Consider the following 72,089-nt stretch of genomic DNA (forward strand, 5'->3'; position numbering starts at 1 on the left):
ATGTGATGCACCACGGAAGGCGGAACACCTTTCATATCATGATATGTCCAAGCAAATATGTCCCTAAATTCCTTGAGAAGTTCTTTAAGTACACACTCCTCGGTCTTATCAGATCTTGGGCAATGAAAACAGGTTCGAACTCTTCTCCCAAGTCTGCTAACTCTATTTCTGTAACTATCGTTGGACCGTCATAAACTCCATTGCTTCCATCGATAGGTTTTATTTGAGCCTTTGTATGCACAACCTTACGTTCCTTTGTGGTGTAGGATTTGAAATGTTCAGGTGCAGATGTAAGTCTGTGGGGTCCTATTGTTCTGTGGACTGTGATTTCACTTACGATTCCTTTTGTTGTTGAGCTAACTCTCGATTTTGTCGTCTCCTTACGGTATGGATCAACTTTGTCTTCTCTGTAGCCTCTAGTTGTGTGATGTGAATGGGTTGTGGAGAATACACCACATAATTCTTTGAAGGTATTCACCCCAGTTATCTACCAACTTTCGATGAGCATCACATGCCCCTATATAATTAAGCCATTCTACGGTAGATTTCTTTTCATTTATTCTAGCACGCACATTTGCTCGATATCGTCGCCTCTTATATCTCTTACTCTTCTTCTCTAATTTTTTATTACGTCCTTCACTAGATGAATCACTACTCGTGTCTTCTCCTCTCCTGGATAGATTGTCATCTAGGGTACCACTGGGTCTTGAATGGTTTATCCCCACATCTGTACCAAAATTTAACTCAGACTCTTTGTCTTTAGAGTCAATTTCAATTGATGATTCTGACTCCGAATCATGTGGGCTATAGTCTTTTGAGACTTTGTATGGTAGGTCATCAGAAGCTATATGCATTGCTCATATCATATTTAAAGGTACGAGTTGTGGCATTTCATCCCCCTCATACGTTATCCAGGTCGTCCCCCTATTTCCCCAAGTGTCTATGGTTGCTTCCAGGTGGACTCAATCCACATTGTCGGACTCGGTCATCCCAGGTAGAACATCCATATAAGGGGAATCTTCCCCAAACATCAGTGTCCTTTTTACACGTATAACAATATTGCAATGGGGCCGAGTGAACTATGGTGTCAGATCTATGATTAATTATAAATTTGTTCCCTAGAGGATGTGCCCGACCAGTTACAAGATCAACTCGAATGACAGAGTCTTGGAACTACAAGTAGACATGGTTTTTAGACTAGTCATGCACCATTTTTTCTTCCCTCATGAAAGGACATCCTAAGATCATCTCAGATGACATAGTGTGCCTAGAAAAATCCATAACAATGAAGGTATGCCTTATTTTGTGTGTAAAGACCTTGACCTTGAGATCTTCTAGCATCCCAATAGGTTTAACAATAGTCCCATTGGCCATCTTTACTACTATGTTTGTAGTCCCAAGATGAGGTCTTCCCATAGATTCCCAACAATTCTTAGTTACAATGCTAACCCCAGCGCCACCATAAAGGATTCCCTTCACAGGTAATCCCTTGGTAGTGATTGGTATGGTCGCATTGGATTCATCACCTTCAAAGTATTGTCCCAACTTATTAACAGGTATTTCAACAACAACGTTCTCATCTAGGTTGGGTTGTGGATAGTGTTCCTCCTCTATTGGCATCTCCCTATCTCCATCCATCTGTGCCAATTGTACTCAGATCATACAATAAATTTCTCAAAGCCTTCAGACTAGAATATTCAGACAATAGAGGTGATGAGGACATTCTTTGTGAACTGGATAAGATAAAGCAAGGAAAATTATCAGTAAGAAGTTATGTCAAGAAAATCAAGGAGCTAACCTGCAAGCTGTAGAAGCCACCATGACAAAAGAGGTTGCGAGCATGGTTTTTAAATGAGTTCTGCAGTAAAAATCTTAGGGAACAGGAGGTACTTGTACCAACAAAGAATTTCAATGATTTTGTGCAGCTCGCCCTGAAGCTTGAACAACAAGCAAAGAAGGAGAGGAGTCACAAGAAGAGGAGGTCCAGTGGTAGTAGCTCTTCCACTGAGAATTCTGATTCCAGTAACACCTCCAGTAGCTCTGAAAGCAGCTCAGATAAAAAGAGCAATGACAAGGCCAAGAGAGGGTCTTGGTCCCAAAAAAATTGATGAGATGGCCCGTCAGATTGTTGAAATTAGCTAGACCAGACAACCAATGAGAAGAATGGAAACTTGGTGTTCAAAGTGTAAATCCAAGGTCATATTTCCAATGAATGTCCACAGTGTACTTATTGCAAAGCATATGGTCATCTACGGAACAATTGTGGCATTCGTATTCATCACTTCAAGAAGGGGAAGGATTTGTTGGTAGTGGCATTTACCAATGTTGAACCGTCAGAGTGGAGACTACCAGTATAACCCAAGAAGAGAAATCAAGTACACGTGGCACTGGTGCTAGGCGCGGCAGATACCAAGGGGGTACTAACAGGGGCCAGGGTCGTAGTAATTTCCAGAACATAAGTCTAAATTGTTATACTTGTGGCAAGTATGGGCATTTTACGGCTCAGTGTTTAGAAACACCTACTATTGCGGCTACTGAGGCGAAGGCCCCAGAGCCAGTTCCTGTACAAGCAGTTACATGCAGCAAAGGGGTGGTCATTGAGAAAATTCCAGATGAGCCGGTAAAACCAGTCAGTCCTGTAGCAAATGGGCTCAGCAAAGAGAGATGTGGAAGGCAAAGGGTAAAGAAAAGGTAGTTGATGAATGAGCAGAGGGAATTGGCGGCTAAGATCACGGAGGAATTAGCCAAGAAGCTGCCAGAGCAACCTGAAAGTTCCGATGCCCGGGTCATTCAGAAGATACCAGCCCAGTCTTCTGAGAAAGCACAACCATATCATTCAAGGTGTGGAATTCCCGAGACTATATAGGCTGCAGTTCAGGGACTGATGGAGGAAGTAGGGAACAAGGGAAGAGGCACTGAGGGCACCAGAACAGCGGAATGGCACTGCGCAGATATTCTCGATTCCTCAAGTTCTGATAATAAGTCTGATCTAGAAAGAGAATAAATTCATGTCAAGATTTGTGACAGAATTCAGAAACTCACAGTTGAATTGGATGATATGAGAAAACTTTGCATGAAGCAGCGAAGTTCATCAGACAGAGAACAAAAGCTAAAGCGGAAGCCAGAGTAGTTGATTTGGCTATTGTTAGAGATGATGAAGTGTCAATGATCCTGGTAGACTACAAGGTTAGAAAAAAGTGGGAGCCACTATCTAGTGTCATATTGGATGGAGGAGCAGGAGTAAATATCTTGGGAGCACACCTTCAGCAAAGAATGGGTCTTACAAATCTGAAATCAGCACCTTTCAAAGTGCGAATGGTGGATCATCAATTCATGCAAGCAACTTGGATGATAGAGAGTATGCAGATAAGAGTAGGCAAGGAAAAGTTCAAGACTAGTTTCCTAGTACTCGATGTGCAAGGCGCATAAGGGATGCTACTGGGGCGCCCATTGTTGCGAGCAACACGGGCTATTCACAACTATGCCAATCAGACTCTAACAATACAAGGTGCCAGTAGCAGAATTCAGATTCAGACAAACAACACTAGGAGCTAGAGAAAGGAGTTGAGACCAGAAGAGCTTTTCCAGAAGTATAAGGTGAAGAAAATTGAGAGGATGCTAGCGGCAATGAATATCTTTCCACTAGCTGAAATAGACCTCAACGCAGTCTTACTGGATAAAGATCATGCTGAAAAGTAAAAGAGGCAATTTCGAGATCAGTTCACTGAACTGAATTCTGGGGAACGACCAGTTCAGCTAACTGGGAGACCAGAAGACCCAGTTGACCCCACCCAATATATCTGACCCCACCCAATATATCGGCGGCCTGTCAACAAGAAAATTTTGTAAACGTCATTGAAATTCATAATGGTGGTTCAAAGCTCAGAGGACCCATCTTGGGATTATGCTGAGGAATCAACCAAACAAAAAGGTGGTGGGCCTAATTGGTTGCTTCTAGATGATCAAGAAATAGAGGTATGGAATCTGGGTTTGGAGGAAAATCCTAAAATGATCAAAGTCAACAAGCATCTGAATCTAATGAAAGAAAAGGCCCGACACATGTTTCAACACTACAAAGATGTGTTTACATGGGAACTATGTCACCATCGAATACCATTGAAACCAGATGCTAGACCAGTATGGTTGCAAAGGTACAGAATGAATCCCAATTATTCTAAGAAGATCAAGGAAGAGATTGATAACCTTCTGAAGGCTGGATTCATTATTGAAGTAGCCAGTAGTGACTGGTTATTTCCCATTGTGGTGGTACCTAAGAAGAATGGGAAGCTTCGAGTCTGTGTGGATTATTGGAAGCGGAATGCTCAGACCATCAAGGATCCATTTCCATTACCCTTTATGGACATGCTACTTAACAAAATTGCAAGCTATGAGATGTATAGCTTCATGGATGGTTATAGTGGTTATAACCAGTTACAGATTGCTCCTGAGGACTAGAGTAAAACTACCTTCATTACTCAGTGGGGAGCATTCATGTATCTGGTGATGCCTTTTGGTCTTTGCACGACTTTTCAACAATGTATGATGGAAATATTTAGTGATTTTCTACACCAATTCCTTGCTATATTCATGGATGAATTCACTGTATATTCAGCAGAGAATAAGCATTTACTTTTTTTGGAAATGGTTTTCCAACTTACTGATTCCTGTGTTTGTATGTTCTGAATGTTTATGCCGATAACACTTGGCGATCACGGTGTAGGTGTGATGTAGCATGGACGAATTCAAATTTCTCTTGTAGGAGCGAGTGCTCAAGCGGTGAAAGGTTTAGTTGAATCCAGGGAAGACGTTCAAAATAGTGCGAGTTGGTATGGGTGTTTGGCTGCACTCTAGAGGAAGTAGAAGAGAATACATTCCCGTATTGGACAAGGTCATCCAGCTATTTTATGGGCGAGATGGTCAGAGTTCGGAAACGCAGGGAAGTTTGGATTATAGTGGGATGCATTGAGTTAATGTAGGAGAGGATTCTGATGATACTGTGGAAAATTTGGATGGCGTAAAGGATTATTTGAGTGATAGGTGGGAAGAAGGAGTAGAGAACGAAGAACTAGATATATTTCCTCCGTTGTTGGCGGTTGTAGTTTTTCAGCATGCATTAGTGGCGAGAAGGAGATTGATTTTTGATCCGTTGGAAGTACGAGTGCAGGAAATCTTGTACAACCAGGTGGAATTACAAATATGGGAGCGGCTAGGCAGGATATGCATGTCAAATTTCGAACCTTTTTGGGAAATTCAAAGGAAGACCCCGATTGCCACATATCTCAATACGAGACAAGATGGCAGGCCATAGGATTTGCCGGAGTGTACGATGCCCAGGCTAAGATGCACCAGTTTGAGGCTACATTGGATGGGAAGGCTATGCAATGGTTTAGTAATTTTCCAGCAGGTTATTTTGCTGATTATGATGGCTTGAAAGTAGCATTTTTTAATAGGTTTAGAAGGGAAAAGACTCCACATGATGTGTTGACCAAGCTTAGGGAAGTGAAACAAAGGAAAATGTTTGTTGAGGATTATGCACAAAAGTTTAATCAATATGTGAGAAGGCTGATTGCTCAAGAAAGGCCAACTGATGAAATGCTTGCTGGGTATTTTTTGAACGGATTAAGGAAGGAATTGAAGAATGCTGATGCTGGAGTTGATGTTGCGGGTGGATTACAAGCATTAGTGGAAACAGCTCAAAGAGCAGAGAAAAGGTTTGGGGTCTCTCATGGGAAAGCAGCCAAGAGGTCATCTAAAGAAAAGAAGAAAAGCAGGTCGAAGAAAAAGAAGAGGTCATATGATTCAGATTAGGACACCGATTCGGATTTGGAAATTGATACTGATTCAGATACGGAAACGGATTTGATGGTGAAGAGGATTCCAGTGATGATTCGGATTCAAAAGGAGATGAGGATAAGAAGAAGAAAATCAAGAAGAAGTTGAAGAAAAAGTCTAAGGATAAAGGGAAAGATGATAGAGTGGAAAAATTGGTGGAGAAGAAATTGAAGAAGTTGGGAGTGCAGAAAGTTGTGGAATCAAAATCCCCTCATTGTGAAATTTGTGTTAAGGATGGGCATTGGACAAAGGAATGTTGGTTTAATCCGAATTTCAGGGGTGTTGTACCAGAAAGGATTCAGTAGAAGCTTCAGCAACAAGGACCTCAAACTCATGGGGTGTTTCTAGAGACATTAGGAAGGCAGAGGATGTTCAACAATCAAGGTTGGCAAAGGCAACGACCATATTCTGGGTGGAGACCACAGTTTAATCAAGGGGGACCATCATTCAGAGGAAATTTCAATTCTGAAGGAGGACCAAGATATGGAGGATGACAGAATTCAAGACCCCCATGGGGGGAAATTGGGATCAGCAGCAGTGTTGGGAGAATTGGCAGCCACAACCACAAGGATGGAATCAGCCGAATTGGAATTATCAAGGGGGAATCAGCAACAGCCAATGGGGCAAGTGCCGCAGTTGCCAGCACCACCAGCACGATCAGCCAAAGCAAACAAAGAACCGGGAAGTCGTTTGATAGTAGTAGAATCATTTCAGGATCAAGGGGTGAATGAAGTGGCTATGGATTGTCAGCCGGAATGTGATTGTTCTAAATGCTTGCAAGAGGAAGTAGATGTATTAGTGACAACAAGGTCAAAAGCAAGGTTGAAACCTCCACTAGATTGGGAGGAGCAGAAGGAGATTCGGGATGAGGTAGCTGAAGATTTGATGGAAAAGGAGCAACAACAGATCAATCTAAAATGGAAGGAGAACGGGGTAAAAGAGGAGAAGAAGGAAAGATAAAGGATGGATGGATTCAAAAAATACTTATTCTATGTTGTTGTGGAGGCCATGGTTTCGCACGACTAAGCTAAAACAGGACTGTGGGAAAAATGAAGTGACGGTTAAGAAAGGAAGAAGAGAAGTTACATTACCAATGGGGCCGAAGAAGGAATTGTCAGAATCGATGAAGCTGATGTTGGCACAAGCAATTAACATGTCTGAAGGATTGGAGGATGATGAAGAGGCATATTTCCTAGCAGCAAATCCAACAATTGTTCCAGTATTCGAGGTTGATGTGGAGTGGATCATTGACAAATATGTAGTGAAAGAGGACAATTTGGGAATTGATCAGTTGGAGAGGAATACAGATGGTGTGGAATAGGAAAATTTAGAATTAAAGAGGGAAGAGAGGAAAATCCAAAAAGAAACTGTGATGGAGGATTCGGAGTTGGAGCCAAAGGAGGCAATTCAAAGAGCGGAGGCTCTGTATGATAAGATGATAAAGAAAGTTTCTCGAGTTGAGGATGATTTACAGGATCTGAATTTGGGGACGGAGGATCATCCAAAGATGGTAAAAGTTAGTGTTCATTTGGAAGACGGTTTCAAGAAGGACTTGAAGGAATTACTATTGGAGTATATTGATGTCTTTGCATGGGATTATTCTGATTTGAAAAGCATGGATCCTCAAGTTTACAAGCATCATATAAATTTGAGAACGGATGTTGTTCTAGTGATTCAGCAAAGATATCGGATGAATCCAAATTACGTCAAGCAGGTGAAAGAGGAATTGGACAAATTGGTGAATGCAGGATTCATTGTGCCAGTGGATCAGGCGAAATGGTTGTCACCAATTATGGTGGTACCTAAGAAGTATGGGAAGTTAAGGATTTGTGTGGATTACAGAAAATTGAATGCAGCAACAGTTTCAGATCCATTTCCATTACCTTTTATTGATTTAGTTCTGGATGATGTAGCGGGACATGAGATGTACACTTTGCTTGATGGATTTTCAAGGTACAATCAAATACCAATGGGAGGAGGATATTGAAAAAACTGCTTTTATCACAGAATGGGGAGCTTTTGCATATACAATGATGAGCTTTGGTTTGAAGAACGGACCACCATCGTTCTCGAAGGCAGCATTTAAAACCTTTGAGCCACATTTGACAGATTTTATGAGGATTTTTATGGATGATTTTTTGATTTTTGGGGAAAAACTCAGACATCTGGAATATTTGCGGAAGTGTTTTGAAAGATGTAGGATGTTTCGGATGTCACTTAATCCTTAGAAGTGTGCAATAGCAGTGGAGAAGGGAAAGTTGTTGGGACATATCATCTCTCAAGAAGGAATGTCAATTGATGGGGACAAGATTAGTGCAATTCAGAAAGTTGTAGCTCCAGAAAATTTGAAGGCAGTGATGCGGTTTGTTGGACAGATCAAATGGCATGGTAGGTATTTGCAGTATTTGGCGGATGTAAGCGCACCACTTAGTCATTTGACCAAGAAGGAAGTGGAATTTGTTTGGGGAGAAGCGCAGGAAAAGGCTTTTCAGATTATCAAAAAGATGTTGGTGGTTTCACTTATACTTCAACCACCAAATTGGGAATTGCTATTTCATGTGTATATAGATGCTTCGGACATGGTAGTAGGAGCTGTTTTAATGCACGAGAAGATCAAGGAATGGTTTCGACTAGTTTATTATGCTAGTAGAATGTTGAGAGCACCGGAGAAGAATTATACAGTTACGGAAAGGGAAGCTCTTGGCATGATTTTTGCTTTGGAAATATTCCAACATTATCTGTTGGGGAATAAAGTGGTTTTCCATGTGGATCATCAGGCTTTATTGTTTTTGGTAAAGAAGCCAAAATTGGAAGGCAGATTAGCAAGGTGGATGCTCATGTTGCAAGAATTTGATTATATAGTTGTCCATACTCCAAGAACTCAGCATGCAGTTTGGCTGATTACCTCAGCAGATTGGAACATAAGGAGGAATTACCAGGAGCATTGGATAAATTGCCTGATGCGGATTTGTTCCGTGTGGAAGGACAGTTTTTTGATAATTGGTATGATCAAATGGTTCAGTTTCTCATGGATGGAGTTTTACCTTCGACAATGTCTCCGGAGCAGAGGAAGAAGTTTGCATTGAGGAGCAGACCGTTTATGATTATAGCTGGAGCATTATATAGAAGAGGAGAAGATCCGATGTCTTCCGGATGAAGAGCAAAAAGCAGTGTTGCAGGAGGCACATTGAGGATCAGCTGGAGGACATTTCTCAGGGGCAATTACAAGTCAAAAAATTTTACAAGCTGGACTTTGGTGGCCTTTGTTATTGAAAGATGCACATAGTTTTGCTAAGGAATGTGTTCAATGTCAGAAGATGGGGCAGCCTACACAAGGGGATAGGATGCAGGATCATCCTATCTTGCCATTGGAACCATTTCAGAAGTGGGGATTGGATTTTGTAGGCCCAATAAAACCACGGGCAAAGAGGGCGGGTTCCAGATACATTCTTGTTGCAACCACTTATGCTACCAAATGGGTGGAAGCGGTGGCTTTGAGAGATAATAAAGCAGCAAGTGTCGCACGGTTTCTATATAAAAATATTATGATAAGATTTGGATGTCCTATTGAGTTGGTGTCGGATCAGGGAGGACAATTTTTGAGTTTTCTGATTCAGGAGTTGACATCCAGACATATGATTTTGCATAAGAAATCTACTCCATATCATCCACAAGCAAATGGGCAGGCGAAAAGCTCCAATAAAGTGATGGTGAGAATTTTGAAGAAGATTGTGTCAGAAAACAAATCAGATTGGGATGACACCTTTCAGATTGGTGTTTGGAATTGAAGCTGTGGTGCCAATGGATTATGTAATTCCAAGCTTGAGATTGTCAGCTCAGCATAAGTTGAGTCCGGAGGAATCAATTTCCCATAGATAGAAGGAGGTGCTTAAATTGAAAGAGGATAGAATTCAAAGTGCCTACTTGGTGGAAGTTGGGCAGAAGAGGAGACAAGCATGGATGTCCAGGCAGGTAAAATTCAAAATTTTTCAGGAGGGGGATTGGGTGATGTTATATAATTCTAAGTTGGGACCACATCTGGGTAAGTTGAAGCTGAGATATTTGGGACCTTATCAGATTGAATCAAACAGGGCCAAGGAACATTTTTGTTGAAAGATGTCTTCGGAACCAAGATTTTGAAACTTGTGAATGGTTTCAGACTGAAGAAATTTCATGGAAAGGTTCCTGAGGTTCCCAAGTGGATGGTCAATAAGGCTGAGGATATTGGCAGTAAATTGTTAACAGTTAGTGTTTTGTGGGTTGCAGCGAAATTTTTGGAGGTAGCATTGGTAACTTGTTGTTGCAATTCAAAACCTGTAAAGGGATCTGGAATTCGGAATTCAAATGGCGGACTGGATGTTGGAATTTGGACTGTGGGATTGGAAGTCCAGAAAGAGGAAAGTCAGAGGAATGGAATTGGGCAAAAGGGTCAAGGGGTACTCATTAGTGGAGGTACTCAGTTTGAGGCTAAAATTTCGCTTAGTGCTGATGTGATTCATTTAAGGACGAACATTTTTTGGGTGAATCTTGCATGGCGTGCCCGAATCGAGGAGGAAATTCATCATTGTAAGATTAAGGTGGTGAGAAGTGTTGGAGATCACATCCAAGTGTGTGAACGTTGCAGTTCACTGAGTGTTAAGTCGGAGAAGAAGGGCGAAATGTTTTCTGAAAATATCAAGGGAAAGCTGATGGCGGGGATGCAGGACGATGCGTCAGAATCAATGCCGAACACAAGGTCGATGAAGATGGCGATGGAGGAGCTGTTTAAGTCGAGGCAGCAGGAAGATCATATCGAGGTGGAGAGTGATGAAGCTGAGTCTATGAGTGATCAGGGGAGTGTGGAGATGACGGTGGCAGTGTTTGATCCAAATGAGGTGGAAACCCAGGTATGGCTCAAGCGCATAGGCCTTTATGAGTTTGAATGTCTACCTTGGGACGCATGGGCAGAGAACGAGTTCGTTGAGCAGCAGTGGAACATGATTAAGGAGAGTGATGGAGTGATTACAGGGGATGTGCGCTTGACACCAAGGTTGGTGTCCAAGGTTTTGAAAGTTCCGTATTTGCCTGTGCCGGCTAAGGGGAGGAAGGTGACTGACTCCCGATGAAGGGGGAATTTGGAAATCCGGTTGGGACGAAGGCATACTATATGGTGCGGAATGCGGGTGGAATTAGAGCCTCAAATTTTTTTTGGTATCTGGAGAAGGTGTGCATTCTACATAAGACCGCTTACATGTCTAAGGAGGCTTTTGCACCATTGTTTCAGGCTAAGAGAGTCATTAAGGTTGATTGGGAAACAGTGTTGTATGATCAGATGCAGCTTACAGGCAAGAGAGATCGGCGTCGGACATCAGCAGTGGGCCGAGTGGCACCTTATTTGGCTGCAATCTTTGAGCATGTTCTGAAGGTTTCGTCAGTAGCAGCAGGTTTGAAGACACCTGTTGCAGATGTGTTGAAGGAAGAGGGAACATTATGTGGAATGAAGCGGAAAAAGTTGTTGTTGGGGTCTCCAACAGTTGAAAAAATCAAATCACCTTTTAAAGTTTCTTGGAAGGGTTTGGAGGAGTCTGAATCAAAGTTGAACATTTTCACCATGGAGTCAGAGTCTAAGAAGTCGGAGTCTAAAGCTAAGAAGGTCACGCTATTTATGAAAGGAATGGGTGGAGCTACAAAGAAGAGTGTTCCGGAGAGTTTGAAGGTTAAGGCAGGTAGCAGTGCCAGTTATGAGGCCAGGGGGATTTTCTCTGTGGAGGAGGCTGCTAACTATTTGGTTGATTTGAATGAGTTCCTGTAGAATCAGGATGTGGTGCTTAGAATGATGGAAAGTGAGAAGATGTAACATAAGTGTAGTGCTATTCCAGAATGGGAAATGCAAAAAGTCAAGATGCAATTATTTCAAGAGAGGTTGGAGAAGGAAAGATTGCAGGAGGAGGTTAGGAGGATTACAGTTGAGGCTATGGCAAGGAATGCTGAAGTTTTGAGTGTAGCTGAGGATTTCACTCGGTGGGCAGATGGACTGAAGACTACAGTGGATGAGCAATTTAAAGAATTGGGGGACAAGGTGGCTGATTTGACCACTGAAAATGTTTTTCTGATTAATAGAATAACTCCATTGGTGGATATGGAGAAGGCGGCATTGCAGAACCAGGTAATGACAGGCATCTTCGTAGCTGATTTGGATGCGGATGCCTTGAAGCAGGAAGTGTTGGAATATGTGCAGGAGATGTGGAATAAAGCAACTAGGATTTGGAGGGAGCATATGGAAGTGTCAACGGACCGCTTCAAGAATTGGTTTCAGCTAGCTGGAAAGGAGAGCATTAGGAGGGAGAATGAGGCATTGAAAATGGAGAATGAGAGGCTGGTTGCAAAGATGGAGGAGTTGAAGAACAAAATCAAGAGAATTGAAGTAAGTGCACGGGGTCTAAGTAAGTGGACGGCGGAGTTGAGCAGTGGCATTTTGGAACCAGATCAAAATTTGGCAGGTGGAGTGGAATCAGAAGTGGAAAATCAGGTGGAAGCGGAGGTGGAAAAGCAAGCGGATCCAGATTTTGTGGCAGAAAAGGCTTTGGAGACGGATGCAGAAGGTGTTGCTGGGGAGCAGAATATTTGATCAAGGGATTGTGGGTCCAGGTCAGCCTATGGCTCTAGCCACCGGGCTTTGCCAAGTGTTAAGCCGAGGGAATTTTGGATGTTTTACCTTAGTGGAATTCGGAATATCAACTTTTGTACTTTTGGGATTCTAAGGGGTGTTCTTGGGAAGGGCGTTGCCCATTCGTATTCTCCAACTATGTAATTGTCGATCAGTGTCTTTTTGGGAATATGAAGGCGGAAGTTATGGTAGAATTAGTCAGTTTTCTGTGTTCTGCGAGTCCAGTTCCATTCTGATTCCTGTGTTTTTCTATTCTGAATGTCTGTGCCTATAACACCCCGCAATGCATCTAAGGTAAGTTCCTTTTTGGTGGGATATATCAATTTTTATAGAAGATTTGTGCATCAGTTTGCTTCCCAGGCATTACCTTTGTATGAGCTCACAAAGAAGAGCAATAAGTTCAATTGGACTGCTGACTATGAAGAGAGTTTTTAGAAGTTGAAGAATGCCATTATTAGTAAGCCAACTTCGACAACCAAATTGGGATGTCATTTTTCATGTACATGTGAGACGCTTCAGGATTGGCGATGGGAGCAATATTAGCTCAGCCAGAAGGGAGGACTGGTTATCCAATATATTTTGCCAGTCGCAGATTCAGTCAGGCTGAACAAGGGTATACCACTATTGAAAGAGAAGCCTTAGGAATGGTTTTCAATGCTACCAAATTTCGACACTATTTGCTAGGCAAGCTATTTCATTTTTATGTGGATCATCAGGCATTATTATTTTTTATCAACAAAGTCATTATTCAAGACAGACTAATAAGATGGATGATGTTCCTGATGGAATTTGAGTTTCACATTTTTCATAAGTCTAATAAAACCCATTGTGGTGTTGGTTTCCTGTCCAGAAGTACGGATGGCTACTCTGAGGCATCTTTGAGAGATGAGCCAGTGGATGCAAAACTATTTCAAATAACAACTGAAGAGACAACTAATCCAGAGCTATCTGATGTATATCAGATTCTTTTTAAGGGAGGATTCCCAGACAACTGGACACAGAATTAGAAGAAGGCGCTGATTATTAAGAGTCTGAAGTTCACCATCATTGGCGGATCACTTTACCGAGTAGGAGTAGATGGGGTTCTTCAAAGATGTGTACCTATGGAAGGCACGATGCAAGTTATTTCAGAGGCACATGATGGGGATTCTGAAGGATATTTCTCTACTGATATCACTTACAGTAAAATTTTGCAGGCTAGTTTGTGGTGGAAAACTCTAATAGCTGATGTTAGAAGCTTTTGTAAAACATGTGATATATGTCAAGAGGATGGGCAGACCCACAGCAGCGGCCGACATGACTCCTCTAACTCCAGTTTAGCCCACTGGGAGTGTTTATGAAATGGGGTCTGGATTTCATGGGTCCATTCAAGAAAATTACTCCAAGGAAGAATAGGTATATATTGATGGCCACTTGTTATGTCACCAAATGGGTGGAAGCTAAGGCTCTTCCCAACAACACAGCAAAGTCCACTATTGTATTCTTATTTGAAAATATTATATGCCATTATGGATGTCGTGTGGAGATAGTGTCTGATCAGGGAACACACTTTATAAATATACTATGGACATTCTAATGGAAATGCTCTCAGTAAAGCATCAAAAATCAACACCATATTCTCCCAGATGCAACGGGCAAGCAGAGAGTAGTAACAAAACTGCTAAGACCATTCTCACTAAAATTGTGCAGAAGGAGCCACACCAGTGGGATCTGAAACTCCAAACTAGTCTGTCGACATATAGAACAACCTATAAGGTCACCAATAGACTAAAACCATTTAGAATGGTGTATGGCACTGAAGTTGTTGTGCCTATGGAGTTTATACTTCCCAGTCTCAGAATGGCAGTGGAATATGGGTTGGATTTTCATCACAATCTTAAACAGAGACTGGTGGAGTTAATGTCGTTGGATGAGTTGAGACAGAAGGCTATGCTCTGGAACAAGAAATTGTTCAGCAAAGAAGGAAACACTAGCACGATAGAAGAATCAAAGTTAGAGAATTTCAGAAAGGAGATTTGGTTCTGCTCTATCAATCTAAACTGGGTCCTAAGAAACTAAACTCTAAGATAGCTTGGGTAGCTCCATACGAGGTCGATTGGGTGTTTTCTAACGGCACAGTGAGGCTGAAAGATTTATCTGGATTACTGCTGCTAGGGGTATATAATGGGGCCAAAATCCAGGAAAAATGGTACTGGTATTCTGGGAACTGAAGACCAGGAAAATTCAAAATCGGCTATTTTAAGCCTTTTTCATGTACAGCCAGTTCCAGAGCCAGTCAAAGGGTCAAAAAAGTCTCAGTACGACAAAACCATGTCAGTCACAGAATCAGTAAAGTGTCAAATCCAGTATAAGTTTTTATGGGGAAAAGGGCCAGTCGGACTATCTGTGATAGTCATTTCAAAGAACATGGAGAGTATTAGTAAATGCATGTATGCCACGTCATTAGCGGTGCACTGAACTCTAGGAACGGTAAGTAGTGGAGCTTTTATGGTGCAAACACGTATAACAGTAAGGCGAGTAGGCATTTTTCCTTGTAAGTCTCCTGCACGACGTCCGCCTACTATTGCACATTCGCCATCGCCGAGCTCCGAAGCTTCTTCACTACAACCACAAACTTCTTTGTCTGAAGCAACTGTTGATTGCTATCTACCTTTACCAGCCACACCTGGATATGGGTTTAAGGATTCAAGTAAGTCTTCTTCTTCTCCTGATTCATTGTCTTCACGGTGCATGGGTAGGAAGAAAATGTCGAAAAAGATGCAGGAAACCATAAAGGAAACCCAAGCACTTATTGCCGCTGCTAAAGATTCCCTTCCACTTATTCCTCACAGTAAGATAGAGCGGTATGTGGTTACTAAGCAAGCAGAGGCATTGCTCCGACTGTGGGATTTGCATGTGGTTGTGCAAGCCACAAGAAATGAGTTTGACACATCTATGATTAGGTAGGTTCTTGATTCCTTCAATGTTGATGAAGGCAACGCTGTGGTATATGGTAGGAAAGTGTCAGTAACTCCAGATAACATTGCTTTTGCTTTCAAGATGCCAAACGAGCCAAAGCCATCTGTGGAAACTACAGAGAACAGATAAGTGCAGCTCTGAAAGAAGATGATGCAGCCAAGAAGAAACGCAGGCCAGTGCACAAGGGGTCCTAGTAGCGGGTCTGGATGTCCCCGTTGCTTATCGCTTTGTGGTTGAGGCTGTGAGTCGGCAATTAACCCAACCTATGTTTCAGAAAAATTGTTTTCTATGCTACTGGCAAAGAGATTAGATGCCACAGCTTCAGTAAACTTATGTCAGATTCTGGCACATAATGTGCTTCAGCAGACTGCTAAGTTGAAGTCCCAAACTATTTTCAAAGCCTGCTATGTCTGGCAGTTTCTTTATTGGGCAACTTCTCCGGTAGCTCATGACCAGGTACGGATGGCTTGGAGTCGGAAACCCATCCCAGCAACTAATAATGTGGATTTATCCTGAGATGAAGAAACCCCAGGTAACCAATTAGCTCTCACTGAAAGGCCACACAAGAGGAAGCTGACAGTGCGGCGCCAAAAATGTGCGCTCCTTGCCGCACTGTCCAAGCAATGGACTTGCCGATACACCGTGTGCGAGCCGCAGACGGCTCCAAGCACACAACAAGCCTAAACTAGCAAGCTCAAGAGAGCAAAGGGTGTGTCACTCACCGCTCTACGCTCGCCTTCGTGGTGGATTCCTCGTCGCGATGAAGAAGAAGCTGCAGTCGTGCCGCGCTCAACCACCTCGCCGCCGTCGTGCCTTCGTAATGCTCGATCGGACACACACTCTCCCTCTCTCTCTCTCTCTCTCTCTCTCTCTCTCTCTCTCTCTCTCTCTCTCTCTCTCTCTCTCTCTCACACACACACACACACACACACACACACACACACACACACACACACACACACACACACACACACACACACGGAGGTGAAGAAGAAGAAGATGGAGATGGAGATGGAGCAAGAGCACTCTTCTATTGCACAAATGAGAGAATGAGTAAAAATTAGGTTTAGTTGGCTTTTATAGGAGCTCACCCCATTCACACTTGGGCACCCATGCTTAGCCAACTAATCCCTTGAATGTCCCAGTTAGAGTGCGCATCTCATCGGCGATCACTCTACCTTTCCCTAATGGACCGACAAGCCCGGTGCCTGACTCTACCAAATACATAATACACGTCCGTCGTACGTGATGGGGTGTCCGTGAGCCGTGAGGGTTAACATGCCCCCCTTCCTGATGTAGATTCCGTCCTCGGAAGCTATTGAGTTGAAGCTGGTTCGTCGAGGTGGAAGAGCATTTGAGATGAATGTCCTTAGCCTTCTTCAGTCACTGCAAAATCAAACAACATTGGCACAGTAATTGCATTCTCTTAAAAAGCATATGCAGTTTTAGGTAGACAAATTGATTGGTAAAAAAAATTTCAAACGGTTTGTCAGCAATGAACATTAAATTGCAATGTAAGCAAATGCATAAACAGATGTAAAGGTAAAAAATTAAACAAGTCTGGGGTCACTAATTTGACGGTCGAAAGGCACTAGAGATCGAATATTAATACCATGGGTAAGCTTCTTAATTTTCTGTGGTCAATTAAGTTGTTTAATCGCGAGAGCCAAGTATTCATGTTCGAGGGCTGACTAGAGGCTATATCTAGAAAACCTTGTAGTTAAGCTACCATAAAAGGAATTTCTCATCAAATCATCGCCTGACTGATTACTTTTTCTTTGACCCCCCAAAGTCTTTTCACATTGATTCAATTATGATGTGTGTGCTTATTTTGTATTCCTTGGGTTTTTTGCTTTTCAAGGAAAAGCGCCCACACTGGGAACCTCTAGGGCTCTAGTACCATAGGCGATACATGTGAGTGAAGTACCAATTTAAGCAGGGATTTCTCTTCCAGCTTAAAATTTTACATTGTGGCACTTTGATTTTTTGTTTGTTCATTTTCAGCATTTAAATTTTGTAACTTTGGAGGGTCATATAACATTGTTACCCTCCCCAGGCTCATCACATTAGTAAACTCCCTTTATAATACTTAAGCTAAAGGTCAATAGGGTTAAGCCCACTAGAAAGCCCTAGTACATTTCATACAATGCTGCCTAAATCGGATTAAGAACCTAAGTAACCATTGCTTATTAGGAAGGCATTCCCCATGGTATTAAGAGAAGATTTCTAATACCTAGCTTGGTCAAACTAGCTTAGTCGGACTGCTTGATTTTTAAACCTAGACAAGTGATTATGACAAAACATTACATTGAATTAAATGTTTGATACTAAGCCAATGCGCTAAATATTATGCTACCAATCACAATCAAAGCAGACAAACATGGATGCAAAAAGATAAGGGCAATGCTAATGGACAAGAAACACCTGTTTATGTTGATGGTCGCGCTTGATTTGAAGTGTGAACGAGAGAAAGGTTCCATGAAGGTCCAAATCCTATCAATAGCAACACGCTCCTGTACACACTAGGAAACAAAAGAAATACCTCCAGGAGGCACATTAGTGGGAAAAGAGAACTTCGCTAATCTCTCAACTCTAAAAGGATCAAAGGTGTTTCATGGCATAGGTTTCTGTTTCACTGTACCATATGTGACATGTGTAGGTCTGAGTCAATGTTTTGACTTTTAATGTGCATACTCGTTTGCTAATTGCTCTTGCTCTTTATTTTTTGTTTTTTGTGAGTATAAAGCTTTATATGTACATTCCCTAAGATTAGGAGATATAGAGGTCAGGGAAAAAGGTTGAGAGGGAAGCAAGTGAATGATGGATGTCCACAAACACTCCCCCCTTCCTTGGGTAGATCATACCGTTTGAAATGAGCTTGTCACCCTTTGAAACCAATTGTTCCAGTTGTAATAGGTGAGGATTTTTGCCAGTAGTTTTCTATTACCCTAGGTGCCTCGTCAAGTTGCAAGGGTGGTAAGGTACTCTCCCAGGATCGAACTTGAAGTGGTACATCAGGTGATTCTTGAACACTGGGAGTTGTGGATTCTTTTGTAGCTTCATGGAGGTCCACTACTATAGATGGAGGCTGTGTAGAAGCTTTTACCTCTATGGATGTATTACATGAGGAGCTAGAAGCTTCATGGGACTCCCCCCTTCCTGAGCTAGGTGGAACAATTCGTTCTTTCTTTGGTACCCAAACTAGCTCGGGAGCGGGTGTGTAGCATTCTGTGATTTTTTTCTTTCCACGATCATTGATTTGTTTTGGAGCTACGGGATTGGGCTCACTTGGGTCAGGTGATAGGTAAGAGCACAATCTACATTTTGGCACCCAGATTTGATCATTTCCTTGATTATAGCCTTGGGCTTCCAATAGTCGTTTAGGGATCCATCGCAACATTTTCTTACTTTTCTTGGAGCGAGTGGTACGTTTCTTACAAGGCTTCTGTTTTTTAGCACTAGCTATGGTCACTAAAGAAGCTTTAGGGACCCACTTGTATGTTTTCTTCGTTACATTAGGATGATTCTTGTGTGTCGCAAGCTTTCTTTCAACTACATCAGTTGAAGCTCTAGAGAGTTGGGCTATGGGGACGTATGGTTCAACCTCCTGGACATGCAATGTGCTGGGTTTTATTTCCTTAGGCAATATCTCAGGGTCTATGGCTTGAGTGGTAGGGCTAAGAGTTGGCTTTTGCGTTGTAACACCCCCAGTCCCCCAATCAATAGTGCATTTGGTGGCTATCATCCACGTGCGGCCTAGGTTTATATTACCCTCCATAGTTCCAGTAGGCATGACCAAAAAGTCTTGAGCTACAATTCCATTGTCATAACTGACAGAAGTGTACCAGATTCCAAAAACCGTAGTTTTTTTCTTGTTGACACCCTTGACTTGGATAATACTCTCAGATAGAGGTGGCTTCCCTAACTGACACCACACCCCATAGGATAGCAGATTATATTTAGCACCCGTGTCCAATAAGGCGTTATATAGCACTTTTCCATAGGCACTATTTAACTCAATAGGGTATCGTAGAGCTGTGTCAGAGTCCAACCCATCCTCTTCGATTTCCACATACGAGTCCAACCCATCCTCTTCGATTTCCATGTGTGCATAAGGGGCTAGAGGCACATACGATCGAGGCCCCATATTAGGTACTACGACACTAGGTAGTGGCACTGCGCTAACCGTAGATGTCATCGGTACATTCTCTGTCAGGCCTATCCCTGGAGTGAGCACTGTGTTTTCCTTAATAGAGGGTTGAGCCAAGTTAGGGAAGCTAAAGTTGTCGCTCGGAGGCTCAGATTGCATAGAGACCCCAGGTGAAATGACGTAAGATGGGTCCATGGGGCTCATTAGAGGAGTCTCCATTTGTGATAGAGTAGGCTGTTGAGCCTTGCTCCTATCCAGAAATCTCATGGGGCCAGTTGAGAGTATATTTACCCCTCGGTTTTGCCTTTCTGATTGAATAATGCTATGGATAACATTACAGATCATTTTCTGTTGATCTTCGATGCTCGTGGCACTAGAGGTGGATTGTACAATCTCTATCCATCCTACATGGTAGGCGTGGCCAGAGTGTAGATCCGTCAACACCTCAGTGTGGAGGTCGTATGTCCAATGATCATTAATGAACAATCCTTCTAGAGTCGACGTGTTAACGGTTTCTTGTGAGGTAGAAGCAATGTTGCTCCCCGTGGTTTTACTTGTCAGCAGCGGTACTCTAGAGGGAACTTCTGAAGGAGGCAGCTCAACAGGGCCTGGTAAGAAGTTGGCAGGATATCCACATGGACACTCTTTGGGGGTGTGGGGTCCACGTGCGATGTGAAAGGAGAGTCCACTTCCCCACCCCCTTCATGTGCTTCATTTGCATCAGGTTCCGAGCGAGTAGCTCTACCTAATGTTTCCATGAAACGGCTAAACATACTAGTACTAGGCTGTGGAGCTTCGGGAGGTGCATGGCCTTCTCTCTCAGTGTTTTGGATAGGGTATGCTTCCATGATTTCTGAGTCGGAGGAGGAATCACTAGCGGCTATTTTAGGGTCTTGGGTGGTGCTACCTTGTGTCCCCGCTGAGGGTCTAGAGCCTATCGTGGATGGGTACTGGGTGTCCGTATGAACAGAGGCACCCTCAATATGCTCGTGCTCTAACACTCGTCCAGAGCGTAAGTGCATGTGCTTTTGATACCCTAAGGTGTCAAAAAGATGCTCTAGGAGGTCTTCTGACTAGTTTTTAGCGTGTTTTTTGTTTGTTTTTTTGCTAGATTTTTAAGAGCGTGTCGTGGAATGGACCGTGTGATAGCTCAAAACGAGCGTATCGGTCAGAGGGTCGTGTCGTGCTTTACAGCCCTACGTTTGGTCACTCTATGCCCTCGGAATCCCTAAAACTGTCAATTTCCAGTAGGGAACTAGGCCCAAACTAGAAAGTCTAAGGGTGCAAGTGGGAAGAGAAGGGAGGAGAGTGGAGGACTTGTTCCACATGCTCTCATTCTCTCTTGAGGGAGTAGGGTATATATATAAGAGTGAGTCTAGTATATATCATAGAACTGAGGCCTGGGCTTGGGCTTGGGCTTGGGGAAATGATCTTGATCCCGATCTATCTTTTATACAAACCAACCCGTCCGTTTTAAGAGTCACGTTTTTTATTTTCGAAAAATTTAACCGCCCGCTCACTCGCGTTTTTACTTTCCGATTTTTTTTTATTTTTTTTTAAATTTATTATTGTTTTTTTTTTTCTTTGATGCAGAAATTGAAAACGCAGAAATTGAAAATGCAGAAATTGAAAAAACGCAAGAAATGCAAAAAATTGAAAAAGCACAGAAAATGCAGAAAATTGCAGAAATTGGAACTTGACAGAAAGTTTAACACAGAAAATGCAGAAAATGCAGAAATTGAAACTTGACAGAACCAGAAAATGCAGAAAATGCAGAAAATGCAAAAACGCAAGAAATGCTAACTGTGCAGTGCAAACCAGAAAACGTAGAAAACGCAAAAAACAGAAATCTCCACACAACTATACACACTCATTCCCTGCCTTTCCTATGATAGAGATTGCACCACAAGAAAGCGTAAAGTGCTAACCGAGCTTAGTGTAGGGCATATCCCCGACAGCGGCGCCAAAAATGTGCACTCCTTGCCGCACTGTCGAAGCAAGGGACTTGCCGATACACCGTGTGCGAGCCGCAGACGGCTCCAAGCACACAACAAGCCTAAACTAGCAAGCTCAAGAGAGCAAAGGGTGTGTCACTCACCGCTCTACGCTCGCCTGCGTGGTGGATTCCTCGCCGCGATGAAGAAGAAGCTGCAGTCGTGCCGCGCTCAACCGCTCGCCGCCGTCGTGCCTTCGTAATGCTCGATCGCACACACACTCTCCCTCTCTCTCTCTCTCTCTCTCTCTCTCTCTCTCTCTCTCTCTCTCTCTCTCTCTCTCTCTCTCTCACACACACACACACACACACGGAGGTGAAGAAGATGAAGATGGAGATGGAGATGGAGATGGAGCAAGAGCACTCTTCTATTGCACAAATGAGAGAATGAGTAAAAATTAGGTTTAGTTGGCTTTTATAGGAGCTCACCCCATTCACACTTGGGCACCCATGCTTAGCCAACTAATCCCTTGAATGTCCCAGTTAGAGTGCGCCTCTCATCGGCGATCACTCTACCTTTCCCTATTGGACCGACAAGCCCGGTGCCTGACTCTACCAAATACATAACACACGTCCGTCGTACGTGATGGGGTGTCCGTGAGCCGTGAGGGTTAACATAGTTCCAAATGCAGAAAACTACATTGGCCAAGAGCAGTGCTTTCTTGAAGCAGCTAGAAAGTCAAGTCAAAACTGTGTCTACTGAAAAATCTCCAGTAGACCAGACTTCAGTTAGCCAGGTAGACGAGCCTCCAGTCAAGACTACTGGTGGAACCAGCCAGCAAGCGGGGCAAAGTTCAGCAACCACCAATGCAGAAAAAGACTAGCCCGATAGGACCAGTGTTGAGCAGTTGGCGGTTCAGACAGATAAGGGAAAAGGTCCAGCACCTGCTAGTCCAATTGGTAAGGTTCCTATCCCTTTCAGTAAATTAGCTTTGACCTTAATTAAGAAGGACAGGTTACAACATCTGCAGACTCATCCTCTCTCAGGGAGATTAGTCCTGCACAAACATGATTATGCCACATTACCAAAAATGGCTCCAATTATACAGTTTATGAGCCAGTTGCCTCTGACCCAGGAACGATCAATGATGGATGCTCAATACTTCTCCAGTCGTCTTGGAACATGATTGTCAATTCTTTAGGACAAATGTTGTATGCCTCAGCATCGATGAAGTGACCAAGTTAAACAAGTTGAGAAGTTGAAAGCAGGATATAGGGGCAAAATCCTTGCGGCACGGTATCCTTGAAAATTAGTCAGCTAAGACAATTCAGACATTGGAAAATAAGTTGTCAAAGCTGGAGTTTGAGATGACGCTATTAAATGAAGAAAAGGGAGAGGATGAGAGAGCTGCTAACAGATTTGAAACTATGCTGAGAATGAAGAGATTTGATTTCAACTCCTTGCTGACCAGCCACACTGCATTGAAAGCCTCTTTATCTGAAAGATACATCTACAATAATTTGGCTGATATACTGAATCCAGAGGAAAATGCCATTTTCAATATAGATAATCTGAAGGCGCTCATGGAAACAATGCAGAGTGATTTGCAGGGTAAACTTCCTGAATACAACAGTGCTTTAGTAAATCAAGCTATTCTGGACTATATTGAGAAGCAGAATAACATCCATGAGGATTCTAACAAAGACGAAGAGGAGGAAGCGAGGGAGGATGAACCAGCAGAGAGGCATGATGATGATAATGAGTCTCCTTTATCTCCGCCTTCAAGATCTGGTGCTGGTGGATCAGCTGCTTACAGGGGGCAATCAGCCCAACACAGACCAGCCAGACCAGTATAGGGGTCAGCAGTCAAAAGATCATCAGGCTGGGGATCAACAACCAAGCAACACTGAAGATTCACCAGTACACCAGTCCACAGCACAGTTCGGATGTGAAGGGGAAAGGTAAAGCTATGACTGAGATTCTGGAAGGTGATGAGCAACACTCATTACAGCTCATCACACTGAATAAGAGGCTAAGACATCAACAAGGTCCTATAACTAGGATGTATCTCGAGGATGATGCTCTTCTTTCTTATCTAGAACGATTTCAGTGACTATATGTCGGTGTGTTAACCCTCACACACATTCCTATCACCTACGACGGATGCTGTATTATTTATTTGGTAGAGTCAGGTACCGGCCTTGTCAGTCTAGTAGGAAAAGGGTAAGAGTGATCGCCGATGAGAGGCGCACTCTAACTGGAACATTCAAGGGATTAGTTGGCTAAGCATGGGCGCCCAAGTGTGAATTGCACAAGCTCATATAAAAGTCAACTAAACCTAAAATTCACTCCACTCATTCTCTCATTTGTGCAATTGAAGAGTGCTCTTGCTCCAGCTCCATCTTCTTCTTGTTCATCTCCTTGTGTGTGTGTGTATGCGTGAGAGAGAGAGAGAGAGTGTGCGATCAAGCATTGCGGTGGCACGACGGCGGCAAGGCGGTTGAGCACGACGTAGCAGCGTCTCCCTCTTCTTCGCGGCAAGGAATCCTCCACGACAGCAAGCGTAGAGCCGTGAGTGACACACAATCTTCTTCTTTGAGATTACTAGTTTAGGCTAGTTGAGTGCTTGGAGCCATCTGGGGCTCGCACAGTGTATTGGCAAGTTCTTTGCATTGACACGTGCAACAGACGCACACATTTTTGGCGCCGCTGTCGGGCAATGCCATACACTAAGCTTGAATGGCACTCTGTGCTTCTTTTGTGGTGCACTTTCAATTGTAGTAAAGGTAGGGAAGGAAGGTGTGTGTGTTGAGAAGAAGGATTTTGTGTTGCTACTGTGTATTTCCTTGTTAATGAAGTTTTGAAAAATTACTATGTTTTCTCTATGATAAGGTCTTAGTATTAAGGTTGTTAGTTCTGTGTAATGTAAATTGCTGTAAGTAGGAAGTAGATATGTGAGAGCTAATGAAGTGTGTTAGTGTGTAACAGTAGGTGTATTAGTTGTAAGTAGGTAGGTAGAGTGTCTGTGTGCTTGCGCGCAGGCCGCGGCGACCTTATCCCCAAAAAAAAAAAAAAAAGGAAGGATCGGGATCGGGAATATCTCCCAAACCCAAGCCCAAGCTCACACTCAGGCTCATGCCTCAGTCGCCCTTTAAAATTACGTATTTTAGTTTCACATGTCGCTAAAATTTGACTTTTTTGAGGACTAATGGAGCTTCAAGTGATCGAATGTTGTGCTGTAAAGCACACCGCAACCCTCTGGGTGCTACGCTCGTTTTGAGCTATCACACACTTTAATCAAAAAAACGATCATTAAAAAACATAAAAAAACGAGTGAAAACGGACGCTTAAAAAAGTAAGCGGTTAGCCTTCGAGGTTATTCGCCAATGCTTGTACGGTGCCAAAGGCACATGCATCTGCGGTCTAGTCGTGTGCTAGAGATAGAGCAACTAGAGAGAATTCCGATTTAGGCTAGTTCTCAATATCCACCTACCTTAGGTTCCAGGCCCTCGTTGGGGACCCAAGGTAGTACATTCCAAGACTCGAACATAGCGGCTAGTGACTCTTCCTCTGACTACGACGTCATGGAGGGTTTCCCTATGCCTAATCCCGATAGCTTAAGCCAAGACATGCATGCCATGGGTCCACGGTTCGGTCCGAGCATGCTTAGCCGCTTGAAGGAAACCTTTAGTAGAGCCATTTACTCCGAACATGGAGTTAATGATGTAAATGAGGGGGGTGGGGAAGTAAATTCTCCATTCATGACCAACGTAGACCCTATGCCCTTAGAGAATATGCACGTGAATACTCCATTCACTGCACCCCCTGACTCTTCAGAACTATTCCCCTCTGAGGTTATATTACCTGACGGTAGGAGCCTTGCCGAAGTGCAAGAGGTTGAGCGATATATCCTTGCAGCGAGGGAAAAGGAAATTGAGAGCTTACACAACGTGGAGCAATGAAGAGAGTTAAAAGTGAAAGCCCCTATGTCAATATCCTTGGTAAGAGAGCAATCGAGTGCTCCTGACTTAGCAACCACTAAGGGCCAACCCCTAGAAAGCAACATTGCATCTAGCTCAAAGGACACCCCTAGCATCTCAATCCTAGATGGAGCGTTCTTAAATGACAACTGGGAGTACGAACTACAAACGAAAACTCTAACTGACCTATACACAAGTCACACCTATCACGTGGGTTGGTTAGATGTCCTATAATCCACAATGGGTGCTACTAGTGTGGAGGATCAACAAAAAAGAGTTTGTGAGGTCATCCATAGGGTCATTGAGTTAGAGAGACAAAACAAGGGGATCAACATGCCTTCAACGGGTCTCATGAGATTCTTGGATACAAGAAAGGCTAAACACCCGATTCTATCGCAAATGGAGACTCCCTCGGTAAGTCCGATGGATCATCCATATGTTGTTTCGCCAGGGGTCTCACTACAATCTGAGCCCACAAGTGATAGCTTTACCTTTCCAAGTCCAGCTCGTCTTTCCCTTGATGACACCACGGCTACCATGCCTACCCCAATGATGGGCATGCCGAGAAACACACCATGGACCTCATTTGTTAGTAAAGCAACACTACATGGTAGCTCAATGCCTGCAATAGTACCTACAAGTGTGTACCAATCATATACACCCATGGGTCCTTGTACTCATGTAGTCTCTACCCCCCCACATTTTTTCAACAACCTATGCTCCACAACCACAACACCCAAGTTCTTATTTCCATGGGACCATATCAGCTGGCATTAGCATGTCACATACAACATCTGCTATGCCTAGGGCCACACATATGAACTTTGGGCCACCACATGGCACAACATCGTACCAAACGTGGAACCCAATGGCTTCCTATGCGCCAAGCCCAGTGCCAATACCTACTCCACATGTAGTCTCTGGAACACCTTCACCCACGATGCCTGCTCACTTAGGTGACTTGGCAATATTTGCTCAAGCTATCGGTCGCTCTATTGCTAAGAATATGCGTAACACGCCTGATAGAGAGCCTAGAAGTAAGGCAGTACAAATAGCCAAGCTCAGACAAAAATTTAGTGGAGACAGGGATGTGAGAAAGCATATCGAAGTGTTTGAACAAATATGTGATTCTCTAAGAGAACACAATGGCCTACATAAGAGCAATTCTTTAAGCCTAACCTTAGAAGGAAAGGCTGGGAATTGGTATAGAACCCTAAGGGTGAAAGAAAAAATGATTTACCCTACTCTTAGGAGACTGTTCTTAAAAGAATACATACGAGAGGGAGTGCTTTGGGGTGTAACCTCTCAGCTCCAGAAAGCCCAACGAGAGGAAGGAGAGTTGGTGAGAGACTTTATTAGTCGCTTGAAGCATTTGAATTCTCGTTGTAATCCAAATGAGCACTTCAATAATAATCAATTACACGATAAATTCATTAGGGGATTACAACATGAGGATATCTACAATGGCCTAGTCATTAGAGGTATCACCACTTGGGAAGCAGTCACCACCAATGCGATCCAATTGGAGGATAATGTAATGATTCAAGGAGAAAGAGTGTCTATTGAGCCTAAATCTATTAGCTTGCAAGCATCGGGGCATCAGCCAATGACCCTAAAGCCTATTTCTAAAGAGCCAAAGATATTTGAGATGACTTTAGCAGATCTCACCAAGGCCATGCAAGAGAGTCTTAGAGATAATCATGCTCCGCAAAACAATCATATGTATCCAAGAAGAGAGCAACAATGGTGCTCAATATGCTATGGACCGCACAGTACCAGTGAATGCCCTACTTTTAGAGTAAAATTCAATGGGAATTGCAATGCCTATGGAAGGTATGGCCATCAAGCTAAGGATTGCATAGTATTTAAGCGTTCGATGGCCAATAGACCAACCTTATCATGGACAGACACACCTTGAGTGCCTGCGTTGATGGCGGCCCCACCTCTTGAACAAACAGCACAACACATGGTCCCTTGGCCAAAAATGTTGTTCAAACAACACCCTTACCACCTCCAGTGCTAGGACCGCAACCACCACATCCGAGAATCACTTCAGTGAATCAAGTGGGTTGTGAGTCATCTATTTCTTGTTTGGAAGGCTATGAGGAAGATATACATCCTAATATTGCCTATGGAATGGATGTGCTTGAAGAAAGTCTACAATACTACATGGAGGACTATTGGGGACAAGTCAAACCTGTATATCATGTAGTTGCTCTTGCGTCAAGAGGCCAAAATATCAATTACACTGCTAAGAGACCACCTCTTCAATGCTATGAGTGTGGAGGTCCGCATCGTGTAGCCGAGTGTCGTATTAGGCTACAAAAGAACGCCACACTAATGCAAACCAATCAAGCGAGCACGTCTACAATGCCAATACTCATGTGTAATTGATGTGGCATAGATCATTTGATTGCCCAATGTCCAAATAATCCAAATGCACCGAAGATCGCGCCATTAAACTTGATTGAAGTTACCGAGGAGCCATCACCAAGTATACCCGTGGTACCAGTAAACGTAGTCACACGATCGATGCTCCAAAAACAAAATTATATTCTTGAGGAAAGAGACACGGCATCAATTGCCCAATCTCAGAAAAAGAAGAAAACACGAAGAAAGAGATCGCAAAAATCAGCGAAGTCAGACCCCAGTTCAAAGACCAACATAGGGACCGGTGACGACCCCGTATATATGAACGACGCAGAAGAAGATTCTGATTCAGGTGAAACCATGGAGACCAAAACGACCACTAACATAGAAACCAACAAGGAAGATCTTCATGAGCCACAATGGCTAGGATCCAAAAAGAAGATAGGAACTTACCCAAACCCTACAGAGGAGATTGAGCGAGTCAAGCAATTAAGGAGTTTGGTAGAAGATACCCAAAGGGATCTAGAACCAGCACCTAGGAAGATCCAGATTACAGACACCGTGTTCCCTACGCAACAACAACCTCACCAAGCCCATAGACCCTTAGCCATACCTAGTGTCATCCAAGAAGAAAGTGACTTAAAGTCATGGGAAAGTGGGCGTACTCACTTCTTGATGGAAAGAATGTTTAAAGAGGGACTACTTGATCCTATCGAAGAAATGGAGATCCCATCTTCCCCACGTCAAGGGACTGAAGTCCAAAAAGTGCCGTTAAACATTGCCAAATTGATGGATTTCATGTCTTCAGAAGTTAGAACTACCATCATGTCCAAACTATATAAAGACCCTGAGCTAGTCTCAGCTCTTCAAGCCTTCCTCAATGGAGAACTAAAGTTTGGACTACCACAATTTGCACAAATGGATGGATCTGGGGAGATTGCAATAGAGGAGGAACACTTAGATCCACAACCCAACCTAGATGAGAACCTTGATAGAAATACCTGTTAACAAGTTGGGACAATACTTTGAGGGTGATGAATCCAATGCGACCATACCGATCACTACTAAGGGATTAACTATGAAGGGAATCCTTGATGGTGGCGTTGGGGTTAGCATTGTGACTAAAAATTGCTGGGAAACTATGGGAAGACCTCACCTTGCAACCACAACTTATATAGTGAAGATGGCCAACGGGTCTATTGTTAAACCTTCATTGTTATGGATTTCTCCAAGCACACCTTGGCATCTGAGATGATCTTAGGACATCCTTTCATGAGGGAAGCAAAAATGGTGCATGACTGGTCTAGAAACCATGTCTACCTGCAGTTCCAAGATTTTGTCATTTGAGTGGATCTTGTAACTGGTTGAGCACATCCCCTAGGAAACAAGTTTATAATTAATCATAGATCTGACACCACCGTTCGCTCGCCCCCATTACAGTATTGTTACACATGTAAAGCGGACATTGATGTTGGGGAAGATTCTCCTTATATGGATGTACTACCTGGGATGACTGAGTCGAACAATGTGGATTGGGTCCACCTAGCAGCAACCATAGACACTTGGGAAAATAGGGGGATGACCTGGCTAACACCTGAGGGGGATGAAATGCCCGTACCCTTAAATATGCTACAAGCAATGCATATAGCTTCTGACAAGACTCATCCTCATATAGCAAAGAAAGCATACAAGTGGGTCCCTAAATCTCCTTTAGCGACCATAGCTAGTGCTAAAAGACAGGAGTCTGGTAAGATTTGTCCCATTCGCCCCAAGAAATGTAAAGAAACGTTACGTTGGATTCCTCAAAAACTATTGGAATCCTAAGGCTACTATAAAGAAAATGATCAAATCTAGGTGCCAAAACGTAAATTGTACTCATACTTGTCACCTAACCCATGTGCGCCCAATCCTGTAGCTCCAAAACAAATTGAAGATCGCGGAAAGGAAAAAAATCACGGAATGCTACACAATTGCTCCAGAGCTAGTTTGGGTACCGAAGAAAGAACGATTTGTTCCACCTAGCTCAGGAACAGGGAAATCAAATGAAGCTTCTTGCTCTTCTTGTAGTTCCTATACAGAAATAGAAGCTTCGACACAACCTCCACCTACCATTGTACATATCCATACAAGCAAGAAAGAGTTTGCACCTCCCGTTGTAAGTTCACCACCTACAAAAATGCTGCAAATAAAATCATGGGAGAGTACCTTACCACTCTTGCAACTAGATGAAACACATAGGGTGGTCGAAAACTATTGATTAAAGCCTTCACCTATAACAACTTGGAACAATTGGTTTCAAAGGGTGACAAGCACATTTCAAAAGGTATGATCTACCCAAGGAAGGGGGGAGTGTTTGTTGACATCCATCATTCACTTGCTTCCCTCTCAACCTTCCTCCCTGACCTCTCAATCTCCAATCTTAGGGAATGTATATAGCCTTATACTCACAAAAACAAGATTAAAAAAGTAAAAGAGCAAGAGCCATAACACAAAATCATAAAAACACGTTATGCACAAGAACACGATCCTTGTAATAGTTGCACTCTAACCATCATCTATTTGCATGTACAGATATGGCTAGTACGCTAGAGTCACCCACTCTTGCCTTGGGTGAGAGGTACCCTCGTTACTTTTCACAAACGTTTGACATGGACTTTCCGATGCTTACCTGTGTGAATGGGATTTGGTAGGTACGCTAGAATGTGAGAGGAATTTTGAGGAGTTAGAATGGCTGATACGTCTCTTGACCACGACTTATCCATACTTAGTAGAGAGTGTATCTCCCATTGCACAAGCCTACCCTTTTGACCAAGATGACTATAGGCGTCTAGTGACCTTCTTAGTAAACATCGGTGCCTCTGATGATGAAGACGATTTACATGATTATACGGATGGCACATATGGTCTCACAAATGATGACTTTGTTTTTCTCAACGACGAGGATAGGGCTTTGGCCTTAGGGTTTCCCCCCAATCTCTACAAATTCCTATTCCCTTGACTCTCTAGGGGGAGTGCAAATAATTAGGTTAGGATTCTTTATGTTTTTTTAATTGTGTTCAATACGTGTTGGTACCTTTTCCCACTGATGTGCCTCCTAGAGGTATTCTTTTTGTTTCCTCGTGTGTACAGGAACGTGTTGTTGTGGTTAGGATTTGGGACTTCATGGATCTTTCTCTCGTTCACTCTTCAAATCAAGCGCGATCATCAACACAAACAGGTGTTTCTTGTCCATTAGCATTGTCCCTTATCTTTTTGCATCCATGTTTGTCTGCTTTAATTGTGATTGGTAGCATAATATCCAACGCATTTTCTTAGTATCAAACATTAAATTCAATGTAATTTTTGTCATAATCACTTGTCTAAGTTTAAAAATCAAGCAGTCCGACTAAGCTAGTTTGACAAAGCTAGGTGTTAGAGATCTTCTCCTAATACCATGGGGAATGCCTTCCTAATAATCAATGGTTACTTAGGTTCTTAATCTGATTTACGCAGCATTGTGTGAAATGTACTAGGTCTTTCTAGTGGGCTTAGTCCCTATTGACCTTTAGCCCAAGTATTATAAAGGGAGTTTACTAGTGTGATGAGCCTGGGGAGGGTAACAATGTTATATGACCCCCCAAAAGTTAAAAAATTAGAATGTTGAAAACGAATAAACAAAAATCAAAGTACACAATGTAAAATCTTAAGTTGGAAGAGAAATCTCAGCTTGATTTGGTACTTCACTCACATGTATCACCTATGGTACTAGAGCCCTTGAGGTTCCCAGTGTGGGTGCTTTTCTCTTGAAAAGCTAAAAACCCAAGGCATACAAAATAAGCACACACATCAAAATTGAATCACTTTGAAAAGACTTTGGGGGGTCAAAGAAAAGAAAATAAACCAGGCAATGATTTCATGAGATATCCTTTTAACATAGCTTAACAAGGTCTTCTAGGTATAGCCTCTAGTCAGCCCTTGGACATGAAATACTTCGCTCTCGTGATTAAACAACTTAATTGACCAGAGAAAATTGAGAGGCTTGCCCATGGTATTAATAGTCGATCTTTAGTGCCTTTCGACCGTTAAATTAGCGACCCCATACTTGTTTAATTTTTTACCTTTACAACTATTTATGTGTTTGATTATATTGCAATTTAATGTTTATTGCTGACAAATGGTTTAGAATTCTACTACTAATCAATTTGTCTGCCTAAAATTGCATATGCTTTCTAATTGTATATGAGAATGCAATTACTGTGCCACTGTTGTTTGATTTTGCAGTGACTGAAGAAGTCTAAGGACATTCATCTCAAATGCTCTTGCACCTCAACGAAGGAGCTTCCGAGGATGGAATCTACATCAGGAAGGGGGGCATTCAACCCTCACGCACATTCCTATCACCTATGACGGATGTTGTATTATTTATTTGGTAGAGTCAGGTACCGGGCTTGTCGGTCCAATAGGAAAAGGGTGAGAGTGATCGCCGATGCGCACTCTAGCTGGAACATTCAAGGGATTAGTTGGCTAAGCATGGGTGCCCAAGTGTGAATGGGGCGAGCTCATATAAAAGTCAACTAAACTTAAAATTCACTCATTCTCTCATTTCTGCAATTGAAGAGTGCTCTTACTCCATCTCCATCTTCTTCAACTCCATCTTCTTCTTCTTCATCTCCTTGTGTGTGTGTGTGTGTGTATGCGTGAGAGAGAGAGAGTGTGTATGTGTGTGTGATCAAGCATTGTGGCGACACGACGACGGCGAGGCGGTTGAACGCGGCGTAGTGGCATCTCCCTCTTCTTCACGACGAGGAATCCTCCACTACAGCAAGCGTAGAGCGGTGATTGACACACCATCGTCTTCTTTGAGCTTACTAGTTTAGGCTAGTTGCGTGCTTGGAGCCATCTATGGCTTGCACACAGTGTATTGGCAAGTTCCTTGCATTGACACGTGCAACAGAAGCGCACACGATGCGAGAGAAATTATCCAGCATTGAAAATCAGCCGCTTTTCATGATCAGGAGTTGTGCCAACTACCTGAGCATCCTAGCAGAATTCAACTGCTAGAGAGGGTACCTGAATGGGCACTAACTGCTGATGATAAGCTGGTCAATCCACACTGGCAGCGACTGTCTACTGTAGACTATCATTCCTTAGCCATTGAATAAGAGCTCCTGCTTGGGAATAGGCTCACATATAAATGTATGAAAGAGGTCAGAAATCAATTGAAGGAAGTCCTACTGCAAATAAAAATTTCCAGAGGAGTTCTGGACCAGAGGGTACAAAATATTATTGAAGATCAAGCTTCCAGTACAGTAAGGGACCACAAACTCAAATGACAATCGGGGAACAGGCAACTGCTCTTCGAATACTGTTCCAGTTGGTTCGAGTCCATTAGGAAAATATTAGACTTCTTTGGGGCCTTGTAAGGTTTGGGATTAAATTTAAAATTGGTAGGAGGTTAAGGGGACACAAAAAACCTCTTAGTGGTTTTGAGCTAGAATATGTCAGTTTTCAAAAGAAACTGACTAGTGGGGTCTTTGGCCCATATTTAATAGGCCTTGGAAGATGGACCCTTGGTTAATTGGAGGGGAAGGTGCAAATTGTTTAATGGGTAAAAGAGCAAGACTCCATATGATGTGGGGGTGCAATCTTGACCATTGGATCTTACACAAGATCAAGGGTAGAGGTTGAAAGGCGCCATTTGAAGTGGGGGCTCAATCTCGGCCTTTGGATCTCAATCAAGATCAAGGGAGGAGGTGAAAAGGCGCATTTTGAAGAGAGGGGAGCCCATCTTAGCCACTAGATCTCACTCAAGATGAAGGGTGGAGGTTGAAAAGCGCCTTTTTATGATATCCATTGGATGAAAAAAGGATCTAATGGTTGAGATTGAAGCCCACCCCCCCTTTCCCCCTCCCCAAATTCAAATTACCTTGTACCATCATGTCATCTTCACTTGTCCAACTGTCACCTCACTGTCACACCCCCTTTTCCAGGTTTTAAAGGCTTGTAAGAGCATGGTATTCTCCTCTCAAAGGTTGTTTTGACCTAGGCAAACCAAGGGAAGGAGGGGACAAACTATGACACACCTAGCTCCTCCTAGTTGTAGAGTGTGTCCACCACCCTCTTCCTATTGGTTGGCCTCTAATTAACCTTAATCCCAAAGGGCCCCTAGAGGGTTCATATTTTTCCTAATGCACTAGGAAGATGATGCAGTAGGAGAACCAGGCCGTTCTCAACTTTTTAGAGTTTGTACCTAATTCCTCAGTTCTCCTATATGCCTTGCCCGCTAGGGAGACTGAGCTGCCTAGGTTTTTCCCAGTCTTGTATCCTCAACATATGGAACCAGTGGATCGGCTCACATACTATAACATCACTGGTGATCTTCAAGATTGGTATGAGCAGGCCAATGTAGAATGGAAAACCTGGCAAATGCTGGTCAATGATGCTCTCCAATTAAATGATGTCTAAGAACTGCAAGAAGAAATGCAGAGGATCAATCTTTATATGGGACAATGGAAAATCCATCTCAAAGGTCTTACCAAGATCACAAATCAGTTGCTTCAACTCACTGTGGAGTCCTCTAAAATTCCTGAAAAGGATATTACGGTTAAACCAGGTTTGGGGCCACAGTATGTCATAATAATCAATATCTAATTCTCCTAAATGATTTTCTCATGTTAAACTGATCATTTAATATGGGGAAGTGCCAGGGGAGAAAAAGCTAGAATATTGGTTAAGCTAGCAGACCGGCCACAGTAGGGATCCAAAGGAGGGAAAATAGGGATCCAAAGGGGGGGCCATCTGCAAAAGAGCCATGTGCAACAATGGGCTAAAAAGACCCTAAGGTTCAGCCCATTAAGACTTCCAAAATGCTAAGGTTCCAAAATTCAAAGGTTGTGTCCAAAGGTCAACCTTAAGGGAATTGGATGCTTTGTGTGTGTACAAAAAAGTCTTTGCAATCCCTACTTGGGAGGGGGCGAGCCTTGCATGTAGGGGATGAGAGAGAAAGCCACACACACACACACACACAAGCTCCCTTTACACAAAGGGAATGAGGGACACATGTCAGCTCCCTAGGCTAGATGTCCACAAGGTGTACCCAATTCCTATTGGATGGCCTTGAAGGTGGACCAACGAGAATTAGGCTAGAGTAAATCTAGTTTAATCAATTTAAAAACACTTAAGAAAAGAACCAATGAGAATTAAGTCCTCTAGAAGACTATTGGACAGTCTCCCAAGGGGTCCAATGAGCATTCAGCAGCCCAATGGCTAGCCTGATTCCTATTGGCCAGGAGGCAAAGGGGTCCAATGAGAGTTTAGTTGAATTATTAAATTACCTAAAGCTCTCACAAAAGGGGAAAGCGGGACACATGTCAAAAGGCTATCACTTATGCTTCTTAATAGTCATTGGCTTGACATGGGGAGGTCCAATGAGGGTAGAGCAAGAGCAAATAGCAAGAGGGCTTGCCCAAGAGAGAGAGAAGGGGCTGATTTTTGCAAGGCAATTATCACACACACACACACACTCTCACACAGTCTATGGAGAAAAAAAAAGAAGACCGTTATCTCTTCCCAAGCTTTAATGGAGAGCTCATCACCTACTCCAAGCTTGTGAGATAGAAGCCTACATCGACACACTCTTGGCATGTGGATGCCAATCCAACCAAGATCCAAGCTTCAATGCATGCTCATCTCCTCTACCATGCTAATAACTAAGCTAAGCTATGCTAATATGAGTGATTATGTGAGGAGATGTACATCTTTCTCGTAAGATACTCCTTCTTCCTCTCAATCTACTCTCATACCCTGTTAGCTCTCACCATCTTCGAAGGTGTGTGAGGTCTTTGGGTCTGAGACCAGGGATAATTGATGTTGTGTTTGCTAAGTGTTTTGCTTAGTGCATGAAGATTTCATCTTCATTGCACTAGCTAGTCTTGAAGGAACACAAAGAATTGTATTGTACAATGTCTCTCTTGATGGGAGAAACCATAATACAAAGCCTTTTGGAGGGGGGACCGGCTCCATGCAAATCCGGTCCTCAACTGTTGTCAATAGCTTAATTGCTCTCTCTTTTTGAAAGTATTGTTCATGCTATCTAACTAGGTGTTATGCTTTTTGTTGCTCTCTCCACCCAAGCACTCTTGTAATTCTCATTAGGAATCTATTCTAATGAAATGCCCATTATGTTCATGCTAATTTCCGCTACACACAAGTTTTTAGGCCATTAAATTTTACATAGTACAAAGAAATGGTTGAAATACTCTTTGAAGCTAGGATTAAAACAAATCAGCCTCTCCCAGAAGGATGGATCCATACAGCTTCGCATTATCATAAATTGGCCTGATGCCGCCGTCTGACAAAGGGTAGACATACGATGTATGATCTCGACACCAAAACATATAATCCTCTCATGCCTTATGAATTGGAAATGTCCACAGCAAGGCGGGATCATCTTGAGCAAAAGGCCATTTATCGACTTATCCAGAAGGACAATGCTGGCACTCGAACTTCTGAAGCACTAGCACCGAAGAAGGGCAAGAGGAAGCGGGTTCAGTGGAAGGATACTGGGTAGTTCCATCTCAGAATCAGACGATGGATTTTCCCAGTAAGGTGCTGGAATTTCTTTGGCTGGACACCCTTGGAATTAGAATTATAGGGGTGTCAAGCACTCAACAAGCATGAAATATGGCATAAAGCTAGCAATATCAGGAGAGATAGCAACTCTAGAGGAGTACTATCATGAGGAACATAGGCCAACTCAGAGGGAACATCGGCCTACTCACAAGGAACATCGGCCAACTCACCAAACAGAAAATTGGGTTTAGGGTTTAGGGTTTGGCACTTAACTAGAAACCCAGACGGATTCCTCAACACCATTCCAAAATCAGGTGACGGATTTTTCAAAAAAATTGGAGTTACACCAAAATTCAAGAATTGAGGAAAGGATGTAGAAGGCGAAGACAATAGTCTCAACAGACAGAAACGTCCCATGGAAAACCAAATAGTGGAGCAGTCAGTAATTACCACGCCAGTTACCCCAATAACTTCTAGAAGACTATAAATAGGACCCATTACATCAGGTTGCTTGATTCTTACTTTTAGTTGAGCCTTCTAAGTATTTTCTGAGCTACAATCTCTTCGCCTGTAACTTCTCTTTGTAATCATTATGGCTACTGGAATCATTGAGCTTCAATTTGATTACCTTGTACTGGTTGTTCCTGAGTTATGAATCTAAAACTAGAAATACTTTTCCAGTTGTCCGATCTGTCTCTCATCTTAGTGTACTATTTCAGTTCAGATAACTCTTTCAGTCTAGTCTCTAGTCTCCTTTACAGTTTCACTAACTGAACTGACATCTTACCAGTAGCTTTAAATTCTAACACTGGAATCAGTTATCTCAAGAGATCAGCTCCAATTCCAAAAGAACTATCTATTGGGGATTCCATTTATTTTGCGGACGGACCACCAAAGTCTCAAAGTACTTCATGACGCAAACCAAGCTTTCCGACAAACAAATGAGGTGGGCAAATTTTCTTTCGCAATTTTATTTTCATATTGCTCACATTGTTGGTAAGCACAATCAAGTGGACAATGCATTTTCACAACGACCAAAGGTTAATGCTGTGTCTATATCAACTCACAATGATCTATCTTCTATGATAGATGAGTATGCTACTGACCCTGACTTTAAAGACATAATGTCAACCGTTGCTTTGGGTAAGAAAGAAGAACCATTCACCTTGCAAGATGGTTATCTTGTCCATGGCAATAGGCTATGTGTTACCCACTCCCTTCGTGAGAAAGTCATGTATGAATCCCATGCTCCTCCCTATGTGGGGCATAGAGGTATTCAACATACTCTTCGAGGAGTAGAGATGTACTTCTATTGGCCTACCATGAAAGTAGACATACAAGAGTATGTTTCAAAATGTGTGGTATGCCAAAAGACCAAGTATGATAGAGGGAAGCAACCTAGATTACTCTAGCCATTGCCAACCCCAAACTCACCATGGGAGAGTATATCCATGGATTTTATCTTTGGATTACCCAAGTCTATCCATGGGAATACGGGAATATGGACAATAGTCAACACGTTTAGCAAGCAAGCACATTTTATTCTGTCAAAAAGACTATTAAGGCACACCAAATGGAAACTCTCTTCATATCTCAGATTTTCAAACACCATGAATTGCCAACATCCATCATGTCAGATAGAGATCCTAGAACGACCAGTAATGTTAACCCTCACGGCTCACAGACACCCTATCACCTACAACGGACGTTGTAACCTACGGCGGACATTGTATTATTTATTTGGTAGAGTCAAGTACCGGGCTTGTCGGTCCAATAGGAAAAGGGTAAGAGTGATCGCCGATGAGAGGCGCACTCTAACTGGAACATTCAAGGGATTAGTTGGCTAAGCATGGGCGCCCAAGTGTGAATGGGGCGAGCTCATATAAAATTCAACTAAACCTAAAACTCACTGATTCTCTCATTTGTCCAATAGAGTGCTCTTGCTCCATCTTCTTCTTCTTCATCATCATCTCTTTGTGTGTGTGAGAGAGAGAGACAGAGAGGGAGTGTGTGGGCGATAGAGCATTACGAAGGCACGACGGCGGTGAAGCAGTTGAGCGCGGCGTCTCCTTCTTCTTCGCGGCGAGGAATCCTCCACGAAGCAAGCGTAGAGCGGTGAGTGACACACCATCGCCTTCTTTGAGCTTACTATTTTAGGCTTGTTGTGTGCTTGGAGCCATTTGTGCCTCGCACACGGTGTATCGGCAAGTTCCTTGCATTGACACGTGAGACATACGCGCACATTTTTGGCGCCGCTGCCGGGGAGTGCCATACATGAAGCTCGAGTAGCACTCTGTGCTTCTCCGTGGTGCAATTTCTATTGTAGGAAAGGTAAGGAAGGAGTGTGTGTGTGTGTGTGTGTGTGTGTGTGTGTGTGTGTGTGTGTGTGTGTGTGTGTGTGTTGAGAAGAGGGATTTGGTGTTATACTGTGTGTTTTTTTTATTGATGGAGTTTTCAAAGGTTCTGTGTTTATTCTCTGTGTATTAAGATAGTTAGTTTTCTTTGTTAATAGATATTTCAAAGGTTCTGTGTTTATTCTCTCTGTATTAAGGTAGTTAGTTTTCTGTGTACAGTAAGTAGGAAGTAGATTAGTGAGAGTTAATAGAGTGTGTTAGTGTGTAAGAGTAGGTGTATTAGTTAGAAGTAGGTAGAGAGTGTGTGTGTGTGTGTGCTCTCACGTAGGCCGTGGCGGCCTTATCCTCTTAAAAAAAATTAAAAAAATTAAAAAAAATTAAAGGTAGGACCGGGATCGGGAATATCTCCCAGACCCAAGCCCAAGCTCACGCTCAGGCCTAGGCCTCAGTCGCCTTTTAAAAAAACAAATTTTAGCTTCACACGTAGCTAAAAGTTGATTTTTGAGGACCAACGAAACGTCACATGCCCGAAAATTGTGTTGTAAAGCACACAGTGACCCTTTAAGTGATACGCTCGTTTCGAGCTATCACACACTTCAATAAAAAAAAATCAAACATTAAAAAAACATTAAGAAAACATCAAAAACAAGAAAAAATCAAGTAGAAAACGGGGTGCAAAATACCCACAAAACAAAGCAAGTAACCTTTGAGGGTACTTGCCGACACTTGTAGGGCACCCAAAGCACATGTATCTACGCTCTAGTCGTGTGCTAGAGTCCGAACAACTAGCTAGTGCTTCGATTTACGGGGGTACTCACTATCCTTCCACGCTAGGGTCTACGCCCTCGGCGGGGACCCAAGGTAGTGAAACCCAAGACCCAAATATAGCGGCTAGCGACTCTTCCTCTGACTTCGATATTATGGAAGAGCATCTTACACAAAGCCCCGGGGGAACAAATGAAACCGTACCTAGCTGGGTCCAACAACCTGGAACTAGTGTTTTTCGCCGTTTGATGGAAACTTTTAGTAGAGCTACGCGCTCTGAACCTACGGCTAGTGAAGTAAACGAAGGGGGTGGGGAAGTAGAATCACCATTCACATCTCCTGTAGACCCCACACTCCCTTAGAGTGTCCACGTGGACATTCTACCTACCTCATTTAATGAGGGCCCTACCGAGCTACCACCTTCCAAAGTCGCCTCTAAGGTAGCGGTGACTAAAAGTCAAAACACGGGAAGCAACATTGCATCCACCTCACGGCAACCCTCTATTACACCAAGTTTGGACGGGGTATTTCTCAATGAAAATTGGGAATATGACCTACACACGGAGACTTTGACCGACCTATACATGGGCTACACATACCATGTGGGTTGGTTAGAAGTTGTACAATCCACATCTAGTGCCACTAGTCCAGAGGAACAACAACACATGATCTGCAATGTCATCCATAGGATTATCCAGTCCGAGAGACAAAATCGAGGAATAAACATACCTTCGACGGGTCCTATGCGATTTTTAGACACGGGCAAATGGAAACAACCCACTCTATCACAAATGGAGACTACCCCAGTGAGTCCCATCGATCCCCCATATGTTGTTTTGCCAGGGGTCTCAATGCAATCTGAGCCCACAAGTGATAGCTTTACTTTTCCAAGTCTAGCTCATCTTTCCATTGATGACACCACGACTACCATGCCTACCCCATTGATGGGCATGCCAAGAAACACGCCATGGACCTCGTTTGTTAGTAAAGCACCGCTACATGGTAGCTCAATGCCTGCAATAGTACCTTTTAGTGCAAACCAATCATATGCACCTATGGGTCCACGTACTCATGTACTCCCTACCCCTCCCATTGTTTCAACTACCTATGCTCCACAACCACAACACACAAGTTCTTATTCCCATGGGACTATACCGGCTAGCATTAGCATGTCACATCCGATGTCTGCTATGCCTAGGGCCACTCATATGAACTATGGACCACCACATGGCACAACATCGTACACAAGGTGGAACCCAAGGGCTTCCTATGCACCAAGCCCAATTCCAATACCTACTCCACATGTAGCCTCTGGAGCACCTTCACCCACGGTGCCTGCTCACTTAGGTGACTTGGCAACATTTGCTCAAGCTATTGGTCGATCTATTGCTGAGAATATGCGTAACACACCTGATAGAGAGCCTAGAAGTAAGGCAGTACAAATAGCCAAGCTCACACAAAAATTTAGCAGAGAGGGGGATGTGAGAAAGCATATCAAAGTGTTTGAACAAATATGCGATTCTCTAGGAGAACACAATGACCTACATAAGAGCAATGCTTTAAGCCTAACCTTAAGTGGAAAGGTTGGGGATTGGTATAGAACCCTAAGGGTGGAAGAAAAAATGATTTACCCTACTCTTAGGAGACTGTTCTTAAAATAATACATACGAGAGGGAGTGCTTTGGGGTGTAGCCTCTCAGCTCCAGAAAGCCCAACGAGAGGAAGGAGAGTCGGTGAGAGACTTTATTAGTCGCTTGAAGCATTTGAATTCTCGTTGTAATCCAAATGAGCGCTTCAACAATAACCAATTGCTTGATAGATTCATTAGGGGATTACGACATGAGGATATCTACAATGGCTTAATCATTAGAGGTATCACCACTTGGGAAGCAGTCACCACCGATGCGATCCAATTGGAGGATAATTTAATGATTCAAGGAGAAAGAGTGTCTGTTGAGCCTAAATCTATTAGCTCGCAAGCATCAGGGCATCAGCCAATGACCCTAAAGCCTATTGCTAAGGAGCCAAAGATATCTGAGATGACTTTAGCAGATCTCACCAAGGCTATTCAAGAGAGTCTTAGAGACAATCGTGCTCCGCAAAACAATCATATGTATCCAAGAAGGGAGCAGCAATGGTGCTCAGTATGCTATGGACCGCATAGTACTAGTGAATGCCCTACTTTTAGAGTAAAATTCAATGGGAACTGCAATGCATGTGGAAGGTATGGTCATCAAGCTAAGGATTGCATAGTATTTAAGTGTGCGATGGCCAATAGACCAACCTTAGCATGGACAGACACACCTCGAGTGCCTGCCTTGATGCCGGCCCCACCTCTTGAACAAACAGCACAACACATGGTCCCTAGGGCCCAAAATGTTGTTCAAACAACACCCTTATCACCTCCAGTGCTAGGACCGCAACCACCACATCCGAGAATCACTTCTGTGAATCAAGTGGATTGTGAGTCATCTATTTCTTGTTTGGAAGGCTATGAGGAAGATATACATCCTAATATCGCCTATGGAATGGATGTGCTTGAAGAAAGTCCACAATACTACATGGAGGACTACTGGGGACAAGTCAAACCTGTATATCAAGTAGTCGCTCTTGCGGCAAGAGGCCAAAATATCAATTACACTGCTAAGAGACCACCTCTTCAATGCTATGAGTGTGGAGGTCCGCATCGTGTAGCCGCATGTCCTATTAGGCTACAAAAGAACGCCACACTAATGCAAACCAATCAAGCCAGCACGTCTACAATGCCGATACTCATGTGTAATCGATGTGGCATAGATCATTTGATTGCCCAATGTCCAAATAATCCAAATGCACCGAAGATCGTGCCATTAAACTTGATTGAAGTTACCGAGGAGCCATCACCAAGTACACCCGTGGTACCAATAAACATAGTCACACGATCGATGCTCCAAAAACAAAATTATATTCTTGAGGAAAGAGACACGGCATCAATTGCCCAATCTCAGAAAAAGAAGAAAACACGAAGAAAGAGATCGCAAAAATCAGCGAAGTCAGACCCCAGTTCAAAGACCAACATAGGGACTGGTGACAACCCCGTATATATGAACGACGCTGAAGAAGATTCTGATTCAAGTGAAACCATGGAGACCAAAACGACCACTAACATAGAAACCAACAAGGAAGATCTTCATGAGCCACAATGGCCAGGATCCAAAAAGAAGATAGGAACTTACCCAAACCCTACAGAGGAGATTGAGCGAGTCAAGCAATTAAGGAGTTTGGTAGAAGATACCCAAAGGGATCTAGAACCAGCACCTAGGAAGATCCAGATTACAGACACCGTGTTCCCTACGCAACAACAACCTCACCAAGTCCATAGACCCTTAGCCATACCTAGTGTCATCCAAGAAGAAAGTGACTTAAAGTCATGGGAAAGTGGGCGTACTCACTTCTTGATGGAAAGAATGTTTAAAGAGGGACTACCTGATCCTATCGAAGAAATGGAGATCCCATCTTCCCCACGTCAAGGGACTGAAGTCCAAAAAGTGTCGTTAAACATTGCCAAATTGATGGATTTCATGTCTTCAGAAGTTAGAACCACCATCATGTCCAAACTATATAAAGACCCTGAGCTAGTCTCAGCTCTTCAAGCCTTCCTCAATGGAGAACTGAAGTTTGGGCTACCACAATTTACACAGATGGATGGAGCTAGGGAGATGCCAATAGAGGAGGAACACTTAGATCCACAACCCAACCTAGATGAGAACCTTGGTATAGAAATACATGTTAATAAGTTGGGACAATACTTTGAGGGTGAAGAATCTAATGCGACTATACCAATCACTAGTAAGGGATTAATTGTGAAGGGAATCCTTGATGGTGGCGCTGGGGTTAGCATTGTGACTAAAAATTGCTGGGAAACTATGGGAAGACCTCACCTTGCGACCACAACCATAGTAGTGAAGATGGACAATGGGTCTATTGTTAAACCTATTGGGATGCTAGAAGATCTCAAGATCAAGGTCTTTGGACATAAAATAAGGATTACCTTTATTTTTATGGATTTCTCCAAACACACTATGGCATCGGAGATGATCTTAGGACGTGCTTTCATGAGGGAAGCAAAAATGGTGCATGACTGGTCTAAAAACCATGTCTACTTGCAGTTCCAAATTCTGTCATTCGAGTGGATCTTGTGACGGGTCGAGCACATCCTCTAGGAAACAGGTTTATAATTGATCATAGATCTGACACCACAGTTCACTCGGCCCCATTGCAGTATTGTTACACGTGTAAAGTGGACACTGATGTTGGGGAAGATTCTCCTTATATGGATGTACTACCTGGGATGACTGAGTCGGACAATGTGGATTGGGTCCACCTAGCAGCAACCATAGACACTTGGGGAAATAGGGGGACAACCTGGGTAACACCAGAGGGGGATGAAATACCACCACTGGTATCCTTAAATATGCTACAAGCAATGCATATAGCTTCTTACAAGACTCATCCTAATATAACGAAGAAAACATACAAGTGGGTCCCTAAAGCTTCTTTAGCGACCATGGCTTGTACTAAAAAACAGAAGCCTTGTAAGAAACATACCACTCGCCCCAAGAAATGTAAGAGAACGTGGCGTTGGATCCCTAAAAGATTATTGGAAGACCAAGGCTACTATCGAGGAAATGATCAAATTTGGGTGCCAAAACGTAGATTGTGTTCTTACCTATCACCTGATCCATATGAACCCACTCCTGTAGCTCCAAAACGAATCGACGATCGAGGAAAGAAAAAAATCTCAGAATGCTACACACCCGCTCCAGAGCTAGTTTGGGTACCAAAGAAAGAACGATTTGTTCCACCTAGCTCAGGAAAGGGGGAGTCCCATGAAGCTTCTAGCTCCTCATATAATGCATCCATAGAGGTAAAAGCTTCTCCACAGTCTCCACCTACAATAGTGTACCTCCATAAAGCTACAAAGGAATCCACACTTCCCAGTGTTCAAGAATCACCTGATGAACCACTTGAAGTTCGATCCTGGGAGAGTACCTTACCACCCTTGCAACTCGATGAGGCACCTAAGGTAATAGAAAACTACTGGCAAAAATCCTCACCTATTATCGACTGGAACAATTGGTTTCAAAGGGTGACGAGCACATTTCAAACGATATGATCTACCCAAGGAAGGGGGGAATGTTTGGTTACAGTCATCATTCACTCACTCCCCTCTCAACCTTGTTTCCCTGACCTCTCAATCACCAATCTTAGGGAATGTATATATATAAAGCCTTATACTCACAAAAAACAAAAAAATAAATAAAGAGCAAGAGCAATTAGCAAACAAGTATGCACAATAAAAGTAAAAACATTGACTCAGACCTACACATTCACATCCGGTACATTGAAACAGAAACCTATGTCATAAAATATCTTTGATCCCCATCACTCGAGTGATGGAGGGTAGGTAATATTAGTATGATAGGAGTGTTTTTGTTTTAGAGTTCAGTGATTAGCAAAGTTCCTTTTCCCACTGATGTGCCTCCTAGATGTATTCTTGTGTTTCATAGTGTGTACAGGAATGTGTTGCTGTGGTTAGGATTTGGAACTTCATGGAATCTTTCTCTCATTCACACTTAAAATCAAGCGCGACCATCGACACAAACAGGTGTTTCTTATCCATTAGCATTGCCCCTTTTCTTTTTTGCATCTATGATTGTCTGCTTTGATTGTGATTGGTAGCATAATATCCAGCACATTTGCTTAGTATCAAACATTTAATTCAATGTAATTTTTTGTCATAATCACTTGTCTAGATTTAAAAATCAAGCAGTCCGACTAAGCTAGTTTGACCAAGTTAGGTGTTAGAGATCTTCTCTTAATACCATCGGGAATGCCTTCCTAATAATCAATGGTTACTTAGGTTCTTAATCCGATTTAGGCAGCATTGTGTGAAATGTACTAGGGTTTTCTAGTGGGCTTGACCCTATTGACCTTTAGCTTAAGTATTATAAAGGGAGTTAACTTCTGTGATGAGCCTGGGGAGGTGTATCAGTGTTATATGACCCCCCAAAGTTACAAAATTAAAATGTTGAAAACGAACAAACAAAAAATCAAAGTGCCACAATGTAAAATCTTAAGCTGGAAGAGAAATCTCAGCTTGATTGGGTACTTCACTCACATGTATCGCCTATGGTACTAGAGCCCTAGAGGTTCCCAGTGTGGGCGCTTTTCCTTGAAAAGCAAAAAACCCAAGGCATACAAAATAATCACACACATCAAAATTGAATCACTGTGAAAAGACTTTGGGGGGTCAAAGAAAAGGTAATCAGTCAGGCGATGATTTCATGAGAAATTCCTTTTATCGTAGCTTAACTACAAGGTCTTCTAGGTATAGCCTCTAGTCAGCCCTCGAACATGAAATACTTGGCTCTCGCGATTAAACAACTTAATTGACCATAGAAAATTAAGAAGCTTACCCATGGTATTAATAGTCGATCTCTAGTGCCTTTCGATCGTTAAATTAGCGACCCCAGACTTGTTTAATTTTTTACCTTTACATCTGTTTATGCATTTGATTATATTGCAATTTAATGTTTATTGCTGACAAATTGTTTAAAATTCTGTTACCAATCAATTTGTCTGCCTAAAACTGCATATGCTTTTTAATCGCTTATGAGAATGCAATTACTGTGCCAATGTTGTTTGATTTGGCAGTGACTGAAGAAGGCTAAGGACATTCATCTCAAATGCTCTTCCAGACGAACGAGCTTCAACTCAATAGCTTCCGAGGACGGAATCTACATCAGGAAGGGGGGCATGTTAACCCTCACGGCTCACAGACACCCTATCACCTACGACGGACGTTGTAACCTACGACGGACATTGTATTATTTATTTGGTAGAGTCGGGTACCGGGCTTGTCGGTCCAATAGGAAAAGGGTAAGAGTGATCGCCGATGAGAGGCGCACTCTAACTGGAACATTCAAGGGATTAGTTGGCTAAGCATGGGCGCCCAAGTGTGAATGGGGCGAGCTCATATAAAAGTCAACTAAACGTAAAATTCACTGATTCTCTCATTTGTGCAATTGAAGAGTGCTCTTGCTCCATCTCCTTCTTCTTCTTCTTCATCTCTTTGTGTGTGTGAGAGAGAGAGAGTGAGTGAGAGAGGGAGAGAGAGGGAGTGTGTGGGCGATCGAGCATTACGAAGGCACGACGGTGGTGAAGCGGTTGAGTGCGGCGTAGCAGCGTCTCCTTCTTCTTCACGACGAGGAATCCTCCACGAAGCAAGCATAGAGCAGTGAGTGACACACCATTGCCTTCTTTGAGCTTACTAGTTTAGGCTTGTTGTGTGATTGGAGCCATTTGTGGCTCGCACACGGTGTATCGGCAAGTTCCTTGCATTGACACGTGCGACATACGCGCACAAGTAATTTTTGGAAAGGTCTCTTTGCAAATCTAGGTACAAGATTGAATTTCTCTTCGGCCTATCACCCACAAATCGGATGGCCAATGTGAGATAACCAATCTTACAATACTCGATCTACTAAAGACTTATGGTACAGAAGTAGATCAATGCTCACAATGGGAAAATTACCTACCCCTCGTAGAGTATGCGTACAATAATAGTGTTCCTACTTCTATGGGAAAAGCTCCTTTTGAAATCATTGAGGGAAGACCTAAAAGCCCCTTGCTACTTAAAGTACATGAAAAAATCCTAGTTGCCGATGAGTATAGCCGTGACCTACAAGAATCTTTTCCAAAGATTAAGTAGGCTATATCCATCTCTCAATAAAGGCAAAAAGTTGATGGTGATAAGCACAGACGGGCCTTAATGTTTAAAGAAAATGATGGGATCTTACTTAAGTTTCCCAAGGTTCGATTGAGGCAAACGACGGGCAAAAATCCAACGGGCCATCAAAAGTATTATGCTAAACTAGCAAAAAGATACTATGGTCCTTTTCAAATCTCAAAGCCAATCAATGAGATGGCTTATCAACTCAAGCTTCCCAACCATTGGCTCATACACAATGCTTTTCATGTGAGCCTACTTAAGCCCTACAAAGGAGAGCCACCAAGTGAACCAATTAGAAGACCAAGAAGAGGTGCTACAACCAGAAGCTATCCTTCGGCATGAAGCCAAGGTACTACGACATGGTAAGATTATCCGATGGTATCTTATTAAGTTCAAAAATTATCCTTTTGAAAATTCTAGATGGATGCAAGGAATACAGCTTAAGGATAGTATGAACCTTGTCAATGCTTACAATGCTACATTAGAGTAAGCAAATGTACATGTTTCTTTTAAATGACCAATGTTTTTGTCTTATAAGACTAATTCTCTTTTTATTGTGCACAAATTTAAGTAGTATGCATGCTTAGAATCATGTTTGTGATGACAATGTCTCTCAAACACCAAGTAGAATTTGTCACTCTACTTTGGAGAATGAAATGGACTAAAGAGCAGACATGCTTGCGGCAGCCACGTCTCCCAAGGAGTCTTACAGGATGGCGAGCGAGTTTTTCTGAGCGATTAAAAAAACAAGCGAATCCCTCAATAAATGTAGTTTCCTTTAGGGTAGCAATGTGATATTGAGGCGGATTCACTAGTAGTACTATATAGGGAGACATTACCTACTAGCTAAAAAATCAAAGTGGAACTCGGAAGAGCAGTGTATCTTATTCAGCAATAATCTATACATCTACCATGGGACTTGGGTCCAAAAACTCAAGAACAAATCAGACACATGAAGTATAAGGTACGTTTTGGATGAGAGTTGAGGCAAGGTTATGCTATCATCACAGGCTTTTGTCTCGTAGCTGCAAAATGAAGGACAAGCTTTTTTATTCTGCAAAACTCGGAAGAATTGCAGTAACTTTGTCTCTCTCTTTCTTCCTTTTCTCCCTCTCTCTCTTCTGAGTCTTCTCTCGCTCTGTGTTTTCAACGCAATCAAGAAGACGAGCCAAACCTGCTGAGGAAACCTGTTGGCGTCACTCAAAACGTTGCAGCTACAACGTGCAAAAGCGCTCTAAGGCCTCATTCAAATTGCCCAAGAGGTGGAAATGGTTTATGAAGAACTTCATATTGCACAGTGCTTAAAAATACAAAAGCTTACTCAATTCTTGACATTCAGTGGACGTTTGCCTTCTGGTTACATCTCATGGCTGAACATTCATGGGACTGGTTGGTGTCGCTCGAGAGGGTGGTGGGTCCGCCGAAAACTCTTGGACTTTGTCTAGAACAATTGCCCCTCACCACATGAGGGGCTCCAATAATGCAAAAGGAACTCGTGTTGTGAGAAGTTTCCACGTGCTTCCTCATCTTCCTCTCCATCACATGCTTGTCGCCTTAGAGGTCTTGCCCGCTCTCAGCTCTGCTTTTGCGCCCTTTCTTGGCGTCCATCCCTACAATGTGTATTGACTCAAGTTGACTCTCGCTATCATCTCTAGCTGATAATTGTCACTTAAGTCTTGCTGCACTGCCATATTATCCATAGATTGCCCATACTACCCGAGTGTTGCAAGCCCTAAGCATTTGAGCTCGTTATCACCAGCTACTCGTTGCTTGATAGTGGGTGCAGATCGTCATCTGGATACTTCTGTTGCTTTGTCGGCTCCAGCTCGGCACTATCAGCTCAACGACCCCACACGGTGCTTCCCTTTTGAGCTCGACTGATCTAACTGCGCTTTAACGCCAGCCTTTAAATCGGCACCTTTTGTGGCTTTGTCTTTGAGGTGACTAGCATATAAGATGAGAACACCTGTATAGGAAGGTTTATGGTTGTGTTGAGAGGGAGGAGGTTCAGCAACTTGTATGAAGCAGAAGTAGTTAAGTCAGGTGATTGTAGTATATTATAAGGTTGAATTAGTTGGTTGGAGTCCTGCGTCTGCATAACAGCAGAGGCTTGCGACACGGAGAAAGACAGAGAGGCAGAGTGTCAGTGTGTGTGTGTGCGTGCACGTGAGAATGTACATGGGGCTGAGCAACGATCGAGAGAGAGGGAGAGTGCACAATGAAAATAGCTTTGTCAGCATATCACCTGCTGGTGGTGCCGCCACAGGCTTGCATTTGGCTAGCTTCATTTCTCTCTACTGTGACACATCGCTACTACCATCAACGCCACCACCCTTACTCGTTTCATGCTAGAACCAGTCCGCGCCGGCGGGGACTGGTTTAGACTGTTTTCTGAAGCCCCGATCATGAAAAAAAAACACGCAAAAACGGCTTTGTACAGCGTGTTGACGATTGGGTGGCTTTCTTGTTGGAAGCGCTTGGAACCAGTCCGCGCCGGCGCGGACTGGTTTGGAGAAGTTTCATATTAAAGGCAGAGACAAAGCGGGGGAGGGTATATTAAAAGGAAAATTACCAAAATACCCCTCTAATTTGTGAAAATTCTCAAGACACCCCTCAAATTTCAAAACTTCCCATAATACCACCAATAATTTGTCAATCAATAATTCCCGAATACCCTTCAAATTTCCCAAAATTCCCAAAATACCCTTGGTTGTGAAAGTAGTTAATTTCTCCAAAAATAAAATATTATGTAACTTTTCATAACAAGACTAATTGTCTATCATACAAGATGCTAAAACTAGAAAACTAGAATTTGAATTGGTTATACAGGCTTTGGAGATGAATTGCTTCATTATTTTGAGACATAATTGCCTTTTTTTTGCGAGGTAATTTGTGACAAATTACATGCTAAGCACTCAAAAGCAAATAAAGATTAGAAAATCTCAAAGAATCCAACCAAAATAGATACAAGGATATTTTGAGAATTTTTGAAATTTGAGGGACACTTCGGGAATTTTCACAAATTAGAGGAGTGGGGTATTTTGGTAATTTTTCCTATATTAAATAATGTTGAACGCTTTCGATTGTGGTATCTATACGCGTGTTATTCAAAGAGATGCCCTCGAATTAGCTTGCTTCACAAGTTTTCTTTGCTTGCCTGAAGACATGAAGTACATTCAACTCAACTAGGCCTTTTTGAATATGTTCTTTGTCTGCAGACTGCTTGCCACGATGGCAAGCAGCACCAACCGATTTTTAGTAATGGCGTGAGTGGGCTATTATAGGTTGACCAAAATGGTACTCAATGTGGGGATTACATGGAGTAGAACCCATTTCTCTCTCTCTCTCTCTCTCTCTCTCTCTCTCTCTCTCTCTCTCTCTCTCTCTCTCTCTCTCTCTCTCTCTCTCTCTCTCTCTCTCTCTCTTCTCCAAGTGCACCTGCATGTACGATAGGTACATTAAAGTTGCTCATGAGTTTGTGCATCAGGCTACATCCCCAAAGGTGGAGTTGCTTTAAGCCTTGGTAGGTCCCGAATGACCTCATACAATTTCTGGAATTTTGTTAATTCTAATCTTTTTTGGTGTTTTTGATGTGCCCATGATTAACCTTGCACTCGCATCAATTTGTCAAGGATGTTGCTCATATTTGCTCGAAAATTGGCTTCGCTTGGTTTTCTTTGCTCGTTGATTGGAAACCCTCCTCCCAAGCACCAAATGGATTGGCCATCCATCTTGGAATGATGTCATAGGGTAAAAAGGGATCCTCTACCTGCTTAAAAACATTGACTAATGACTAAGGCTTTATCTCTTCTACCTCATAGTCAAGGAAGACTATGATTTCAAGAGAGAGGCCATGTCATAAAATCTAATATTTAACCAACCCAAATTATTTTCTCATATTAAATTGATCATTTCATGTGGGAGAATAGACGGGAAAAAGGGTTAGAATATAGACATGTGCTTACAGATCTATCTCAACACGAGGCCAATGGTAAAGGGGTACAAATGAGAGATGGTCTGTCAAAGAGCAAGGCTAGCTAATGGAGCTTAAGACCTTAGGGTTAGCTTCATTAAAGACCTCCAAAGGTTAGTGTTAAAAGTCCTTTGACCTTTGACCTTAGGCAAGCTAGGACTGTGCTTGAGGTGGGAACCCCTTGGCCCAAGCTTGAGGTGCTTGTCATGCTTTCTAGACTAACGTGCTTGAGGGGCTTGTCGTGCTTGATGTCTAAGGTGCTTGTGCTTGAGGTGCTTAATGACTAAGGTGCTCCATTGACTAAGGTGCTTGAGGGGTTTGAGGTGTTTCACAAAGTCAACATGATCCCTACTCAAGGGGGGGTGAGCCCTCATTGTAGGGGCTAGAGAGAGAACACACACACCCTCACACAAGGCATGCTTGGTACAAAGAAAGCAAATAGGACACTTGTCAAGCTCATCTTCATGTTACCCTCATAGTGTGCCTAAAGCCTATTGGTTGGCCTCTCAAGGGGGCCAATGATAATTTAGTTAATTTAATCAATTGTTTTGCATTTATCAAGTCCTCTCTCTCAAAGGGGAAAGGGGGACACTTATCCCACGGCTACCCTTGTTGCTTGATATGCACTAAGCATGTGATTGGCCAACCTTGAGGAGGTCCAATCAAGTGTAAGCTAGTGCTAGAAGAGGGGGTTGACCAAAGCAAGGAGGGGGCTAGCTTGGGAGGGTATACTCTCCCACACACACGCACACACACACACTCATTGTGTGAGGTGCAAAGTGCAAGAGCTCCATCTCCTTCTCCAAGCTAGTAGAGAAGTTGAGAGCCTACACCAACACTCTTGGCTATGGAATGCAAATCCAACAAAGAGCCATGCTCCAATGCTTAATCTTGCCATCTTCTCCATCTTAATTACTATGCTATTATGTATGCTAAGCAAGAAGTGTGATGATAAGTGAGGAACTATTTCTTTCTCCTATGAATGTTTCTTCTTCCTCTTCCCTACCCTCATTCCCCGCTAGCTCTCTCCACCTTTGAAGGTGTTTGAGGCTTTGGGACTGAGTCCGGGGATGGTTAATGCTTTCTACAAAGTCTATGTTATGCTCATGATGCATGAAGCTTTCCATCTACATTGCATCACCTAGGCCACAAGGAACACAAAGATTGTATTGTACCAAGTTTCTCTTGATGGAAGAACCTATAATAAAAAAGCCTATTGGAGGGGGAACCGGCTCCACATAAATCTGATCCTCAACAGTTGTCAAGTTCTCTAAACACTCTCTCTTGCAAAAGTATTGTTCATGCCAAGTTAAGTAAGTACTATGGTTATGTTGCTACCGTCAATTAAGTTCACCCTCTATGTTCTCAAAGTAGTCTCACAGAAATGCTCTCCTAATTCCGCTATTCTCAAAGTTCATAGGCCATTTTCATTACATTGTAGCTTATCAAACAGATCTTCTACCAGCAGTACAAGAAATCTATTTTTGATAGTGATATTGAAGGGGATCGGGGAGCACCACAGACGGAGAGTGAGAGAGAGAAGGAGAGCACGACAGTATGGTGAACTCGCTCTACTGTAATGTGTAGAGCATAGTGAGTTCTTATTAGGTCTTTACAAAAGAATATGTGTACATACCTGGCGGCTCGCCCACTTACCTGGGTGACCACATTGGGCTTTATACCCCAACAACCTCCCACTTAAAGTCCAATGTGGTACTTTAAGTGTGAGAGAAGCTACTATACAAGCTAATATACAAGAGATGTAGAGAAGTGATGTACTACCCTACACCTAACTGCTTGCGAAAATGCGCAAAGCTCTCTGAGGGAATTCCTTTTGTAAGTAGATCAGCAGGATTTTCTGTGGTGTGAACTTTGACAAGCTGAAGTTGCTTATCCTTGAGCATTTCCCTGATGAAATGATACTTCACATCCACATGCTTTGTCTTTGAGTGATAAATTGGATTGCGAGCCAATTGTATAGCACTTTGACTATCACAATATAACACAGGCATCTCTTCTTTGATTCCCAAATCTGTTACTAGTCGATTAAGCCAAATTGATTCTTTGCATGCCTCTGATGCTGCAACATATTCAGCCTCTGTAGTAGACTGAGTAACACAATCTTGTAATCTAGAACGCCATGATACTGCTCCACCAGCCAATGTAAAGACATACCCTGACGTAGAATTTCGGTTGTCTAAGTCACCTGCATAATCTGAGTCTATAAAACCCTTTACACTTAGCTCCTCACTCCCATAGCATATACGCATACTCTTTGTAGCTTTCAGGTATCTCAATGTTCCTTTCACTGCCTCCCAATGTTTCTTGCCTGGGTTTGACATGTATCGACTTACTACTCCCACTGCAAATGCAATGTCTGGGCGAGTAGCAATCATTGCATACATCAAACTACCCACTGCAGACACATATGGAATCTTATCCATTTCAACCTGTTCTTCCTCAGACACAGGACAATCTTGTTTGCTAAGTTTCACATATGGTGGCAATGGAACACTCAGTGCCTTTCCCTTCTCCATATTGAAACGTTGCAAAACCTTGTCAATATACTTGTTTGAGATAACCAAATCAACTTCTTTGATCTGTCTCTCTCAATGCGCATACCAAGTATATGACTTGCCTCACCCATGTCTTTCATGTCAAACGATTTTGCCATCTTTGACTTCAAAGCTGAAATTTCTTCCAAGTGCTTGCCAGCAATCAACATGTCATCCACATACAAAATAAGGATCAGCCAACTACAATCCTTAGCCTTCTTTGTATATAGACAGCGATCGAACTCACTACGTTTGTAGCCTTCAGAAAGCATAAACTTGTGGAATTTATGGTATCATGCCCTCGGTGATTGTTTTAAGCCATAAAGACTCTTTAACAACTGGCATACCCAATCTTCCTTGCCTTTCTCAACAAACCCTTCTGGCTGTTGCATGTAAATTTCCACATCTAAATCACCATGCAAGAACGTTGTCTTGACATCCATTTGGTGCAACACCAAATCTAATATGGCAACCAATGCAAGAAAGCATCTCAATGTAGTCATCTTGACCACCGGAGAGAAGACGTCATCAAAGTCAATGCCTTGTTCTTGCTTAAAGCCCTTGGCAACAAGCCTTGCTTTGTACTTTGGCTGACTATCATGAGCGGTGATCTTATACCTGTAAACCCATTTACAAGGTAGAGCCTTTTTGCCCTGTGGTAATTTAACTAGCTTCCATGTCCTGTTTTTATGCAGAGCTGTCATCTCTGACTACATGGCCAATTGCCAATTCCCAGAGTCCTTCATTTGCACTGCTTCCTTGTAACATGAAGGCTCATTGCAATCAGTCAACATGACATAGTTCATAGATGGAACAAACCTATCAGGAGGTCGCGTGACACGTCCAAATCTATGCACAATAGGTGGCTCAGGCTCAGCCACAACCTGTGGTTGCACTCTATCCTGTCCTTGCTCCTCTTGAGCCCTGACATTTTGTCTTGCACGTGCAAGTCCATCTTCTTGGAAGACAACTCTTCTAATCTCCTCAACCCTCTCTGGTTTAGAATGATATTTGGATTCATTAAAGTGAACATCATTGCTGCGGACAACCTTTCTCGATTCGGGATCCCAAAGTCTGTACCCCATCTCACCAGAATTACCATAGCCTAGAAAGATGCACTTTCTACTCTTTGGCTCAAGTTTGTTCCTAAATTCCTTTGGAACGTGAGTATATGCCTCACAACCAAAGACTCTGAGATGATTGTATGAGGGCACCTTGCCTGACCATACCATCTCTGGCACTGAATCCTTCTGCAAAACCTTGCTAGGAGATCTATTTACAAGATGAACAGCTGTTGATACAGCTTCAGTCCAAAACCCATTTGGCAGCTGTGCATTAGACAACATACTTCTGACCTTCTCTTGTATGGTCCTATTCATCCTCTCAGCAACACCATTTTGAGGAGGATTGTAAGGAGCAGTAAGTTCACGTTTTATACCTTTTGACTCACAAAAGTCCTTAAAGGCCTTTGAAACATACTCTCCACCATTGTCAGTGCGTAAGCATTTAAGCTTCTTGCCACTCTGATTCTCCACAAGTGTCAAAAACGTTTTGAAAGCACTAAACGCTTCATCCTTGTGCTTGAGAAAGTAAACCCATACTTTCCTCGAGTAATCATCTATAAATGTCATAAAGTAAGAAGCTCCCCCTAGAGATAGGTTAGGCATAGGTCCACACAAATCACTATGAACAAGTGCCAACTGTGTATCTCTTCTACTGCTTCTATGCTTATGTGGCTGCTGTGTTTGCTTACCATATAGACAATGTTCACAGAATTCAAAATCATTAAATGAAAAGCCAGGCAAATAACCAGAACGAGACAAGATTTCCATTCCCTTCTTGGACATATGTCCTAAACGGCTATGGCACAAAGAAACGTTCGGCTGCTCGGTTACATTGATTACATTTTTAGAGACATTTGATACATAAATCATGTAAAGTCCTCCAGACTTTACTCCATGTGCTACTGTCATAGAACCCTTGGATATCTTCCACATGTTTTGTCCAAAAGTGGTGACGTAGCCAGCATCATCAAGTAAACCTGTGCTGATCAAGCTCTTTGTAATTGCGGGAACATGTCTCACATTCTTCAGCGTGAAAGAAGAGCCATTCTGAAACTTCAATTGAACATCTCCAACACCTAAGATCTCACATGTCTGCCCATTGCCTAGCCGAACATGATCTTTAGTGGTCACATAAGAGGTAAACCACTCCTTGTTTGGAGACACATGAAGTGATGCCCCTGAGTCTATAATCCAATCACTCAGTGCATTTCCATCAGATGCTGTAAGAAGAGCTGAGTCCATTGTATTCTTCAAGAAGTAGATGTCTCCTGACACTAGATTGTCATCCTCTACAACAGTGTTTGTCACATTTATTTCTTGAATCTTCACTGAGGACTTGTTCTTCTCACCATGGTCTTCAGCTTTCTCTTTGCCTTTCTCTGGTTTCCATTCTCTGCAGTCTCTTTTCATGTGACCCTTCTTGCCACAATGGTAGCATTCTATGTCACTCTTGCCTCTAGCACTGCGGGACTTGCTACGAGACTGATTCCTCTTTCCACCTTTGTACTTTTCTTTGGTCCTTCCCCTGACAACTAAGGCTGTTCCTTTGCCTTTGTCCATTGTCTTTCTATTGGTTTCTTCAGTAAGCAGACTTCCTTCTACACCTGCTATGTTCAAACCATCTGGAGGTGCAGAATTACTCAAAGCTGTGTGAAAAGTGTCCCAACTTTCCGGCAATGTGATGAACAGGAACATAGCTCTAACAGGTTCATCAAACTTGACACCTTGAGCTGACAACTGACTATAGATTGTGTTGAATTCATTCAGATGATTGGACATAGGTGTCCCTTCTTTCATCTTCAAGTCAACAAGCTTCTTATGCCAGTATACCTGTGAAGCTGCACTCTGCTTCTCATAAAGATCACTCAGCTTTAACCATGCTTGATAAGCCGACATCTCGTCTGCTACATTGAAGTAAACGCTTTCTGCCAAAGTCAGCATAATGGTAGAAAGTGCCAATTCATCCATTTCGCTCCATTCATCTTCGTCCATATCTTCTGGTTTTATCCCCTTGAGCTTTATAGGTTTTATCTGCTTCTTTTGTACCAACACGTGCCAAATCTGCTTCTTTCACAATGGGAAATTGGTTCCATCCAGCTTCTTGATATTGTAAAGAGCACTGTCCTGTGATCCAACCATAGCTACGCTTCACAGTGGTTTACTTTCCTGGGAAAAATTCGGCAGAGTTTTCCCTGTAAACTGACCTCTGAACCAATATCAACCTGCCAAATGAACCAAGAAAGCTTCAGATTCTGCATAAATTTTGGCAGAGTCTCCTTTGTAAAATGGCTCTGGTGTACTAAAAACAGACCAAAAAACAGCTCAAAAAACACTGTCTCTCTGACACTGTAAGCTGTGGGTAAACCTGTCCTGCACCTGTACTGTCTGTGACTGTCCTGTCACTGTCCTGTAAGCATAGACTGCGACAATGCCTCAACGGCAGTAAAGCAAAGATGCAATCCCAGCTGTCTAACTCACAGTCAATACATCCTAGCTGCCTATCTAAGGGTGCTCGAGGGATCGCTCCAAGACCTGTATCACCGAAAGGATCTCAACATTCGAGAATCCCCCAGCTCAATAAAACCTTACTCGACCCTCAACAAAGGCTGCAGTAAATCTGAGAGTACATAGACTTCCCACAAAGTCATACATCCACAAATTTCCCACTATATGATGTAACCGCTGCGGCGGTTGTTTGCTGTGTGACTCACAGCCAGCAAACCCTCAACAAACATACATCATCTCTGACAATACATCCCATGTGGAAGTACCTGCAATGTCAAGATGAAATCTGGAATATCAAGCAGCAAACACAAGCTACCTGATGAACTAGTGGATGTCGCCTACAGTCTGTGTGTAGATGCGCCCGTGTTGTATGTGACACGCCTCCAAGAACTGTGAGCCGTCCTTCAATGTGTAGACAGCCACAAATCAACACTCTGGGAGTGTCGATATCCTCAGCACCTGTAGTCGCAAGCCGAAAACCCCAAATTTGCAGAGTCGGATCTGCACCCGTCGAGACCACGTAGTCGAAGATGGCCTGCGCAGAACTTTGTCGAAGCCGAACGGTGACCGAGATGACCTCAGAATGAAATTCTTGTTGAAGATGATGAAACAGGAAACAGAAGGAAGACAGCAACTCAGAGTAGGAAGAAGATGGAGAAGGAGAAGACACAGAGCTTGTGTACGAGATCTCTGTAGTCTCTCTCTCTCTGTATTGGAATAATTATTTATGTACAAACTCAGAGCTACAAAGCTTATATGAAACCCTAAGAGATAAGGTGTCCTTTCACACCGGATGTCCAGGGGGAAAAACCCAGTGGGAGAAAAGTGCCCCTGGTGAAGCGCGTATACACACTAACACTACTACATGTCTACAAATCCCCCCTGTAGTGATAGTGTGAATCCGTACAAGGTAGCAGATCATCATGTGTATGAGAGTAAGCCCAAAGCTTTTCGGAAAGCTTCAAACTTTTCTCGTGATAACGCCTTCGTAAATAGATCTGCAATGTTATCCTGTGTAGGACAGTAAGTTAGTGTGATCTCCCCTGCATGTAGCCTTTCCCTGACATAGTGGTAGTGAACCTCTATGTGCTTTGTTCTTGCATGAAATACTGGATTCCTTGCAACTGCCATAGCACTCTGACTGTCAGTGAAAATGGTAGTGGGTGCCTGTTGACACTCACAAAGATCTGCCAATAACCTGCGTATCCATACACAATCAACTGTTGCCGTGAAAGCTGCCCTGTACTCAGCTTCACAAGTTGATGTAGCCACTGTGGGTTGCTTCTTGCTTAGCCAAGATATACATGCATTTCCCAAGAAAAAACAATTGCCACTTGTGGAATGTCGTGTGTCAAAATCACCAGCCCAATCTGAATCGCTGTAACCAAGAAGCTGCATAGAACTGTGCTTTCCATACATATCCCCCCTTGGAAAGAACATGGCAAGATTAGGGGTACCTGAAAGGTAACGAAGTATGCGCTTCACAGCTTGCCAATGATGCATACCTGGGCTGTGCATAAATCTGCTTGCTTGTGAAACCCCAAATTGAATGTCTGGACGAGTGTTGCCTGCCAAATATATCAAGCAACCAACGGCTGCTGCATAAGTATGTACATCAAAAGGTTCTCCAGCATCATGCATGCTCAACTTTGATCCAGTTTCTACGGGTGTAGAGATTGGCTTACAATTTTGCATACCAAACTTGTCCAAAATTTTATGCAAATATTTTGCCTGCAACATGTATATGCCATCCTCTGATTGCACAAACTGAATACCCAAGTAATAATGTAGCAAACCAAGATCAGACATCTCAAAGGTTTTTCTCAAAGCATCTTTAAACGCTTCAATTTCATCTGCACTATTGCCTGTAAGAAGCATATCATCCACATAAAGTGTTAGCATAATGAGAACTCCATCTCTCTTTTTGACATACAAAGTACTTTCTGTTGGACTATTCTGAAATCCCTGGCCAATCAAATAAGTATGTATCTTCTCATACCATGCTCTTGGAGCCTGTTTGAGACCATACAAAGCTTTACGCAATCTACATACCTTTTGCTCTTGACCTTTTACAACAAAACCACTTGGTTGACTTACATAAACTTCTTCCTGCAAATCACCATTCAAAAAAGCAGTCTTGATATCCAACTGATGCACTTTCCAACCATGATGAGCAGCAATTGCAACTAGTGATCTAACTGTGGATGCACGAGAAGTAGGAGCAAAGGTTTCATCATAATCTATGCCTTTCTGTTGCGCATAGCCTTTTGCCACAAGCCTTGCTTTGTACCTGTCAACAGTACCATCTTGTTTCCTTTTTACCTTAAAAACCCACTTTGTACCAATAGGCTTTTTACCTGTAGGCAAGTCCACTAGATCCCATGTATGATTCTTATGAATAGAATCAATTTCTTGCTGCATAGCATCTTTCCACTGAACACACTCTAAAGCTTGTTCAAATGAATCAGGCTCATCTGCATCACAAAGAGTGCTAAAGCAAGCCAAATCTACTTGCTCTCTGCCAAAAGTAGTACCAGCACGTGTTTTTCGTGGCAACGGTGCATCCAACTTGCTATCCTGCAAAGTTTTCTGAACCCATTTAGGCAAGATTCTTTCTTCCCTGAGAACTTCTTGCTCTTCACGCACAATTTCCTCTACATCATGAGGTGTCACATGCTGATCAAAAGATTGATCAAGATTATCAACCTGTTGTGATTCTTGATTCTCCACAAAAGAAGGAAGCAAACCTTCAAATACATCATGTGTCTGCATATGAGGTACATCAAAAGCAACCATAGGTTGAGCAGTAGTTTCTGCAAAAATTACATCACGACTTTCAAAAATCTTGTTTGTAGCAGGATTGTAAAGTCTATAACCTTTACTTCCACTACTGTACCCCACAAATATACATTTGATTGCCTTATCATCAAGCTTCCCACGTAACTGCTGAGGGATGTGAGCATAAGCAAGACAACCAAAAACACGAAGATAACTGACTGAAGGTTTTTTGTCATACCAAGCTTCATATGCAGTAATGGTCTTCAAGGCACGAGTAGGACACCTGTTCAAAACATGTGCTGCACAAGCAACTGCCTCCATCCATAGTTTATGAGGCAAACTCTTAGCCTTGAGCATACATCTAGCCGTCTCCATTAAAGACCTGTTCTTCCTTTCTGCAACACCATTCTGTTGTGGTGTGTATGGCATAGTGCATTGGTGTTTAATGCCTTTCTTTCCCAAAAAATCCTTAAATGCACCTGACATGTATTCACCTCCTCGATCGGTACGAAGAGTCTGTACTTTGCAACCTGTTTCATTTTCAACCATGGTGACATAATGTTGCAAAACTGCAAACACATCTGACTTTGCTTTGAGTGGATACACCCAACAAAACCTGGAAAAGTCATCAATGAAGGTCACAAAATAAAGGCTGTTTCCCAAAGATGGCGTCCTCATAGGACCACATACATCACTGTGTACAAGCTGCAACTTTCGTGTCGCTCTAACTGAACCATCCTGCGAAAATGCAAATCTGTGCATCTTTCCAAGAACGCAACCTTCACATACATGTCTTGGTGGCATCTCCAATAAAGACAAATCATGCACCATATTATGACGTTGTAAAGTCATCAAACTGCCATAACTAACATGCCCAAATCTAGCATGCCACAACTCAGCATCCTGCATGGCCTGAGTCTTTGTTTCTGCAATACATACCTGAATCTGCTTTTCATAACGATCTAGCACAAATAGTCCATTGTCCAGCGTACCTGTAGTGATAAGAGAATAACCATTCTCTCGATCTCGTACAACACATCTGTCATCCTCAAAAATGACCCGAAGACCAATTTTTGCAAGAGAGGATACAGACAACAAATTCTTCTTGATCCCTGGAACATATAAGACATCTGGCAAGCATAAATCTGAACCATCTGAAATGGTAATCAAAATCTTACCAACGCCTTTGATTGGATAAGAAGCATTATTTGCACATGTCACCTTCTTTCCTGCTGGAGTTGCATCCAATGAACAAAACAAATCCTTCCTTGAAGTAATATGCCTGGATGCACCACTATCAAAGTACCAAATCATTTGTGTCTTGTCAACACTGTAAGCAGAAAAATTTGAACATACTACAAAAGCATAAGAATCCTGCACAAAGTTTGCAGACTCTTCTTTAGCTGTAGAAGAATCACCAGAAGTTGAAACAACCAAACTTGACTCTTTCTTCTTTTCTTTAGCAATTCGCTTTTTACACTCACTAATGTAGTGACCAGGTTTCTTGCAGTAGTGACATTTACCTTTCTTCTTGGACTTGTCGGAATCACCTTTAGACTTCTCTGAAGATTGTCCTGCACTAGACTTGGAGTGATGAGCACTCTCTTTACCCCTGTTTTTGTTCTGTACAACAAGAGCATGATCCATACCATCCACCTGTAAAGACTTGTTCTTACGTGATTGATCCTCCTGCAATAGCAAAGCCACTAACTCTTCAAAATGAAGAGGGTCAGGATTAGCTCGCAAAGACAGAGTCAAAGAAGTCTGAAAAGTCAAATAAGATGGTGGTAGTGAATTGAGTGTTTTGGAAACCAAGTCCTTCTCTGGAATCACTTCATCAATGCTAAGCAATTGCTCTTTAAGATCCCTGATTTTTGTAAGATGCTCGACAATATCGTCACCTTCGTCCATCTGTATTTTGTCAAGTTGTTTCTTCAAAAACTCTATTCTGGCAGCGTTTCTTCCTCCAAACATAGCTTGCAGAGTGTTCCAAGCATCCTCAGAAGTTCTGCAAGATCTGATATGTGGTGTGATTGTCCTCTTTATGGTTAAGGCAATCACAGCCATAGCCTGTGCATCTTTAGTATCCCATCTCTTTTGCTCTGGAGTGACTTGTGAGGGTCCTGCACCAACAGCTGCACCACGACCAGGCGTGGCAGGTGCAATGCTACCTGGACGAACTTCATGTCCAGATACATAATCCCACAATCCTTTACCAACCAAAACATTTTTGGCCATAAAAGACCAAAGAGAATAGTTGGTACCATCCAATTTGTCTTCGGATGTAAACGCACCAAAAATCTCTTTCTCCGTAGATTGAGCCATACTGTAGATGCAAACAAGAGAGCAAAAGAACCTCCAAGAGATTCACAAATCTCCTCTCCAATGCAAGCAAAACTCTACACAAAATCTCAGCACAAAGCTAAGACAAGCTGCTTCCCAAAAGAACTGTTTACCTGAAGAAAATCTGTCAAAAAGCACACCCTCTTGATCTAAACGCCTCCGAAAAGTAACTTCTGCTACGCTGCTCAGAACGAAATTCTGAGGGCTCGAACGGCTTCGAAAGGGGGGTAAAACCCCAGGTCGCCTGATCAGAATACTCCCGGAACGTCGAGGATGCTCCCACGAACAAATTTTCCGAAAACTGCCTGAAAACTGCGATTGCGCGCGCGGACGCGAAAACGCAAGTAGAGGCTCTGGAAATCACCTTGCTCTGATACCAATTGTTGAAGATGATGAAACAGGAAACAGAAGGAAGACAGCAACTCAGAGTAGGAAGAAGATGGAGAAGGAGAAGACACAGAGCTTGTGTACGAGATCTCTGTAGTCTCTCTCTCTCTGTATTGGAATAATTATTTATGTACAAACTCAGAGCTACAAAGCTTATATGAAACCCTAAGAGATAAGGTGTCCTTTCACACCGGATGTCCAGGGGGAAAAACCCAGTGGGAGAAAAGTGCCCCTGGTGAAGCGCGTATACACACTAACACTACTACATGTCTACAATTCTGAGTACACCAAGCCCTTCGGGCTCGCCCACGAGATTTGGGGCCATGTCTTTGCCTATCGAATTTCACTCCAATCTGAGTTGGTGACTCTAGCCTCCTGCAGTGCTGCCCCGAGCCTCGATCTGAGCTCTGATACCAGTTGAAGGGGATTGGGGAGCACCACAGACGGAGAGTGAGAGAGAGAAGGAGAGCACGACGATATGGTGAACTCGCTCTACTGTAATGTGTAGAGCATAGTGAGTTCTTATTAGGTTTTTACAAAAGAATATGTGTACATACCTGGCGGCCCGCCCACTTACCTGGGCGACCACATTGGGCTTTATACCCCAACAGATATGATTTAGTGCTCGATAGTCCACACATATGTGGTATGTGCCATATTTCTTTTGCACCAAAAGGACTGATGAACAAAAGGGAGTGGAGCTAGGCCTCACCATCCCCTTGTCTACCAGATCATGCACTTGCCTCATAATCTCCTCTTGTTGAGCTTGAGAAACTCTATAAGGAGGTTTATTAGGCGGTGAGCTCCCAGGTAGAACTATTTTATGGTCATCATCCCCTCGTTTTGGAGGTAACTCCATAGGGATGTCATCAATAAATACATCTTGGAATCTATTTAGAAAATTAGACAAGTATAATTCTTCTTGATTCCTACCACTTTGTTTTGTTAAAACATTAGCATCATTAAGGACTCTTTGATAAAAATCATGTACGAGAAAACCGAGCTTTTCATTGACTTATCAAAAGCAGGTGAATTTACACGTGGTATAGTATGGCCGGACTCATTAGCATCTATATACAACCTCTTTTCCTTGTAGGTGAAATAGATTCTTGTTTTAGGGAACTTCATGTTGACAGCCATGCGGTTAAACCATGGTGCCCCTAGGATAACATCCTCATGTTGGAGAGGAGAGATGAAAAAGTCTTCTTTGTCGACTTAGCTTTGGACACGAAGCCTCAACTTCCCAATCAAAGGGAGTAATGAGACTTGTTGTCCCTTGAAAGATCCATCAGCTACAGTATCTCCCATCTCGAAAGCTTGTATGCCCAGCTTTGTGGCTAACTCCATTGATATGAAGTTGTGAGTAGAGCTAGGATCAAATAGGATGAAGGCATCATGCTCCCTCACCTTTCCCCAAGCATATGAAAGGGATGATCATTTGCAATGAGCATCCTCTTTTGGAGCTTTGACCGTGGAAGCTCTAGGAGTCTCATTGCGGGCATTTCTTCTGGGGCAAGAACGATAGCCATGTCCTTGCTCCCACACTTAAATCATTTGTGATCTTTGCAAAAAGCCTCTAGCTCTTCAGGAGAGAGTTTATTTTTACCTTTGTGATCTCCTTTCTCCTTGGTCTTATTGTTTTTCTCTTTTTTGTTGGAATTGCCATGGGAAGAACTTTGAGCATTGTTCTTCCCCTTTGCATCATTTCGATCTTTGTTTTCCATGGGCTTGGCATTCCCTTTAGCCCCTTGTTGGAAACTGATACGAGATGCACCATAATTTCGTGGATGACTTCGGGTGATAGAATCAGGCCGTTAGGAGTTGACATACTCTGCCATTTCTTCAGGTAATCCCGCATAAAATTGTTGCTTTTTCTCGGTAAAGTCTATCTTTTGAAAGACTGTAGCTTTGAGATGTAAATCCCAAAATTTGTCTACATATTTGTGGATAGACTCATTGGAAAGTAGCTTCAAACTCCACCATTTGGTGAGCAGTTTATCTTTGGTGTCCCTTGTAAAGAATTGCTTCATAATGGGAACTCGTAGAGTTTTCCATGTCTTTGGAGCTTTGTCGTTGCCATAAAGGCTAGCGCACCATTGACGAGCATATTTTTGAAAGTGCATAGCTACATGACATAGCTTGGAGCATTCAATGAAGCCCTTGTCTCCAAAGGCCGCATCAAAATGATGGATGAAGGCCAATACTTTGTCAGTAGCACCTAAGGCAAAGGTTCCTGTTGAGCTTGCTAGTAGCTCAATAATGGTTAAGCCAAAGGCAAGCCCCGAGAGACTCCATTATCAACTCTATAGTTCCCAATGGTGTACCTCAAACTAAGTCCTTTTCAACAAAGATAATAGATCCCTGTCCTAGTTACCCTCTTGTAGCAACATAACCATTATACTTAATTAGCTTGGCATGAACAATACTTTGCAAGAGAGAGAATTAGAGAACTTGACAACATTTGAGGACCGGATTTATGTGGAGCCGGTCCCTCCAAAATGCTTTTGTATTATAGCTTCTCCCATAAAGAGAGACTTGGTACAATACAAGCTTTATGTTCCTTGAGAGACCTTGATTGTGCAATGAAGATAGAGAGCTTCATGCACCACAATTATGCCTGTAACTTAGCTAAATGAAAGCATTAACTTGTCCCCAGCCTCAGTCCCAAGACCTCAAACACCTTCAAAAGTGAAGAGAGCTAGCAGGGAATGAGGGTAGGGAAGAGGAAGAAGGAGTATTCTTACAAGAAAGAAGTAGTGTCCTCTCATACCATTACTCATAGAGCTTAGCATAGCATAGTAGCATAGTAATGGAGATGAAGAAGATGGCAAGCATAACATTGAAGCATGGATCCTGGTTGGATTTGCATCCCATAGCCAAGAGTGTTGGTGCAGGCTCTCCACTTCTCAAGCTTGGAGAAGGAGATGAAGTTCTTGTACTTTCACAAAGTGAGAATGAGAGCATGTGAGTGTGTGTGATAAAGAGTATGCCCCAACCCAAGCACACCCCCAACTTGCCTAGGTCTACCCCTCCTTGTAGCTCATGATTGAATTTTATTGGACCCCTACATGCCTAGCCAATCACATGCTTAGTGCATATCAAGCAACAAGGGTAGCATTTGGATAAGTGTCCTCCTTAACCCTTTGAGAGAGAGGGCTTGATAATGCCTATATAATTATTTAATTAAACTAAATGCTCACTAGACCCCTTTAAAGCCTAGCCACTAGGATTCAAGCATACCATGAGGGCAACATGAGGAGGAGCTTGACATGTATCCATGTTGCCTCCTGTGGAAAGGGTGACCCTTGAGAGGGTGCAAGTGGTAGTCTCTCACATCCCCTACTTGTAGGGTTCTCCCTCCTCATTGTAGGCCTTGGTTTGACTTCAAGATTCTCAAGTACCTTGTCATAATAAATAATATCTAATTCTCCTAAATGATTTTCTCATGTTAAAGTGATCATTTAATATGGGAAGTACCAGGGGAGAAAAAGCTAGAATATTGGTTAAGCTGGCAGACCGGCCACAGTAGGGATCCAAAGAGGGAAAATAGGGATCCAAAGGGGGGTACCATATGCAAAAGAGCAATGTGCATCAATGGGCTTCAAAGACCCTAAGGTTCAGCCCATTAAGACCTCCAAAATGCTAAGGTTCCAAAATGCAAAGGTTATGTTCAATGGTCAAACTCTAGGTAAAATTGGATGCTTGTGGGTAAAAGACTTAAAAGTCTTCCCACATCCCTATCTTGGAGGGGGCGAGCCCTTTTAGTAGGGGATGAGAGAGAAACACACACACACTCTAGCAAGCTCCCTTTACAGAAAGGGAATAGGGGACACATGTCAGCTCCCTAGCCCAGTTGCCCCCAAGGTGCATTCAAATCCTATTGGATGCCCATAGAGGTGGACCAATGACAATTAGGCTAGAGTATATTTAGTTTAATTCATTTAAAAACACTTGATAAAAGAACCAATAGAAATTAATCTCTCTAGAAGACTATTGGACAGTCTCGTAAGGAGTCCAATGAGCATTCAATAGCCCAATGAATTGCCTGATTCCTATTGGCCAGAAGAATAAGGGGTCCAATGAGAGTTTAATTGCATTAATTAAATACCTAAAGCTCTCACAAAAGGGGAAAGGGAGACACATGTCACAAGGCTATCACTTATGCTTCTTAATTGTCATTAGCTAAGCTTTTCAGGGGCCAATGGGATGCCAGCAGGTGCAATTAGCAAGAGGGGTCAACCAAGAGAGAGAGGGTGTTGATTTTTGCAAGGCATTATCACTTACACACTGACACAAGCTCATGTGTGAAGTAAAGAAGACTCTCTCTCTCTCCTTCTCAAGCTTTAATGGAAAGCTCATCATCTACTCCAAGCTTGTGAGAAGGGAGGCCTACACCAACAACTCTTGGCTTTGTGATGCAAATCCAACCAAGAGCCAAGCTCCATTGCATGCTCATCTCCTCTACCATGCTAATTACTAAGCTATGCTAAGCTATTATCAGTGATTATGTGAGGAGACATACTTCTTTCTTGTAAGAATACTCCTTCTTCCTCTCTATCTAATCTCATACCCCACTAGCTCTCACCATCTTCGAAGGTGTGTGAGGTCTTGGGTCTGAGACCGTGAGGGAATTACAAGTGTGAGCTTGGTGCTTGAAGCTTCCATCGTCATTGCACCAACAAGTTATTGAAGGAACACAAAGTATTGTATTGTAAAATGTCTCCCTTGATGGGGGAAACCTATAATACAAAGCCTTTTGGAGGGGGGATCGGCTCCATGTAAATCTGGTCCTCAATTGTTGTCAATAGCTTAATTTTTTTCTCTTTTTTAAGTTTTGTTCATGCCTATCTAACTAGGTGTTATGCTTTTTGTTGCTCTCTCCATCCAAGCACTCATGTTATGCTGATTAGGAACCTATTCTAATGAAATGCTCACTATGTCTATGTTATTTTCCACTACACACAAGTTACTAGACCATTAAATATTACATTGGTATTAGAGCACAAGGTTTCTCTTTTCTTGCTCGAGAAGAGAGGTCCTCAAGCTAACTATAAATTGTTGGTATTATTAATTGCAATTGAGTAAGTAGAATAGGGATTCTTCAGCCTTGCAGTGCACCTGCTTCGTGCAGATAACGGGGCATCACCATCGAGAGCTACGGTCTTAATAGTGGAGTCCTATAAGGCTTGCCTACGGTTTAACCACTATAAAGCGATTAGAAGCTTGACAAGAGCCGGTACTATTTTGGTGTTGAAAGACCTCTCCTATTCTTTGCAATTAATGATACTCGAGCCATGGGTACATGAGCTTGAGTGCTTTTCTAAAGGGGATCGCATGGCTGCCAATGTTAAATCCCCTAAAAGGCAAATCTACTTTAGGTTCAGGGAAAAATATATATACATAGATGCTAAGGAGTTGGGTAACACCATATCCATTGTACATACGCAAGCTTTCAATAAGTCAATAAAGAGCTCTATTTTCGTGTACATGATTTTTGTTAAAGATTCTCAAAACGAACCTAATGCTTTAGCAAAAAAAAATATAAATAATCACAAGGAATTAGAGTTATCCAGTTTTCTCAAGGGATTTCAAGATGTTTTTATTGACGACATCCCTTGTGAACTACCTCCTAAACTAGGCAATGATGACCATGCAATTGAACTTCTTCCAGGAAGTTCACCGCCTAATAAATCTCCTTATAGAGCTCAACAAGAGGAGATTATGCGGAAAGTGCATGAGTTACTTGAGAAGGGCATGGTTAGGCCTAGCTCATCTCCATTTTGTTCACCCGTGTTATTAGTGCAAAAGAAAGACGTCACATATCGTATGTGTCGACTATAGAGCACTAAATAGGATCACTATCAAGAATAGGTTTCCCGTTCGACGGGTAGAAGACCTATTTGATAAGCTGTAAGGGTCGACTTACTTCAGTAGGATTGACCTAAAAAGTGGCTACCATCAAATAAGGATAGTTGATCACCAAGATATTGTAAACACCGCATTTCACACTACGTTTGGTCTTTACGAATACATTGTCATGCCTTTTGGCTTGACCAATGCACCAACCACCTTCAACCACTTGATGGAGAAGCTATTCACGCCTCATCCAACCTTTACTGTAGTGTTCTTTGATGATATGATCATCTCCAGGTAATATTTCAAGTCTTACGAGAGAATAAACTCTATATTAATTTGAAAGAAAAGTGAGTTTTTCTTACAAGAGATTCAATATTTAGGTCACATTATCCCTCAAGATGGCATCCAAATGGATCCATCAAAACTAGAGGTAATAAAAGGGTGGCCTAGTCCAAGGAATCTACATGAACTAAGAAGCTTTATAGGTATGTGTGCATACTATAGACGCTTCATAGAAAAATTCTCACAAATCGTGGGACCATTACATGACCTAACAAAGAAAAACGTTAGGTATACATGGTCTGCCAAGGAGAACAATGCTTTCGAAAAGCTTATCTCTCAACATGTGCTTACACTACCGGATCTCTCAAAGCCATTTGAGGTCCAATGTGACGCTTGTGGTGATGCCTTGGAGTTGTTTTGCTCCAAGAAGGGCATGCCATAGCCTACGAAAGTCGAAGGCTCGACCCTGTTGAGCAAGCTCTAGGCATGTACAAGAAGGAACTCCTCACAGTTCTACATGCCTTAGACTCGTGGAAGTGCTACTTATTGAGGACTCCTTTCATTTTGCGGACGGATCAGCAAAGCCTTAAGTACTTCATGACACAGACCAAGCTCTCCGACAAACAAATGAGGTGGACAAATTTCCTTTCGCAATTTCATTTTCATATTGCTCACATTGCTGGCAAGCATAATCAAGTAGCCGATGCACTCTCAAGAGGCATTACAAGTAGCAAGGGTAGCCTTGGGATAAGTGTCCCCCTTTCCCCTTTGAGAGGACTTGATAAATGCAAAATCAATTAATTAAATCTCCTAAATTATCATTGGACCCCTTGGGTGGCCAACCAATAGGCTTCAGGCACACCATGAGGGCAACATGAGGAGGAACTTGACAAGTGTCCCTTTTGCTTTCTTTGTACCATGCATGCCTTGTGTGAGTGTGTGGGTGTTCTCTCTCATCTCCCCTCTTGTAGGGCTCGCCCCTTCCTTGTAGGGATTGAATCTTGACCTTTTGACACCTCAAGCCCCTCATGCATAGGCCCAGTTCCCACCACAATCTTGGCCCTTAAGCCTTAATTCTCCCACATTAAGTGATCATTTTAACATGAGAAAATCATTTGGGTTGGTTAGATATTAGATATTAGATTTTATGACAAATCTTCAAGTACCATGGCTTGCCAATGTCCATAGTGTCGGATAAAGATCCTAGAATGACCAGTAATTTCTAGAAGGGTCTCTTTGAGAATTTAGGGACAAGGCTAAACTTCTCTTCGTCCTATCACCCTCAAATGGATGGCCAAAGTGAAATAGCTAACCTAACAATTCTTGATCTACTAAAAGCCTACGTAATGGAAGTAGGTCAAAGGTTCCAATTGGAGAAGTACTTACCATTAGTGGAGTATGTCTATAATAACACTATACATACCTCCACCGGAAAAGCACCTTTCGAGGTAATTGAGGGAAGATCCAAAAGTCCCCTGCTACTTAAGATACATGGGAAGATCTTCGCCCTGCAGATGAGTATAGCCAAGACCTACAAGAATCTTTCCAAAAGATTAAGGATGCTATCTCTATCTCACAGCAAAGGCAAAAGGCTACTGCTGATAATCACAGAAGAGCCCAAGCCTTTAAAGAAAATGATTGGGTCTTGCTTAAATTTCCCAAGGCTCGATTAAGGCACACGACGGGGAAGAATCCTACAAAACACCAAAAGTACTATGCTAAGTTAGCAAAAAGATACTATGGTCCCTTCTAGATTCTTAGACCAATCAATGAGATGGCCTATCAACTCAAGTTGCCCAATCATTGGCTCATACACAATGTTTTTTGTGTGAGCCTACTAAAGCCTTTCAAAGGAGAGCCACCTCAAGAACCAACTATTGAACACCCACCGGAGATCGAGGACCAAGAAGGGGTGTTGCAGCCTTAGTCCATTCTCCAACATGAAGACAAGGTATTGAGAGGTGGTAAGATTATCCGACGGTATCTATTAAGTTAAAGAACTATCCTTTTGAAGATGCTAGATGGATGCAAGGCATACAATTAAAGGATAACCTAAACCTTGTCAATGCTTACAATGCTTCCCTAGAGTAAGCAAATGTAAAAATGTTTAAAATGAACAAAGTTTTTGTTTGCGGGCAATGCTTATGCTCTCAAGCGCCAAATGGATTATTCATCCATTCTGGAACGATGTTGTAGGGTAAAATAGGGATCCTCTACCCGCTAGCTAAAGGACTAATGACTATGCTTTATCTTCTCTACCCCATAGTCAAGGATGACTATGATTTCAAGAGAGAGGTAATGTCATAATAACTAAAATCTAATTCTCCTAAATGATTTTCTTATGTTAAACTGATCATTTAATACGGGGAAGTACCAGGGGAGAAAAAGCTAGAATATTGATTAAGCTGGCAGACCGGCCACGTTAGAGATCCAAAAGAGAGAAAATAGGGATCCAATGGGGGGGAGGGGGGCATCTGCAAAAGAGCAATGTGCATCAATGGGCTTCAAAGACCCTAAGGTTCAACCCATTAAGACTTCCAAAATGCTAAGGTTCCAAAATACAAAGGTTATGTTCATGGTCAAACTCTAGGTAAAATTGGATGCTTGTGGGAAGACTTAAAAGTCTTTCCACATCCCTATCTTGGAGGGGGCGAAGAGCCATTTCAGCGGGGGATGAGAGAGAAACACACACACATACACTCTAGCAAGCTCCCTTTACACAAAGGGAATAGGGGACACATGTCAGATCCCTGGCCCAATTGCCCCCAAGGTGCATTCAAATCATATTGGATGGCCATAGAGGTGGAATTTCTAGAAGACTATTGGGAAGTCTCCCAAGGGGTCCAATGAGCATTCAACAGCCCAATGGCTTGCCTGATTCCTATTGGCCAGAAGACTAAGGGGTCCAATGAGAGTTTAATTGCATTAATCAAATACCTAAAGCTCTCACAAAAGGGGAAAGGGAGACACATGTCACAAGGCTATCACTTATGTTTTTTAATTGTCATTGGCTAAGATTTACAGGGGCCAATG

General features: G+C 42.7%; 1 protein-coding gene across 1 annotated transcript; it reads left to right on the plus strand.

Moving 5' to 3' along the window:
* Positions 1-10,652: 10,652 nt before the first annotated feature.
* LOC147443646 (uncharacterized) lies at positions 10,653-10,937 on the plus strand. The gene has a single exon (XM_086527818.1). The coding sequence runs from the start codon at positions 10,653-10,655 to the stop codon at positions 10,935-10,937; it is 285 nt and encodes a 94-aa protein (XP_086383944.1).
* The last annotated feature ends 61,152 nt before the right edge of the window (positions 10,938-72,089 follow it).

Source organism: Adiantum capillus-veneris, chromosome 13 (assembly GCF_014529385.1).
Source record: "Adiantum capillus-veneris isolate H3 chromosome 13, ASM1452938v2, whole genome shotgun sequence".
Classification (NCBI taxonomy): domain Eukaryota; kingdom Viridiplantae; phylum Streptophyta; class Polypodiopsida; order Polypodiales; family Pteridaceae; genus Adiantum; species Adiantum capillus-veneris.

Excerpts from the sequence above, each read along its gene's own strand:
- LOC147443646 (XM_086527818.1), top strand. The coding sequence starts at position 10,653 with ATGAGTGATCAGGGGAGTGTGGAGATGACGGTGGCAGTGTTTGATCCA.